Raw genomic sequence first — 57,046 nt, forward strand, 5'->3', positions numbered from 1 at the left:
TGAATTTTTGTCGTAATGGACAAAACTTGTCGAAAAATTTAGATACCTTAAAACACATAGTTTTGTGAAGTTTAAAGGTTGAGAATTAGTCGGAGATGAATATGTAGATGAATGAAATTCATTTCATGCGAAAATATTAAACGTAGATTGAGTTATTCGAATTTTAAGTTTGTTGTGCTAAAGGGTTTAGTTATATGAGAATGTAGTTTTGGACACTCACGGATTGTGACACAGGCTACCACATGGCTATGTGCCCCTTATGGTCATATGACAATGCTATGTGATCTTTTATTTTAGTGAAAGAATTGTTCACACGGTTTCAAAGAGTTACACAGCCTGACAACATGGCCATGCAACCCTAAATTCGAATCTTACACGGTCTGGGAACATAGGTGTGTGGAGTAGTCACACGGTCTAGCCACACGGTTGTGTGACCCCTGTCTACACTTTGTTCTTGATATTTTGTAAAAGTTTTATTTTAACCCAAAATTGATCCCAGTTGTTTAAAATATTTCGTAAGCTCGATTTAGGTCCCAATTTGATTAACTGGCATGGAAATGATTGAATATGAGTTATTTTGATTATGTTTGATTAAATTATGAATAATGTTACAATTTTATTGCTCTAATAATGTATAGATCAGGACGGTGACTAGACCAGATATAGGGTGCTACACTAACCCGGCTATAAAAGGATTAGTTTCTTATGGAATCCATAAACATAATAAACTTGATAAATAAGATATGAATAAAAAATAAATCAAGAATAAGGTTTAAGAGAATCTTGATTGTATTTGATTGATGAATGTACAGAAATCCACAATAGTTTTGATTGCGTCTGCAAATGAAGTTCAATGAAGAACATGAACAAAAACAACTGAAAAGAAATCTAAATCTTAAAAGAAAGGAAAATATAAAAACTAATTACAGAGAAACCTATAGTCAAACAAAACCCCACTTACCAGAATCAAACGATGAACACTGAAATTTTGAAATACAATGATACGACATCAAATTATAGACAGAATTGTAGGAAAACGAAGAGGCAGAAGAATGTGACAGAGAAAAAAGAAAACTAACTCAAACTTTTGGGAAAAGAAGGAAAAATAAAATAAAATAAAATAAAATAAATAGGATTTAAAAAAAATCCCACTACATCTACTAACAACCCAACCAACTCAAAATCCCACTACCACCGAACTACTATCAACAGTCGACGCCAAAAATAACACCCATGCTCACATGAGGATTCGAACACAAGACCTCCAACTAGCTAACTCTTTACCACTCAAACTAGCAGGCTCATTCTAATATGAGTTTACAAACCATACAACATAAGCCCACCCAATAGGGATAAAGCTTAGATAAAAAATAATAGAATTCACCAAAAGTAGGACTTGAACCTAAGACCTCAAACACTCACCCAGAACACTTAACCACAGAAGCAGATACTCATTTATGTTAGGATTTATAGTAATAGAAATAAATTATTTAGGGCGCTACAACTCTACCCCCTAAAAGAAATTTCGGCCTCGAAATTTACCTAATCATAACAGATGAGGATACTGTTGACTCATCATGTTCTCAGATTCCCACGTAGCTTCCTCAGTGCCATGATTCCACTACAGAACCTTTACCAACGGTATGAATTTTCTCCTCAGAACTTTAACATCTCGATCCAAAATCTGAATTGGTTCCTCCTCAAATGTCAAGTCTGATTTAACCTCGATCTCCTTAACAGAGACAATGTGAGAAAGATCAGACCAATACCGCCTCAACATCGAGACGTGAAACACATCATGGATACGGTTTAACTCTAGAGGTAGCTCTAACTGATAAGCAACTAGTCTCAAAAGTTTTGGAATTTGATACGGCCCAATGAACCTAGGGCTTAACTTGCCCTTATAACCGAACCGTAAAAATTTCTTCCACGGAGATACCTTAAGGAATACAAAATTGCCCACAGAGTACTCGATATCCCTCCTTTTAAGATCCGCATAAGACTTCTGTCTATCAGAAGCTGCCTTCAGATGATCTCAAACCAATCTGACTTTATCTTCAGTATCAAAAATGAATTTAGGACCCAAAACCTGCTTTTCACCCAACTCAGTCCAACACAGTAGAGTAGGACACTTACGACCATACAGAACCTCGTAAAGTGCCATCCGGATGCTATACCAAAAATTGTTATTGTAAGCAAACTCAACTAACGACAGAAAATCCTTCCAACTGCCCCGGAAATCAAACACAGCTTCGAAGCATATCCTCCAACATCTGAATCACCCTCTCTGATTGACCATCGGTCTAAGGATGGAACACAGTACTAAAGTCCAATCTTGAACCCAAAGCTTCATAAAGTTTCTTCTAGAACCGAGAGGTGAAGCGATGATCCCTATCAGAGATTATTGAAACTGGAACCCCGTGCAGTCTTACAATCTCAGAAATGTAGAGCTTCGCTAACTTTTGCACTAAGTATTCCGTCTGAACCGGAATAAAATGGGCGGATTTGGTCAATCGATCCACTATGACCCATACAGAATCCTTCTTAGTGGGTGTTAAAGGCAACCCACTAACGAAGTCCATCACTACACGCTCCCATTTCCATAAGGGAATTTTAGCGGGTTGGAGCAAACCCAAAGACAACTAATGCTCAACCTTAACTTGCTGGCTCGTCAAACAACAAGAAACGAAATTAGTTACCTCATGTTTCAAACCTGGCCACCAGTACAATTTATGAAGATCCTAATACATCTTAGTACCATTGGGATGCATAGCACAAGGGCTACTATGCGCTTCCCTCATAATTGACTGTCTCAGATTAGAATTTTTCGGTACACAAACCCGTCCTCGAAAGCACAGAACTCCACCCTTATTCAGTCCTAAATCAGAAGTACTGTCACTCTCAACCTGACGAAACTGAAGAAACAAAGACTTATCCCCTAACTACTTTCCTCGAATTTGTTTAATCCAAGTCAGCTTAACTTGCAACTCGGCTAATAGATCTCCATCATCAAACAAACTGAGACGAGCAAACATCGCCCTCAAATCAAATATCGCTCTATGACTGAGAGCATCGACCACCACTTTTGCCTTACCAAGATGATACTCTATCGTACAATCATAATCTTTAAGCAGCTCATTCCATCTACGCTGCCTAAGACTCAACTCTTTCTGAGTAAGGAGGTATTTGAGGCTCTTGTGATCGGTGTAGATGATACACCTCTCACCATACAGATAGTGCCTCAAGATCTTTAAATCAAACACCATGACAGCTAACTCAAGATCGTTCGTCAGATAATTCCCCTTGTGTCACTTAAGCTGACAGAACAATAAGCCACAACCTTACTATCTTGCATCAGTATACATCCCAAACTGACGTGCGACGCATCACTGTAAACCATTAACTCTTTACCAGATTTAGGTTGTATTAAAACAGGAGCCTGAGCCAGAACAGACTTGTGCTTCTTGAATCTCAATTGTTGCGTATCGGTCTAGACAAAAGGAACATTCTTGGGTAAAAGCTTAGTCAGGGGAGCTGCAATCAGTGAGAACCCCTCAACAAACCTTCGATAATAATCTGCAAGGCCTAAAAAATTACGAATCTCAAAAACGTTCTTATGCTATTTCCAATCAAGCATAGCCTCAATCTTTCTAGGGTAAACTCAAATTCCCTCAGCAGAAACCACGTACCCCAGAGATATTACCTCTCGCAACCAGAATTTATACTTACTCAACTTAGCGTAGAGCTGTTTCTCTCGAAGTATCTGAAGCACTACTCTAAGATGCTCATCATACTCATCCTCAATCTGAGAGTACACTAGAATATCTTTGATGAAGACCATGACAAACTGATCCAAATACGGCTGAAAAACTAGGTTCATCAGATCCATGAATGCAGCCGGAGCATTCATCAAACAAAAAGGCATAATTAAGAACTCGTAGTGCCCATAACGAGTCCTATAAGTTGTCTTATGAACATCAACTTCCTTAACTCTAAGCTGATGATTCCCAGAACAGAAATCTATTTTTGAGAATATCGAAGCCCTACAAAACTGATCAAATAGATCATTGATCTTCAGAAGTGGGTACTTATTCTTTACAGTCAACTTATTCAACTGTCGGTAATCGATGCACATACTCATGGTACCATTCTTTTTCTTCAAAAAAAATCGGTGCCCCCCACGGAGAGACACTAGGATGGATGAAACCATGATCCAAAACCTCTTGAAGTTGAGCCTTAAGCTTTGTAAGCTCCTTCGGCGCCATACTATAAGGAGCGATAGACATAGGAGCTGAACCCAGTAGAAGCTCAATGTCAAACTCAACTTTCCAATTTGGAGGTAAACCCGATAACTCATCAGAAAATACATCCAAAAATTCTCTCACTATTCTGATATCCTCGTTAGAAGAGCCCCTAGAAACTGAAACACTGACATAGGCCAAATATGCCTCACACCTTTTCAAATTAGTTTTTAAGCCACTAGAGCATAGATCACATTAGATAAGTAATATCGACACTCACCGATCACAACCACTTCCGTATCATCCTCGGTCTTCAGAATGACCCTCTTAGTCATGTAGTCCAAACTAACTTGGTGCTCTACTAACCAATCCATACCAAGAATCAAGTCAAACTCGTCAAACGGTAGCTCCATCAAATTTGCCAGAAACACAACCATTTGTTCTTCCAGCGGTACATTCCTATATAGTCTATTTACCCGAACATATTATCCCAACGAACTCAGCATAGAGATCTCACCAGAAGTACACTCAACAAAAATCCCCAAGTTTTCAAAAATTGAACTAGCTACATAAGAGTGTGTAGAACCTATGTCTATCAAAGAAGTATATGGGGCATCAAAAATAAAAAAACGTATCCCTAATCACATCAGGGGTGTCTCTATCCTCTCGAAGTCGAGTAGCATAAACTAGTCCAGGCTACCTTACCTCAGTCTGATTAGCACCTCTGCCCAGTTCTCTTTGTCCTCAGCCTATACCATTACCAACCTTAACCATACCATGACCCCTAGGTGGCTGCTGAACTACCCTCTGAGGTTAAACAAAACCCGGTCCTGTAGCTTGCATCTAATCAGCATGATATGGACAATCTCTAATCTGATGCACTAGTGACCCACATCGCAGACAAGCCCCTAACCTCCTCCAACACTCACGTGGATGGCGCCTACCACAATCACTACAAGGCTGAACTCCAGCAGGAACAATAGGGACTCCCACTCTAGTAGGCCCATCAGGTCTGGCCCATTTCTTAGGCCTCTGAACAGAACTAAAAGACTCCAAATCCCTCTTATTCTTTCCTTTCTCTCGGTCTCTATTTTGGCACTCCACTCGCTCAACCTCCTCGACGATATTCGCCTTATCCACCAAAACGAAAAACTCTCGCTCCCTTTGCGGAGCTATTAATACCCTTAGACTGTCCCTCAAACCCTCCTCAAAACGGACACACTTCTCATACTCAGATGCCACCATACCTCGAGCATAGTGACTCATTCTCAAAGAGTCTAACTACAGTATTTTTTAAGTTCAGAATTACTTACAAGATCAACGCTGGAGACTCAATGTACCGCATACGTACTTAAAAAGAAATAATTTTTTGTTTACAAACCAGTTCTTTTTCAAACCTAATTTTGGAACCCAAAATTCATAGCTTGAGTTTTGCAAGCTGGCTCTGATACTATTAAATGTAATACGCCAAACTTGGCCTAGACGTTATGGCTGAATTTGGGAGTGTTACGAAGAAGGGTTTTGAAACTATTTTTATTTTGACAGAAACCTTAAAAAGTTACTTGTTATAAAGTGTCCAAATTTTACAAAACATAATCATTTACTTGTTTATTATCAAAACCGTTGTGGGTTTATTCATTCAGCAAAATATAGTTTGCATCGAAAATCATAAAAGTCATTATATTTTAGAAACCCAATTTGTGTTTCCGGAAAAACCTTTGTTTGCATAAAACTTTCGTTTTTGTTAATCATTTCAACAAACAATGCAGGGTAGAAAACAATCAAAACCAAAACCAACAATTAAAACCATACAATACAAAGAGTCTCAAAAATTACAAACTCTCAGATAAATCAAAAATCTTAAAAATACTGAAAACTCAAAGGCAGTTTTAACTAGTGGTCACCGTTAAGCCTCCGTCGTACTGACCCGCCTATGTCTGAGGGTTACCTGAACAGAACAGACAATCATATGTGAGTTTTCATAAATTCAGTGTGTAACCCAATAGAGATCGACATGCAAATGTACATAGTATTCCTATATGTAGAGTAGATACAAATACAGATTTAAGTCCTTAGCAGATACAGATTTCAGAATCAGATAATCCAAACAGATATACAAAATCCTACCCCTATCTTCTACACACCATCTCCGTTTATCCCATCACACCATGTGGGGTTAAAAACACACACCCATCCTTACATACTATATAGTGTCGAAACGACACATAACAGATAATATGCAGTCAAGCTACTAGAATATAGGCAAAAGGTCACTGTACATATCACTTCCTCCGCATATACAAATCTCACTCCAAACACAGATACAGAATATAGATACAGAAATAACAGATTTAACATGCTTAACATGCTCGTGTATAGATAACATACATACTTAAATAGTACAGTTAGACATACATATCAGTTTCCTACTTAGATTAGACTATTAGAATATCAGATCACATGAAAAAAGGGTTTGATTAGCCCTTACCAACCCTACGATAGGCCCACAGTCAATCAAAATGACCTATACGACCCTAGGAAAAATTTTAAAATTTTTTCCCCACAAAGGCACGCCCGTGTGGCCTACACGCCCAACCGAGCCTAACCCATGTAGCTCACATGGCCACACATTCACCAGTAAAAAGCTGGGTCTCACACACGACCATACCTTTGACAGTCACACGACCACACCCTCGACAGTCACACGACTACACCCTTGATAGTTACACAGTCAGCCACACGCCCGTGTGACATCGATAATCCTAATTTTTAGCTTTACCAAAACTCATTTTCTCATATTTTAGGTACACACTTAGTTCGATTTTGATGCGAAACCACTGCTGAAACCACCAGAACCTAAAAAATAGCATTTCAACGATTGATTAACAGAACATTTGTAAAATCCACAATGAAAAATTGAATGGCACAAATAAACTTATCGCCGATAAAAACTATTACTCTCACGATTTAGGCCGTTGGAGCACTAACCACATGTTCTCTGCCTATTCTTGCACCAAACGTTCTTAAAGAATTACTTTTATCCTACTTTACCCCATTATTAAAATTCCAAAATAAATAATAATCCCAAATAGTTTATAGAAACCAAAACCTACAGTCAAACGAAACCTCACTTACCAGAATCACACGATGAACACCGAAATTTTGAAATACAATAATACAACAATAGATTATAGATAGAATTGTAGGAAAATGAAGAGGAAGAAGAATGTGGAAAGAGAAAACTAATGTCAGACTTTTCAGAAGAGAAAATAAAATAAATTAAAATAGGATTTAAACAAAATCCCACTACATCCACTAACAACCTAACCAACTCAGAATCCCACTACCACCGAACTGTTATCAACAACCGATGCCAAAAATAACACCCACACTCACGCGAGGATTCGAACACAAGACCTCCAGCAAGCTAACTCCTTACCACTCAAACCAGTAGGCTCTTTTTGATATGAGTTTACAAACAATACAACATAAGCCCACCCAACGGGGATAAGGCTTAGATAACAAATAACAGAATTCACCAAAAGTGAGACTTGAACCCAAGACCTCAAACACACACCCAGAACACTTAACCACAAAAGCAGATACTCATTTATGTCAGGATTTACAGTAACAGAAATAAATTATTTAGGGAGCTACAGTTATAGTACAACTTGTTAGGATGGATGTTTTGATTGTATCAAAATATACAACTCACGATGTTGGGACAATGATGATCTCAATTTAGAGGATCATATACATAGTTATTACTATGAGTAATATTGTGACTATTACATAATAATCCAAGAAACATACTCATAGTGGGGCAGCCCAGTATGTTGTCCTTTAACACATACTCATGTATTGATTTTGACATTCTTATGTCAATGACAATTCTTTGTCATCAATCAATTATACATTAGTCTCAATGCATTATTATTGTCCAATCCCACGATAATACTTGACTAAGGACCTTTTTAAGACTAATCATATTTTCTTAGGACTTTATTTCAATTTAGTTTATTTATATACGCAGAAAGGGAAACTGAAATAATAATGACAATGCCTTATATTAATAAACAAGGTAAAACAAGTATGTGATTACAATAATCTCATGATTAAAACAAGTATGTGATTACAATAATCTCATGATTGGCCTTTGGGCATACTCTAACAATCTCCCAATAGCACTAAGACCAATCAGTCATATATCTAATACCGAGTGACTTAGCGTGACGATCATACTTCTACTGTGTTAGAGGCTTTGTCAGTGGATCAACGATGTTTTCATCTGTTGGTACTCTACATATTTTCTCATCTCCTCGATCAATGATTTCTTGAATAAGATGAAAGCGCCTAAGTATATGTTTGGATCGCTAGTGAGATCTGGGTTCCTTTACTTATGTAATAGCTATGATTGGATCGACAAAACCTTCAGGTTGTGTTATGTACACATGCTCTTCTAGTTTCCCATTAAGGAAATTTGTTTTAACGCCCATCTTCTAGATTTCATAATCATGAAATGCAGCTATTGCATGTAAGATCCAGATGGATTTAAACATAGTAATAGGAGAAAATGTTTCATCATAGTTAATACCATGAACTTAGCGAAAATACCATGAACTTAGCGAAAACCTTTAGTGACTAACTGCCCTTTGTATGTTTGTACATTACCATCCATGTCAGTTTTCTTTTCGAAAACCCACTTGTATCCTATGAGTTTAACCCCTTCAGGTGGGTTAACCAAGATCCATACTTGGTTTTCTGACATAGAATCCATCTCAGAACTGATGGCATCAATCCATTTCTCAGAATATGGGCTCGCCTTTATAAGTCTTAGGCTCATCTTGATCCATAAGTAAAATATCACCATGTGTTGTAATGAGAAATTCATATATCTTAGGTACATGGAATTCTTTTAAAGATCTTTGCAGTAGTTGTGTTTCCAAAACAGTTGATTATTTTGCAACAACTTGTGGAACCTGTTGTTGCTCAATTTATTGTTCAGTGATTTGTTGTTGTTTTTAAATTTATTCGATTATTATTCTTTTACCACTTCTTTTTCTAGAGAGAAACTCTCTTTAAAGGAAAACTCTTGTCTGAGCAACAAACACTTTATTCTCGGTAGGATTAAAGATATAATATCCTTTAGTTTCCTTAAGATATCCATAAAGATGCACTTTTGAGATTTGGGTTCGATCTTAGTAGATGTCTGGCATTTAACATAAGCTTCACAACCTTAAGATTTCATGAAAGACATACTAGGGCACTTCCCAGTTCACATCTCATATGAGGTCTTTTGAACCGATTTAGAAGGAATACAATTTAGTGTGAAAGTAGTTGTTTCAAGTGCATGTCCCCAAAAGGAAATAGGAAGATCAATATGACTCATCATTAATCGAACCATGTCTAACAGTGTTCGATTTCTCCTTTCAGAAACTCCATTCCATTATGGAGTACTAGGAGGTGTAAGTTGTGAGATAATCTCACATTCATTCAAAAACTCATCAAACTCTAAGCTTAAGTATTCTCCTCATTAAACCGATCTAAGTGCATTAATACTTTTACCTAGTTGGTTTTGTATTTCATTTTTAAATTCCATGAAATTTTCAAGGGCTTCAGATTTAGGACGCATAAGATAAATATACCCATATCGAAGTCATCAGTGAAAGTAATGAAGTATTGAAAACCTCCTCTGACTTGTACGTTCATTGGTCCACATACATCATTATGTATTAAAGCCAATAAATCACTATCTCACTCACTTTTAATATTAAAATGAGTTTTAGTCATTTTACCTAACAAGCAAGAGTCACATATATCCAATTGTTCGAAAATAAAAGAATCTGGAATCCCATATTTGTAGAGCTTTGATATGTGCTTCCCACTTATATGTCCCGAATGATAATGCCAAAGATAAGTTTGATTAGAGTAATTTATTTTTGATCTTTTAGTATTTATGTTATAAATGGGTCTATCTTGATCTAAAATATAGAGGTCATTTACTAATTGTGTCGAACCATAGAAAACATTATTGAGATAAAATGAACAATAATTATTGTTAATAATTATCTCAAAACCAATTTTGTCTAAATAAGAAATTGAAATAATATTTCTAGTCAAACTGGGCACAAAATAACAATCCTCCAAAATTAAATCAAATCCACTAGGCAATGATAATATATGTGTTCCTATAGCTAATGCAACAACTCTTGCTCTAATCCCAACTCGTAGGTCCACATCTCCTTTAGCTAGATTCCTACTCCTTTACAGTCCCTGTACAGAGGTACATATATGAGAACCACATTTAGTATCTAATACACAAGAAGTATATGTTGATAAATTAATATCAATAACATAAATACCTGAAGCGAACGCTCAGTCTTCCTTTGCCTTCTTGATCTCTTCAAGATAGGCAGGGCAGTTCCTCTTCTAGTGTTCGATCTTAACACAATGGAAACATTTTCCTTCCTTTGCAATTCCACTTTTAGGTTTCAATGCAGCTTTTTCTTTGTTGGGCTTGGCTTTGACATTGTCCTTAGGCTTTGCCTTAGACTTAGCATTTCCTTAGGCTTTGCCTTAGACTTAACAATTCATAACATGTTGAAAAACTGTGGAAAAGTCTTATTAATCTCATTCATGTTGAAATTAAGGACAATTTGGCTAAAACTATCCAAAAACAATTGCAGGATGACATCGATGGCCAACTCCACACCTAGAGGGAATCCTAGTTTTTCAAGGCTTTCAATATAGCCTATCATCTTGAGAACGTGAGTTCCCACAGGAGTTCCTTCCACCATTTTACATTGAAATAGAGATTTAAAGGTCTCATACCTCTCTTAATGTGCCTGCCCCTCATATAATTCCTTGAGGTGTTGGATCATATCATAGGCAACCATATCCTCATGATTCTTTTGAAACTCAGGAGTCATGATGGAAAGCATTTGACATCTTATGTCTAACATGTCATCTTATAAACATCCTTTTCAACTATAAAGGCATTAGTTGTTGGTTCAAAAGGAACGAGTTCTTCAATAACATTTAATTTATGTTCTTGTTTGAGGATAATCCTCAAGTTACGGAACTAGTCAAGGAAGTTCAAGCCATTCAACTTATCATTCTCAAGGACCAATCACAATGATAAAGACCTTGTGTTGTTTGCCATAACTAATCTATAATAATAAAATATGCTCATGATTACATTTACCAAGTTTATTATAATTATTAAAAGGACTTTATTAAATGATGCTCCCACTATTCTATTCAAAATTAATAGCCCTATATTTTAATTTCGAAAAGACTTTCTCTAAAGTTTTCTAGTGGGTAAGGATTCATATTTCACCTCTTCTTAAGTCACCTTTGGCTTTACTCTCAAGATTATGGTTATTTAGGTAAGCAACACTTGCTAATTACATCACATGTAACTCTTCTATTTTGTTCCAATCATCTCATTATTTATCCAAATCTCTTGCCTCTAGGTATCTAATCCTATTCGAGTAACCTAGTTAATATATTAACTAATATCATAACCGGTGAATATCACTTTCTTATTCTTCACATTAGACCAAGATAAATACATGTACTTTGCTTTAACATAACCCACATTATATCGATCGTGGCTTTAACGAGGGTAAATATTGGAAGGCAATCTTAACTTAACATATTAGTGAGGGGTTTTTAAATTAAATTAATCTCACCATTAATGGTAAACAATTGTCCATTTAATCCTTTAATTGATCTTATCAATATCTTATAACATGCATGCTAACATATAATCAATTGTATCATATATAAGAAAAATATAAAATAATAAATAAACACAATGGTTTTAGTCCATAAAACTAAGGTGGTTCCTCCCAAGCCAATGGGAAAATCGTAGGGAATCCTAAAGGTTTATGCAGCTTCTCAAGCTTCTTTTCCACTTTAGGTAGCCCAACATTCTTTTCCTCTAGTTCGTATCAACTCATACAATTTGCAATTATAGAAACTCATTTTACATATGAGAGAGTAAGATGAGAAGAGAAGTACAAAAGAAATATAGAAAGGCATGACAGCAGGCCATGTTTATAAATTACAACCTTTGCAAATAATAAATTAAATGGGTTATCGGGCTATAACCATGCATTTCCAAACACCATGCATATCAAACATAGTATACAACATTTATCTAATACAATCGCATCAACCAATAAATTTAATCCTGAATCCATATCGTACAAGTGGCTCTGATACCACTATTGAGATCACCGGTATGACCCATGGCGTGGTAAAAAAATTATTCTAGTGATCCACATCCAATGATCCATGTATAAGGAATGAATCGGGTCGAAATAGGGTTGAAAATATACATTCTTTACTGAAAACCCAAATCTCATTCAATGTCGATTCCAAGCCCTATCGAAAACGTCCCGACCTCAACGTAGTCCACCCTGTAAAAAATGAACAACCACTTTCTCTTCAACTTTTTAGAGAAATTTAAAAGTGGTTGCTAGACCTTTTAAATTATTATATTAAATTACTCCCTATTAATTTCTTCTAAAAACTAAAAGAATTTAAAAAATAATATAACATAAAATTAGAAATAATAATTGAGAATAATATATTAAAAAATGAAAATGATATAGTCAAAAAATAGAAATTAAAGCAATTAAAGAAAATAATATGTCAAATTAAATTATTATAAGAAATAATTTTTATTTTAATTAAAATATTTAAAGAAAATTTCATTTATAAACAATTTTATTTTCTAAAAAATCAATTTTTAAAAATCGGTTTCCAATTTAAGAGAAATGATTTTAAATATAAAATAAATATTTATATTTATTCTTAAATTAAATGAAATATTATATACGGATTAAAACGTGAAACCCAACAATTATATTAATATTATAATAAATGAAGTCTCAAAAATATTAAAATGGTGGTTTGTAATAATTTTATAATATTACAGCTATTTTACTAACCTAACCTAAAATTTCTTTATATTTATAAAAATGACCCAAGTTCAAAAACAATCACCAAAATGACCTAAAATGAACAGTAGATTTGGGTTTTGGGAACCCCATGGTCGGTACTACATAGTGTTTTGGCCCCATGATTGCCTGATGATTTTGTCAGGCTTTAAATTGTTGATTATTTTGACTTTGGGAACCCAATGGTCGGCTTCAGGGTATTTTTTTTAAATCGTATCATACTGGTATACAAAAATACCAGTATTTTTAAAAAAATATTTGTGTTGGCTAGCAGATAGCTGGCACCAGGTACTTTTTTCGTGCCCCAATGCAAATTTTTTTATTGGTACACTGATGGCGACACTAGATAAATTTAAAAAAAAAAACTTTTTTGGGTGTTGGCCATGTAATGGCCAGCACCAAAGATGTAAGAAAAAAAAAATTTGGTGCTGGCCAGTAGATGGCCGGCATCAAGTACTTTTTTCGTGTCCCAAGGTAATTTTTTTTACTTTGGGACACTGATGGCCGGCACCAGTGTATATTTTTAAAAAAATTGTTGTTGACTAGTAGATGGCTAACACCAAATTTATCAGATATAAGTAGGTGTTTTATCTTCCATTTGAGTTTTTCTTTGCTTTTTCTTTGCTTTATTAGTTGAAAAGCGAGATTAAAAATATTAGTTTTTTTCTTTGTTGAGAAGGAAGCAAAAATTTTTAAGATGAGTTCCCAAATTTTGTTTGTTTATGTTCATTTCGATGGAGAAATAATAAATACAACTGAAGAAGGCTGTGTATTTCAAAGTCAGAAAAAAATAGGAATGAGATTCAACAAGCGTGTTTTGCTGGCGAATTTAAAATGAAAAATCAGTACAAAGATAGCAACCCGTTGCAAAAAGCAAATGTTTAGACTGTTTTACAAATTTTCGGTTTCAACTGATACGCTCAAGTTCTCAAAAATTGAGCTTGAAGATGATGATGATCTAGTGATAATGATAGCAATTTATTGCCCCCCTAAAATAAAAAATCCCAGCTCGGTTGAGTTGTTCGCGGAGATAGATGAATCGGATCCCATTCAAGTTGTAATTCCAGCAAACCAGCGCTCTGGAATTGATTTTGATCTTAACGTCTCCTGGAAAGATCAGTCGAGTTTTGGATAGTCAATGCCAACTCCCGAGAATCCAAACACCGGTGGATGTTCGTATAACATCCGAAACTCGTGTACTCCTCTAAAGATCCATCCAGAGGTGTTGGCCACCATAAAAGATAGTCATGAAGGTTCCGACTGTGATCCCAATGATGATTTTAGTGTCCCCGATTTGGATGACATCCCTGAAGACATAGACAAGGAAGGGTCAGTGGAGTGTGAAAATGCAAATCCCCATTCGACCTGGAACACGAGCCCTGGTATAGTTATAAGAAATAATTCAGAGTCTTTCATGACCGACGTGGATCTTGATGTGGCTCTTGCACATGAGTTCCCGGAATATACAAACATTGTGTCGGTTCACCTACTTGATGATGAATTCAATGATGAAGAGTTGTTCGTAGGACAACAATTCGATAACAAAAAAGATTGTGTACATGTTATAAAACAACTTAGCTTAAAGTTAGGTGTGGATTATAAAGTAACGAAGTCGACGCAGTCTTTGTACGTAGGAGAATGTTGGAAAGCCTCAAGTGGTTGTAAATGGTGTGTTTGAGCCGTGTTAATGCAACGGACACAGATGTGGATGATAAGGAAACTAAAAGGTCCACACACATGCACATCTGCTCATATGTCGCAAGACCATAGAAAGTTAGATGTAAAAACTATATGCAACTACATCATCCCTTTGGTGAAAGAGTCGCCCACCATTCAGGTGTCGGTCCTTATTGCGGACATGCAAGCTCAATTCAAGTATAAAGTGTCATACCGAAAGGCATGGTGGGCAAAGAAAACGGTGATGCGAGAGTCACATAGTGACTGGGATGCATCATACAACGAGTTTTAAGGGTGGATAGCCGGGATGCGAGAGTATGTGCTCGGGACAGTGACTGATTTGCAAACACTACCGTATAAAGGATTAGATGAGTAGACACAATTGGGGAAACGAGTTTTTCACCAATTTTTTAGACGTTCGAGCCATGTGTTAAAGCCTTCCCTCACTGTAAGCCGATGGTGCGGGTGGACGGGATATGGTTGTACGAAAAATACACGCAAATACTCTTGATTGTTGTTGCACAAGATGGAAACCGAAATGTACTTCCGATCGCTTTCGCCATCGTGGAGCGTGAGTGCTTCAAGTCTTGGGAATTTTTTCTTAAAAATCTGCAGAGGCACGTCGTCAGAGAAGACAACATTTTCCTTATATCAGATAGATCGAAAGGATTACTTGCTACGATAAGGCGATCAGGGGTTCCATGTAGGTCTGTTTATTGCATCCGGCACATCGCGACAAACTTCCACAGAGATTATAAAAATAAATATTGGAAAAAAGAACTCGTGAACATGGGTAAAAAAAATTTTTTGTGTTTATTTCAAAAATTACTTTTCAAAATTTTGGTTGTTTTTAAAATACTGGTTTCAAATTAAATATGCAGCTCATGAGTTAGAACCGCGAAGATTTGGGCAGAGGTTCGCGAGACTTGAATCTCAGATGTCATCTTTACTAACAGATCTTCGGACATGGTTGGGTAGCATGGAGAACTGGCAATGGACTTAAAGTTACAATGAGGGGTTTCGGTATGGGCAGATGACGACCAACTTGGTAGAGGTGGTCAACTCTGTATTGAGGCGAACACGTTATCTGTCGATTTCTGCTGCTTTCTCAGCAACATTCTATAGGTTGGCCACATTGATGCCTAGGATGGGGTTGAGACAAGCTAAACAGATCAAGGCTGGGCACGTGTACATTGAGGCCGTCCGAAAAGCCATGGCGGTAAATAGTTGAAGGGCACAAACAATGAACGCAGAATTATATTCATGCGATTTGGAGACTTTCCAAGTTCAAGAGTACATCAGCCATTGTTCGAGTCTTCCACCTAGGTCGTACATAATTGATTTGTGAAACAAGCGATGCGAGTATGGGATATTTCAGACTCTCCAATGTCGGTGTTCGCATGTTCATGCAGCGTGTGTGAGGGCAAACTTAAATGTTGAACAATTCACAGACGAGATTTACACATTGCAACGCACATTGTGTATATGGGCGAACGAATTTCCTGTAATGCCCGATGTCTCAAACTAGAAAGTTCCACCCCCTGCTTTCAAGAAGGTGTCTGACTGTAGTCTCCGTAGACATCCTAAAGGCCGACCACAATTGACGAGAATTCAAAATGACATGGATGTCAGAGAGACGGGCGAACCCAAACTGTGCACTGTGTGTCGAACATCTGGACACAACCGATCAACTTGCCCACATCGTGTTTATGTTTTTGGTCAATCGTCTCGTAATGCCAGACTCGAAGATGACGAATGATATATTATTAGGCGCATGTTCTTGTAAAAACATTGTAAAAATATGAAAAATTAGATAAATGATATACTTTATTCAAATTATACACTTTATTAAATATAATACAATATAGATACATATTTACTTTAAAACACATTAAAATGAAATAAATAACGATGAGAGAAATTTTAATATGAAAAAAAATGTAAATTAAAATAGAAAAAAAGATAATTTAAATGACAAGAGAAAAAATTAAATTTAAGTGAAATGAGAAAAAAATTAAAATGGAAAGAAATATAATTTAAATGAAATGAGGAAGAAATTAAATTTAAATTTAAATGAAAAAAATAATTTAAATGAAATGAGAAAAAAATAAATTTAAATAGAAAAAATGGAAATTCAAATTAAATGGAATTGAAATAGAAATGAAATGAAAAAAAGGTGAAATGACATGTTAGGCAAGCCTGGGAAATGGGGTGTCATTGGCTGGCACTAGCAGGCCTACTCTTAGGATTTGACCCAACATTTCAAGCGTAAAAAAAAATCCTCAAAAAGAATGAAATGAGAAATATTTTTTATTTTAAATGAAATTTAAAATTTTTTAATGGAATAATATTTAAATTGACAAAAAATTTAAATTAAAAATAAAAAATTTTAAATGACCTTGATATTGAGACTACTACTAATTAATATGAAAAATATGAAATGAATTGAAAAAAATTTGAACTGAGAAAAGATAAATTGAAATGAGAGTACTTGTGAATAATATGAAAAAAATTGTATATTAGGAAAAATAAATTTAAATGAAAAAATTAATGAAATGAAATGTTAAATGAAATATGAATATGAAATGAAATGTAATTTGTAATGAATATGAAATGAAATGAGGTGTTAAATGAATATAAAATGAAATGATGATTATGAAATGGAGTGATGTTTAAATGAAAATAAATTATAAATTTAAATGAAATCAAAACTGAAATGAAAATAAAAATTTTGAAATGAGAAATAATTAAATTTAAATGGAAAATAATTAATTTAAATGAAATTATAAATGGAAAATTAATTTAAATGGAGAAAAATTCATTTAAATGTAGATGTAAATGAAATGAAATGAAAATATAAATGAAATGAAATGCAAAGGAAATACAAATGAAATGAAAAAAAAAAGGTGAAATGACATGTTAGGCAGGCCTGCGCTAGGCCTGGAAAATGGGGTGTCATTGGTCGGCACCAACAGGCCTACTCCTTAGTATTTGATTTAATATTTCAAGCCTTAAAAACTAAAAAAAAACCCAAAAAAATTGAAATGAGAAATTTTTTTAATTTAAGTGAAATTTAAATTTTGTAATGGAATTATATTTAATTTGAAAAAATTTAAATAAAATATGATAAATTTTAAATAATCTTGATATTGAGACTACTTCTAATTAATATGAAAAATATGAAATGAATTGAAAAAAATTGAATTGAAAAAGATAACTTGAGATGAGACTAGTTGTGATTAATATGAAAAAAATGTATATTAGGAAAAAGTAATAAATTTAAATGAAAAAATTAATGAAATCAAATATTAAATGAAATATGAATAAGAAATGAAATGTAATTTGTAATGAATATGAAATGAAATGAAATAAAAGTTTAAATGAAAATAAATTATAAATGAAAATGAAAAGAAGAACTGAAATGAAAAAAAAAATTGAAATGGTAAATAAATAAATTTAAATGGAAGATCTAAATTTAAATGATATTAAATGTAAATGAAATGAAACTTAATTTAAAATGGAAATGAAAAAAAAAAGTTGAAATGATAGAGCCTGTGCCTGTGTCAACCTGCGTCATTGACTAAGGCCAATTTGGCCTTCTAATGGTGGGCAATAGGATGGCCAATTTAACACAAATTTTTTTCTTTTTTCCAATTTTGCCCCACCATGGTCCCCCACTATAAATGGGCTACTTCAACCCAACATCCCCAACCATCGCTGATAACTGTCACTCACCGTTGACCGTTAGTATCCTCCGTCGATTGACAACCACCGATCACCTCCAAACACCTCCGACAACTGTCGTTCACCGTCAACTACCGCCGACTACCGTCGATCCATTGATCCTAATCCTATTATTATTTTAAATGACAACAACCACATTGCAGCCTATGTGCATAAGGTAAACGAGAAGAAAAATGTCTCATTTAATTTTAAATTCTTTTTTAAACGAGAAATATAACATTCTATATTTACTATAAACACAGGATCTGTACCGAATTTTGATACCTCGGTTGCATGATCCCTGTTATTTTCCCGATCGAAGAGTTTTACCGTATTTAAATGTCGCGGGTTTTGGGGTAACCACGTACATTCAGATATCTAAGCTACGGGCCAATTTAATATCGGCCTTAGTTGAAAGATGGCGCCCGGAGACACATACGTCCCACCTCCCATGTAGTCCAACTAGAGCTATCTATAAACGGTGAAAAAGTGACCAGGCTTGGAAAAGTTCCCGATCCGTGGGGCACTTGCAAGCGGTTACTTGGAAGAGTGCCCCCCAATGACGAGGAAGGACGATTAACCTATATTAAATTTACTTGGTTAAAAGAAAACTTCCAGCATCTTCCGAGCAGCCCAACGCAGATGAACATTATCCACGCTGCAAGAGTGTTCATTCTGTAATTTATAGGTGGGATACTATTGCCGGACGTCAATCAAAATAAAGTCCAAATAATGTATCTCCCTTTATTAGAGGATCTCGAGCTTGCCATAAGATTTAGTTGGGGCTCTGCAGTGTTGGCATGCTTATACCGCGAGCTTTGGCGGGTGAAAAAGCTATCTACGAAAACAATGGGCGGTTGTTGCCTTCTACTGCAGTCTTGGGCGTTATACCGAATGCCATTTTAGCATCAGTGAGCCACCAACCGTATGGGTAGCCACTTGTTAATAGGTAAATATATAGTTCAATTTTACCATATATTTTTTAATTGTATAGTATAGTATACTCATTTTTTGCATTAAAAAAAATAATCTGATAATTTATTAATTTTTTTATATGGGCAATTGTACCGAGAATCGGGAGATCGTTCACCATACCTATGTACCGTATGATGATAGAGACTCATTCTGGGGATGGCATAAAATACGATTTCGAATCTTTTGTTTTTAAATACAATAATTGCACAAGAAAAATTTAACTAATAACGTGTTGTCTATATTTACAGTTTCTATGGGTTATCGAGTAGCAATAACTGTTCGTGTCAAATGTACCGTTGATTCATTTCCATATGGTGGAGTGGCACAATGGAGGTCGGGTATTGAGGCAGTTCAGTTGTGCACAACCTATCTCGAACCCTCCCGTCGACATCACAGAAGTCTACGGAATGGACAAAAAGGGTTCAGGTCGGGACGCTTTAAATTGGGCGGGAAAACATGAACCGTATATCTTTCTATGGAATGATCAACATTCGATGCGCCCTTCCTTGTATGTCTTAGAGGGAGGGTCGCTTCTACGCGCGAGTACGCAGCATGGTATATGGCACACGGGAGGCCTTTTATATTCCAAGGTCGTTACATGCTGATCCAAAAAGACGCACAATCGGAATCTTCCCAATGGCAATAGAGGAACGCACGACTACGCGGTAACCGAGTTTCGCCATTCGGGAACACCGAAACTGATTCTACCTCGAACCCCAATCCCGAGCCCCAATATGAAGCATCTGGCTCGTCATTACACCCCTAGATCCCAAGCCCGATCTCTAATTAATTTTTAAAATCTAAAAAAAATCTATATTAATGACCACAAATATTGTGCAAAATTATTTAAATTGATTTTGAACAATCATTTTTACAAGACTATACTCTTCTTCTTCTTTTTTTGGTACAAATAAGAGTACTACTAAAGTACAAAATTGTGGCAATTATTAGGTAAAAGAATGGGCCTGGGCTTATCTCAACCAGAACATTTGCCGTGGACGTTTAAATTTGCTCCATAAACTCCAACAAATGTCTTTGTAGTACTTTCCAACTCAAAACTCTCTTCTTCTCTCCATTTTGCTCAACAACACCACAATGTTTTTACAATCATCTTTTTTACTTTAGCATCAAAGAAAAATGAACTCAATCCTCTTCTCTTCTTTCACGTTATTCCAAAATGTTAATAAAATATTTTCGTAAATATGTGTACATCTATCACATGAGAACTTTAATATATGAAAAAAACGAGGTTTTTCTTTTAAGTATTGTATATCTAAATTGTCTAATAAATACGCGTGTTTTTAAACATGACCCACTTCAAATTTGAGCTTGTATTTAATACTCAAGCTAATAGCTAGGCTGAGGGAATCACCGTATTGATAAAATGCAATTACTTACTATGACTCAATTAGAGAATTCGAGCCATAATTTAAAGATGTATGTTAAAATTAACCTCAAAAACTTAAATAGAAATAATTATTTTTTTAAATGAAATCAAATAAAATATGTCCGATTAAAAACAAATTTTAAATTTACATATACCAAAAATAATCCGGGGTTTATAATTTTTAAAAAAGCATTTAATAGTGATTGCATATATTTTTTAAACAGAATTATACGTTTAACAGTGTAATGCATTTGTAAAATAATTAAATTAATCTTTTGAACAGTAATATTGTAATTTAAGAAGTATTAACATTATATATATATATATATCAGTAATTTAGTTAAAATTAGTTTTAAATATTTTTAAACTTCAAATTAATTTCTTTATATAAAAACAACATTTTTTTAAGTGTGGAGTAGTTTTGAATAAAAATATTACATTATTAACACAAACTTATTAGTATTTTTGAAATAAAGTTAATATTGGTTTAAAATATTTAAACATTATTTAAAAATAGTTAAAAATTATGTTTGAAATATAAAAGTTTTATTTTTTTAAATATTGATTTTATATAAGGTATAAGCATTAAAACAGATTATGTATTTATTTAAAAGTCTTGACTCAGTCCAATTGTATTTCTTATAAACTATTTTCTAGTTATAAATACTATTTTTATATTGAACAATTTCATTATAGGTTCTAATTATATATGCTTTTGTTGACATAATTAATGCCTAGAACATAGCTCCTCCCCAACCCATAAATAGGAAGATAATGCGTTTCAGCGCACTCGAACCCACATTCTCTTGTATTAACAACAATGCTTATACCAATCGAATTAAGACTCAATCGACCATTTATATATTATTTAAATAATATTATGAAGTTATTTTGAAGTAGTATTTTAAAAAAATTGCATAAAATAATGTTGTTTTAAAAAAATAGTAATTTATATGATGATACTTTAAACAACAGATGTATCAAAAACTATTAAGTTTAAAATATAAAAAAAACATGTTTATAATCTTTTAAAATTCTGTAATTTTAAGAATAGAATCTGTAAAATGAGATTATTAAAATGATTTAAAACAACTTTTTATAATTTAATATATATATATATATATATATATATATATATAAAAACACCGTTTTCAGATATTCTTACTGGTTTAGAAAAACTATACTTGGATTAAAAAAATCCAACAGAATGACACTCTTTTTTTATGCTCTAATATTATATTAGGTTAGTGTTTTAGGGTTAGAAATCTGGAAAATTTTGGGAGCACCAAAAAAAGAACATATGTTTTTGGAAGCAACAAAAGTGAGTTGGATACGCATCTTCCTTTTTTGTGAACCAAAAAAAAAAAAACATAATATCTGAAAATGATGGTTGGAAATAAACTCATCATTCGAAAATCCAAAATAGTATAAACTTTGAATACATTATTTAAATTAAAATAAATATTTCTTAATATAAACATAAAAGAAATGATTATAATAATCTCTAATAATATATAACACAAAATTATAAAAGGAAATGTTTCTTGATTTTGTGGATACTGCCCCACCATGCGAGGCTTTTCATATTTTTATTTTATTGCCACTTCAAATCAAAACATGAAACAGGAGATGTATATTGTTTTATTACCAATTATATCAATTATTATTTTTAAAATGGGTTATAGTTCATTTTATTAAAACAATGTTTTGGGTTTAAAATGCAGTAGGACTACAATCAACTTTTTACTATACTGCTCAACTTTAATCCACAAAATAACATTACACTAATTATGTGATTTAGCTTTTATAAAAATAGGCATACTCTTAATATTTACATTCTTTCTCAATTTAATCTTTGTTATTATTTTTACTTAAATTTCATCCTTATCTTTTTAAAATCAGTCAAAATTGACTATTAATTTTTTTAAAAAGAGTCAAATTATTATTTTTAAATGGAAACACCGACTAAAATGTTAAATTTTTAGATATGGCAAGTCGTATGACAATTCACATGTATTTCATGCTAATTTTTGAATTTTTATGAGTTTTTATATTTTTTATTTTGAGTTGTTTTATTATTTTTAATATTTTTATAAATTTTAAATTATTTGCTAACGTGACATACAAAATAAATAGTGCTATGTCAGCATGAAGCACATGTGGATTGTTACACAAGTTACCATGCCAACATCATTAAAAAATTAATGTTCCAATCAACATTTCAATAAAAAATTATTTTACTACTTTTTAAAAGGTGAAGGACTAAATTTAGCTAAAAATGAATAAGGGTCAAATTGGTAAAAAAATATAAACATTAAGGGCTAAATATATCATTATGCTTAAAATAATTTATCTTTTAGGTTAACCCATAACTTAACCCCAAAATTATAACAAAATTATTACTTTGATACCTAAAATTTTAATTTACTTCACTTTAGTACCTAAAGTTTCTAAATGTTATATCTATTATTCCAAGACTTAGATCCATTAAAAATGTTATTACGGCACGCTTATAACATGCCATATCACTTTATTTTTTTCGAAATAAATTTAAAAAAAAAAAACAAAAAGTAGCAAAAAGAAAAAGCTAAATTAGTCATATATGCTAACAAAATTTAGGGAAATAGGCTGTTTTTAGAGAGTGTGTGAAAGTACGTCTAGCTGGGCAGCTTTCTGCCAGTTGGCAAGAAAGCACGCCCAATTGGACGCGTTTTCCCTTTAAGTTGTAATTTTTGACTATTTTAATGCAATCAATTTCTTTGGTCAAATGGTTAAATGTTAGTGGTTTTGTTCTTAAGTCCTAAGTTTGATTTATCTCCCACTCACATTAGTATTTTTTATTTCATGTTGTTTTAAGTTTTATTATTATTATTATTATTATTTTAATTAATATTTTTAATATATCAACTTCCTTAGTTAAATGTTTAAATATAATAATTTCATCCTTAAGATCCAAGTTCAATTTCCTTTTCTAAATATATTTGTAATTTTTATTTTAATTAATAAATATATTATTTTAATTTTTATTTTAATTAATCTTTTAAATATATTTAATTAATAACTCTTTTATTCATAAAATCAAATAATAAATATCATTTATCATTATGTTAAAATATTTGAAATTAATAACTCATTTATATATAATATAAACATCAACTAAATTTTTGATATATAATATTTATATGTCAAATATTTATTTTCTGCATGTATATTGTGGGTATGGTGATTTCTAATATTATAAAATGAAAAATTATTTCAAATATAATTATTATTTTATATGTAAAATATTTAAAATATCATTGTTTTTATCTACATTATGTGTATGACATTTCAAATATTTTTATAAGTGAAATATTTCAATTAGTTATTTCAAATATCATTATGTTTATATGTGAAATATTTTAATTACCCGCACAAAAATATAATACTAAAATTTACTACACTCATAATATGAATTGAAAAATAAATATCACACATATAAAATTATATTTACTAAAAATAATAATAATTTTAATAATTATTTGATTTTATGAGTAAAAGAGTTATTATTTAAAAGATGAATTAAAATAAAAATTTTGAAAACAATATATTTATTAATTAAAATAAAATAAAAAGCTTGAAACAACATGAAATAAAATTTACAAATGTGTTTAGAAAAGGAGAATTGAACTGGCCGATTTCAAGGATAAAATTATTATTTAACCATTTAACTAAAGAAGTTAATATATTAAAATAAAAAAAGGTTCAAAACAACATAAAATAAAAAGTACAAATGTAAGTAGGAGAGGAATTGAACCTAGAACACAACGACAAAACTACTAACATTTAACCATCAAACAAAAAAAACCAATTGTATCAAAAAAATTCAAAAATTACAACTTAAAAGGAAATCGCATCTAGTTGGGCGCGCTTTCACGTTCTCTCTTTAAAAACAAATTATTTCTCTAAATTTTCAAAAAATCGACTATTTTAACTAATAAACTTTGGCATATATGGACTATTTGACCCAAAAGAAATTCAAATTATTTTAAAAAACATGCATAAAATTCAAAGAAGGAAACATTCATAAAATAGAAAAAGCAAAAATAATATAGATATATAAATATCTATGGTACTTTTTTTCCTTTGAAATTTTGCTTCCTTTAATTTTATTTTTTTATAAGATTTATTTTTTAAAATTACATTTTTATAATTTTAGCCTCAAAATACTGTAAGAAATATTTTAATTTAGCAATATATCATGTTTCATGTGTAGTCCTAATATATTGGTGTGACCCAGGATGGAAAGTTTGAAAGAAAAGACAAGGTACGTGGGGCAGGCAAGTACAATAGCGTGGAGATGTATCTTGCTAATTGCTATTTTATAAACTTAGTTCTTAAGTTACAAATCTTCCTTCCCACAGCTTCACTTCATTTGTTAGCTGAAGAAAAAGAATGGCGACAACTGTGGATTCCGGAAACCAGTACGATAGAGCCGAAGAAGTAAAAAGATTCGATGACTCAAAAATCGGAGTAAAAGGGCTAGTCGATTCTGGTCTCACCACTATCCCTCGCATCTTCGTTCACCCACCCGAAACTTTATCCGACCTCAAACCCAAACCCAAGTCGGTTGCCATACCCACCATCGACCTCTCGGGGACCCGTTCGACGGTCGTGGAGCAAATAGCCGCTGCATCTCGATCCTTTGGGTTCTTTCAGATTGTAAACCATGGAATTCCCGTCCAGGTTCTTGACCGTATGATCGCTTCCATCAGAGCCTTCCATGAGCTGCCCACCGACGTCAAGGCCAGGTTCTACCGTCGTGACGCCGGAACCGGTGTATCCTTCATTTCCAACGTTGACTTGTTCCACTCTAAAGCGGCTAGCTGGAGGTATCTTATCCATTTGTGTTTTGTGGAATTGGGTTATCTTTTCCTCCCAATTTTGATTGATATATTCGTATCAATAGTAGATGATAGTGTTTGGCTTTGATTGAAAATTAGGTTTTTTTTAGAAGAGATTCAAGCAAAATTAAAGAGCAAAACAAACCCAATTTTGACCAAAATAATTCTGGATAGGATTCACACATTGAAAATTGAAAATTTTGGGTGAAATGATAGGGATACACTCCAGATAAGACTAGGACCTACTCTCCCGGAGCTTGAGCACATTCCGGAGGTTTGTAGAGACGAAGTGGTTCAATGGAACTTACATTCGACAACATTAGGAGAGCAGCTGATGGGGTTATTGTCGGAAGGGCTGGGATTGGATAAGGATACCATCAAGAATACTACATGTTTGGATGCAAGAGTAATGGTTGGGCACTACTATCCATGCTGCCCCCAGCCTGATCTGACTGTGGGCATCGCATCACATACAGATCCGGGAGTGTTAACTTTGTTGCTGCAGGATCACACTGGTGGGCTGCAGATTAAGCATGAAGGGGAGTGGGTGGATGTCAAGCCTGTTCATGGAGCTCTTGTTATAAACATTGCAGATATTCTTCAGGTAGGCCTTTTAGAGGCTGAAAGCCTAATTTACAACATTAGAGAATAAATTTTACATTATTGAAGTTCCATTGGATAGAATGGTAGCAGTTAGTTCTGCTTTCAACTTGGAGAATTGATGTTTCTTACCCTCCCAACATCTGATTGAAGCATTGCCCTTTCAAATTTTAATAAATTGAAAACTTTTAATTTTTATTACTTTTTAATAAAAAATTGTAAAAAATATTAAAACCCAAAAAAAATCATGAAAACTTATAGAAATTCAAGAAATCAATAAAAATATTAAAAAATTATATTTCAACATAAAATATAGAACCATCCTTTTTGTGATTCCATTCAATTTAATCTTGTGGTCGAGCTGAGTTTGATCTTTATATTTTCTACAACAATATTTGCAGAAGAATGGTTTGTGATAAATTTTACATGCATCTAACCCTAGGGCAATCAGCCTGTAAGTGAGAAAAATCAACTTAGCTATAAGATTAAATCAATGTAGCTTCTCGTCTGAATCAAGCCGGGTGAATATGCATTCTACTAAATGTAAAATATGAGCCTATTAGAAGTTGAAGTATTGTTGTCTTTGTAATTATTGGAACTGCTAATGATTTTATTTGTTGCTACGAATGGTGGTGCTTTGCGGCAATTTCCAGATAATGTCGAATGATGAGTATAAAAGTGTGGAGCACAGAGTACTGGCAAATCCTTCCGAAGAAGCCCGAGTGTCGATCGCTGTTTTCTTCAACCCAAGTGCCAGGGAAGCCTTATATGGACCATTTGCTGAACTTACTTCACCAGAGAAACCAGCCCACTATCGTAAGTTTATATATAATGACTACATGAGAAGGTTCTTCACCAAGGAACTGGATGGGAAAACTTTGACAAATTTCTATAAGCTGTAAGAGGATATATATACATAATACTTTGTAGCTTTTAATGTAAGACTATTATGCAATATTAGACTCTTCTATTTTTATGTCAATGTACAATAAGAAAGTTGGATAATCGTAGTTTTCACATCACCATACTGTGTTTCTGTTAGTGATTGAAGGTTATGGTTGCTAGTTGAAAATTAATGTCCTATGAGTTGAAAGTAATAAAAATTTTATGGTTATTATTAGCAAACACCTGCCGTTCCATCTGCTCTGTTACATCTTGGATTGATTCCTTTGTTTTTTTTTTGTTTTTTTAATTGGACATCAGCATTAACAACACTTTCTCTAAGACTACTGTTGTTGGGTTCAATTCAATTCCTCACAAACAAAAATGTCCCACCAATAAACTAAATACTTATCAAATTACTACCGTTGGAATTATAAGCAAACTGCAATAAAATAAAAGGAAAAGAAATAAGATAATAATTTATTCATAATATTTAAAGTTTGTATTTATAAACATTAAGAGTTATACATCTTCTTAATAGACATTTGAGTCTTAAAGTTGAACCAACATCTTATTCTAATGTACATCCACTTTATGTAATAAATATATTTATAGCACTTTTCCTTGAATACTCATTGATAGATAATATGTTTCGTTAAAACTTTAACAAGATAAAACCTTTGAAAGAAAAAGATTCTTAATAAATGAAAAGAGTACACATATCTATAATACGCATAACTTGTTGCTTCAAACTTAGTGAGACAAAATTTTGTTGAACATCATATGATATCTAAGATTCTATATACATTTTAAGCTTAAATACTAACTTTTCAAATGATCACTTGAACGGATATGCTAAGCATTAGTCATCATTCTTCTAATAGCCATGAGTGGGGAAGAATCTCCAGGAGTTCCAACAATAATCATAGCAAACTTTGATCTTGACCATTTTATAAAAAAATACATAGGTCCTCATCATTTCAATTAAGATAAATATTTATTTAAACATATTGAACAATTTCACAAGAATTTCTATATGCTTTTAGCATTCTAAATCCTTCAAGGATTTTAAATAAACTTCACAATATAATTATTTATATAAAGGCGCAACAATAAATATTAGACGATGTCAAATTTTATTGGATCATCGACCGAAAAGATATTTAAAAGTTATTGTATCCACTACAAAAAAATATTATATCTTTTATAATTAATGTTAGGACTTTGTATTTACAGACTATCATTTTTACCCCATTGACTTTACACCTTTAGATGTTTAGACTATTGGTTCAAAAACTTCACGAGTTAAAGATGAATTTAATTGAATTGAATTACGTTTTCTACTTGGTCAATCTATTTTATGTCTATGGTTCTTGACAAATTTATTCAATTATTTTACTATTTTATTATTTTACTATTTTCATTTTATTATTTTCATCTTTAAATACTTGAATTTCTTTTGAATTTTAATGATTAGTTATGTCTTGAATCTCTTTTAGAGCATCGCCTCACTATATGACAATCTAGATTCTCTTTACAATAATTTTTATCTTTAGATTCAGTTGATCTACCATACTTCAAACATGCATTACTTTATTTATTCTAACATGTTGTTCTCATTAAGTGAGAAAATGCATATGATAATTAATTATGTAATACCCACAAATTTTAAATGGGTATTATTTTAAATTCCTAATAATTTTGTGGTCCAGTAGTACATTTTTATAAAGCCCAACTTAGTATATATTATAGGGTTTTTTATTATAAAAGAATAGATGAAGAAGAAGAAAAAAAGGATACTTGCAATTTTTTTAGAAGATGGTTTTTTACAATTTGAGAAAAGTTAATCGTAAGGAAGAGGAATGCAAATCGATGGTAAATATTAACGATTAAGGTTAGTTTTAGTTTAAATTTCTTGAAATCTTTTTATTTGAAGCTAATTTTTATAAAACACGTATTTGTTTGGGGTAGTGTAACAGTTTGTCAAAATTCGGTGAGATAACGATGACATTGTTGGTGCCAAATGAAAGCTCTCTTTAAGATCTTTCAAAATGATATGTGTGGCATCCATTTCCATAGGGTAATTTAGGGTAAAACAATTTTTGAAACTTATGATGCGTGGGTTTTTGATAGTTTTAAGTAGTTGAATTTGACACGCTAGAAATCTATCTATATATGTTTATTTGTTTTGAAATTTGGATGTTTTACATAATATGAAGTTTTTAATTTCATTTAGTATTGCTATCTCGGTCATACGACTTATGTGCTAAGAATTACAATGCCTCAAAGTAAGCTAGTCGAAACTATTAACCCAGAAAATTTGGGTAGATTATGATAATTTCTTATGTTTAGCTTTCAAAAATTAAGTTTTCGTGACGAAACAATTTTTTAAGTTTTAGTGTTGCATTTATTCTTCAAATTAATGTTTTTACATTGTGGAAATTCAAGTAAATTTTGAGCTTGAATGGGTTCAAGTAAACCAAACGATCATGATGTTTAGATTTTCCAAAATTTTGATTTTTAATTGTTTTTAAAAATATTTTCGATCTGAATACTTATATATGGTTGGAAACCATTCTAAACTTATTTTTATTAATTTATCAATTTTTCTTATAATATGCATGTATTTTATTAAATTTTATTTTTTTAATTTTGAGGTAAAAGTTTTATTAATTTGTGCAATTATGTCTTAGTTTGTTAAGGGATTGTCACACAACTGAAATGTCTTAAGATTTTCACAGAAAGTCATACCTTTAAAGCCTCTGGTTTGTTAATCCAATTCTAATTTTTAAGTTCCATTCTTAAATTTTAGGTTACTAGGAGATTTGTGAAAAACGTTGCTCATGTGTCGGTTCAGTAGACCAAGTAAGTGACTCAGCATTCCTTTGATATTTAATTTCCAAAAATCAGCTCCAAACTTTCTATGTGATTTATGTAATATATGATATATTATCTGTGTTTTATGAAATTTGGGTTCAGCATGTTGGAAAATTGCTATTGCAAAATAAAGACGTTAGTACTGACAAGTACAAATAATAAAGGAAAAAACAAAAAACAAAAACAAACAAAAACAAATAAATGTTGCGCCGTGGAGAATCATTGCCTTAGAAGTGATTTTTTCCTGATTGGTGTAATCGAAAATGGACGTCGCCACTTAAGGTTAATACAGTGCTTCCAAATTTCTACACCCGAATAGGAAATAAGATCAACATAAGTTTAAAGGTGGTCAGAAAATTTGGCCGGAAAAACCACACTAGGATCAATTCCCAGGGAAGTTTGGAGAGGTCATAGACGGTCCAACTTAAAACCCAAACTCTTAGATAGAACTTCCTCTAATGTAATTTTTAGTAAAATAACAAAGCTTTTAAAGAAACAAAAATGAGGGAGAAGAGAAGAATGATAGAAGTTATGTTGTTGTTGTGTGATATATGAGGAAGATAGCCTCCTATTTATACTATTAGCCGAAGGGAAAAATAGTAAAAATGCAATGGTAAAAAGGTAAAATCGGAAGATACAGTTTTCTAAAAATTTAGACGTTATGGTCGAATTTGGAGGAATTACATAAGCTTGTTTAAAAACCCAGAAATTGAAATATAGCTTTCGAAATCATTTGTATAAAAAATATTATTTTTGGCAATACTCTTACATGTTATTTAGAAAAACACACGCACACAATTTATTTATTTTGCAAAAAAGAACTTAATTTGATACTTAATTTTTTAGCGAAAATTTCAGAGTTGATAAGATGAAAATCGGGACTTCGACACGTGAAAATGTATAATTTTTGTCGATTGAGCATATTTTGAAACTCTCGTTATTAACCTTCGTAAAACTCTTTTCAAATTTGCAGCGGAAAATGCTTAGCTCGTTTAACTTTGAAAACCAAACGTTTATTTTAATTAATAGAAATCATGCAAAAAACTTTAACTAAATAACAAAAACCAGAATTAAATCCAAAAATTTATTTAGAAATTAAAAGTCCAGAAAAGTTCAATTATTGGTAAATCAAATCATCTTATGTGAGAAAATCAGTCCGAGTTTCCAAATGCCGCTCACTCTTAAATCTGTTGATTACCTGAAAAGTCAAAAAAATTAGGTGAGCTTACAAGCTCAATGTGTAACTCAACCCGAAAAAATAGAACAAACTCAAATATAGTAACAGTTACAGAAACAAATGCAATTTAGATACAGATACAATTTCATATACAGAATCAAATGCAAATACAGTCACAGATGTAAAAATAGACACAGTAACAGATCTTACCCCCATCCGCTATACACCATCTCCGTCCTACCAATCACACCAAATAGGACTACAAGAGCCCGTTTATCCGTCACACCAATAAATGAGTGTATGTCACTTTTCAAAATAGTGTAGTCAAGCTACCAGAAATATGCAGTAACCGCCAGAACCAAATAGTGTGGTCAGGTCACCAGATTAGATATGTGGTTATACCACAAGTTAAGTCATCATGGGTTTCCCAGCAATGATGACCCGCCACCCCGGGTTGCCAGGCAACGACGGCTTACTAATATCAGTATGCAGTCAAACAACCAAAACACTTCCTCCATCACAACATTCCCACCCGAATGCACATGTCCAAACATATTACATACTCAGATGCACATAAATGAGTCATACTTATACAGATTTCTCAAATTACAAATCATAAGCACAAATTATACCATATAAATGCTCTCGAATGTTAAACATGCAATATCAGTATTTTGGATTTCAGGTTTCAGTTGCAAACACTAATCAGATAACAAATGTATTTATATATCATACATATCGTACATATTAGAACATACTATCACGCTTTCAGAAATCACATTAACAAAGGCAAAATACCAGATTTCATGTCCATAATACCTACATAACACATTTCAAAACCTACGAAGTGAAAAATTTCAAATCCCACTTCAATCATGACCCTAACAAAGTTTTAGGACAAATGAGCCCACATGCTAGTGTAGCCCTATGGCCTAACACACGCCCGTGTGGCCCCACGGCCTAACACACGCCAACCCGTATGGCCCACACGGTCTGGCACACGACTTGGCACACAACTGTGTGACTTTGACAGTGGGCTTTTTTGGCATCGCACTGTTTGCTATTTTTCTAGTTTTCTGTTACACACCTAATTGTTTACGATGCCGACAAAATGAAAGTAACAACTCTAAAACCTAAAACCTAAAGCAACACCCAAATGATTTGTTAGCATAAACACATCAACCCTAAACAAATCCAAAAACACCCTTACTTGATTACAGATATTCGGCTACAACACCAAAAACACTCGACCACTTACCCCAACAAAGGAATAGTTCTTAAGAATCTCAACTCGTTGGCAGATTATTTGCTTCTAGAGGTTTACCTAATTCAAAAGATACCAAAACCGATAAGTCCGAACTCACAGATCAAACCAAACCAAACCGATAAGTCAGTTACATGAAAACCTACTAACTCCAATCAATTATCCACATCAGGTTTTTCTTCAGAGTTTAAAACAATAATAATTTCCACTTTGCACACATAAGATTTGAACACAGAACCTTTGTGTAAGCTAAAGCCTTACCATTGAACCAACAGGCTTATTTTTGTCATCAATTGAGTGAAAATAAAATATAAGCTTGATACCTAAAGAGAAGGGTTGGAGCAAAAATAACAAAACTTTAAGGGAAAGTGTAACGCCTCTTACCTGGTCCGGTTGTCGGACCAAATATTAAATAATAACAAACATTTAACAATTCAAAATCATGAACAAATATTAAATAATTACACACGAGCATGTATATGATCATTATTCAATCTAATTTAATAAAATATTGAGTATTCAGCAAAAACAATTAGGTAATGAACAAAAAATACAAAATGTAAGGAAAACTTGCATACAGGGGGCACATGGCTGTGTCTTTTGGCTACGTGTACTTGGAAAATGCCTTTCAAAACAAGCAATTTACCTATAAAACACTTATGCTACAAGCCACCATTTATACCAAATTCAACATCTTCAAAAGCATTTAATTCAAGTCAGAAAAAAAATCATCATTTTATACAACCATCCTAAGTGCCTAACCAATATGCCTCAAGTGGCACCTCATTCAACAATTCAAAACTAACCAATGACCACATTCATTCTTACCAATATACCTTCAATGGCATCTCAAATATTCAAGCTACACATGTATACATTCAATCATTCAACCATCACATATTTAAGTATTAAACTTACTAAAACATTTCTTACTTATAATCTAAGCATATCATCTATCAAACCAAAATAAAGCATTAACCAACCACATTGCCTAGCATAATATTTTTCTCAATTAAGAAAACATTAAGCATATTACCCAAAGCAACTTATCAAATTATCAACCACATGACCATTGCCATCACATTTATATATATTTACATAATCTCAAAAAGGTTAACTAAATACAAAATAACCATTTAATCATTAAACATCCTAGGTACATGCCAAGATCAAAATAAACAATTCACTAATATTTGAGTTCGGGATTGTCGCTGGATGCTGAGTCGACAATCGAATCGATAAGTACTTAACATGCGTACAGGAAAATAATTAGTACGTTGAGTATAACTCAGCGGTATTTCTATAATTTGAACATTAAAAGAAAAATATAATACATTAAATTGCTCAAGTTAAAACTAGATAATGCTATACTAATGTCATATCGAACGTGCAAATTAATATATGCATGAATTTATCAAATACATTTTACTAATAATAATAACACATGACAAATTCAATTCACATATAATATAGTATCCAAGCCTAATTCCATATATACCACGATCACATCAACCATAATTCAGTTCATTTCAAACATAAATCAACACCATTCCTTATTCACATATCCATTCACTATTTTAATTTCCAATTCACATTTCATTTCATTTCGAAACATTTGCTATTTCATTAGCATTGTCATTTCATTGTCATTTACCATATCAAAATCATTATTTCGAGTTTATCATTTTCTTCCCCTATTAACACGATTCAGACTCGGGCTTGAATGGATACACGAATCCAACCAACACACCCGTTTGGCACCCAGTGCCTCATTAGATAAATCTGAAGCAATAGTTGTGCCCAGTGCTATAAATAAATTGACACCCAGTATCTTATCGGTTAAACCAAAGCAAATTGACACCTAGTCCCTCATCGACTTGTAGTCGAAGAATCCCTGAACTCTTCCTATCCTATGGCATGCCAACTATATCCGACTCTTCCCGAATAGTTAATAGGGTTTCCATTTCATTATTCAATATCAACCAATGTCTCAATTCACATTTATTTATATTAGGCAAACATTAATTCAACATATATAGCAACCACGATTATCCCAAATCATGTTCAATTTTCACATTTATAAAGAATACACACATTTTTCAGATATACTCAATTTAATCCTCATAATCATCAATCGACTCAAATAATTACAAATGAACAAGTAATCTCACCTTATAATCTTACCATGAATAAATAAATCAATATGCAACAGTTTATAAGTTAGTTTGAATTATAGAAACACAAACCATAAACTCCAAGCTATTAGTCGACGACTTTGTCTTTTCTTTTCTTTTTTGATGAATCCGGGTCGACGTTAGCTACAAATTAAAATAACCATAATAATTTATAACTAAATAACTAAAATCTTTAACTATCTAATAATAGAAACATTATTAAACTTTAATAGTATAAAAAATTACAATATGGGTCAACTAGATTGACCTACAGGAACTCCGAGAACATAAAAATTAGAAAAAAAAAGACTAAATTGAACTAACCATTTTTGAACTTGAAATTTAAAAACCCTAGTTGTGCGTTTCTTTTTCTCCCTGTTCTTTCTTTTTCCGAAAGAAGAAACAAAATTGAAAAGAGAATTGTTTCATTCTCTTTCCATCCACTAACCATTTTAATTTAATTTAATTTTAATAATAACTTAAATTTTAACATATATATAACATTTACTATAAATCTTAACCGCCACCATTATGACTATACATAATGGTTTATTTCTTTAACAAGTCCTATAAATTCAATTCTAATTATAATTCCTTAATAATTAGACTTTTGACCCCTTTTTGATTTAGTCCTTGTACTCTAATTAAACACTATTTCGTCGAAATTACTTATCCAAAATTCAATTCACTTCCAACTTATTTTCATAAATATTAAATAAAAATATTTACGAGTTCAGTTAATGGAAATATAGCCTTGAAAATACACTTTCCGACACCACTAACTATCGGGACGTTACAAAAAGGATTTGAACCTAGAACCTCACACACACATACACAAGCACAACACTTAACCACTAAACCAAATCACTTCACTTGACAAAATTCCTACAACCTTAATTGAAAAGTAAAACGTGACCACTCTTGATTCACTAACCCAATTTTTATTAACCCGATTTTTGGGATGTGACAATAGTTCAAAAAGAGATATTTTTTGTTGACCAGATTTTTATTTTTTTCTGAAAAATAATAAAGATATTTTATCAAAAAATAAAACACGAACACAAACATGGACTGGGTCAGACAGCGATGATGGCGCGCTTGTGTTAGACCTTTAGCCCAATTACTCAACGAGGGTAAGGAGTAAGGCTATATTTAAACCTTTTCATTAACCTATACACAACCAACATGGGATTTCTTTGTATTACCCACATTCCCCCAATAATGCAAAGAAATAAAGATTTTTGAAAAAAAAAAGAAAAAGAGCAACAACGAAATTAGCTACTTAAGTACTAGTATATGTTAGATTGACACAAATACATAGTGAAATGAGAAATTCTTCTCTTAGAAAGTGAATGAATCTGAAACTTGTTAAAATAAAAGTAACTCATAACACATGACTAATCTCAGGTCCAATTGAGTTCTTCAATAGATTAACAATTTAGCCAAAACACCTCGAGATACTAGTAAGTGCTCTAAAAAATGGCCTAACGTCTTTCATAGAAGGTGACTAATCCTTTGCACTTACATAGGTGATTCCATCAAGTCTATCTTAGTATAGACAACCCAGACCAAGGCTATGGAATCATTAAGAGCATTTAATAAGCTCAACCTCTTGGTGTAAAAATTCAACGAATTCATCAAGTTTGTCTCACTAGGACCACCCAAACTCTGGGTTATGAACTCATTAAGAGCAATGAGCTCATCCTTATGTATGCACATTGTGCGCCATAAGGATAGATAAAGATGTACACTATGAGTCTGTACATAGTTTCGTTTGACCACATTGAACTTAAAAGACTAAGTTGGGTATCTACCATGAATTCCTCAACTAATGGGTTTAAGATCCACCCTCTTGACGAATCAAGAACCATTTTCCTACATAATCCTTTACTTAGTGGATCAACTAGGTTCCTCTTAGATCTTACATACTCTATGGCAAGTACTCCATTCTTTATGAAGTGTCTCACACATTCATGTCTTATTCGAATATGCATTTTCTTGCCATTGTAAGCCTGATTTTGAGCAACACACATGACGACTTGTGAATCACATAATAAAGACATAAGAGGTGTAGGTTTCCCCATAAAGTAATCTCTACAAGTAGATTCCTGAACCACTTGCCCTATTTCTCGGCAAAATCAAGAGCTATAAACTCTGATTCCATGGTGGAGCGAGCAACACACGTCTGTTTAGCAGACTTCCAAGAAATGGTTGCTCCACCTAAAGTAAACACATAGCTACTGGTAGAGCTAACCTCATCATTATCAGATACCCAGTTTGCATCACAATATCTCTTTAGGACTGCAAGGTATCCAACAAATTGCAATCCCCAACTCATCGTACCTTTAAGGCACTTCAGCAGATGCTTAAGAGCATTCCAATTTTCACTACTTGGGTTATGGGTATATCTACACAGTCTATTAATAGCATAGGCAATATCTGGCAGAGTATGGTTCATTAAAAGCATAAGACTCCCAATAGTTTTAGCATACTCAGATTGTGATACACTTTTTCTTTTATTCATTTTCAGTTGTATGTTAGGGTCATAGGGAGTTTTCACAAGGATTACATCAAAACTGTTAAATTTATTCAACACTTTATCAATATAATAAGATTGGTTTAAAGAAAATCCCTTATCTGATTTAGTAACCTTAATCCCTACGATTACATTTACCTCTCCCAAGTCAATCATTTCGAATTTGGTAGATAAGAAATTTCTTTGTTTCCTTAATGACTTCTATGTGTGTACTAAAAATCAATAAGTCATCCACACATAGACTTATGACAACATAATATGAACCAAACATTTTTGAATACACACATGTATCGGCACCATTGACAACAAAGTCATAACTAATGATAGTTTTGTGAAATTTATCATACCATTATTTTGGAGCTTATTTGAGACTGTACAGAGACTTCTTAAGTCTGCATACTTTATCTTCCTTCCAAGGTGCCATAAAGTCTAAAGGTTGCTCCATATAGGTCTCCTCATCTAAATCACCATTCAAGAAAGCAATCTACATATCCATCTGATGCATAAGTAAGTTGTGAATGGAAGCTAAAGCAAACAGAACACATGTAATGCCCCAAACCCGGCCTAGACGTTATGGCTGAATCTCGAAAGTTACATTAACAATGCTTGAAATTATTTACTTTTTGAAATTGACTAGGGTTGAGGTGTTTTTTGAAAAATTAAAAAATTTGAATATTTAATGATTTTGTTTATTTGAAGAAAACTATTTATTAAAAATATAACCTTTTGAAAGTAAAGTGCGACATTATATTATAATGTCATTTTAAGTTATTTGAAATAAAGATTTTGTATTATAATTATTTATTAAAAGGTTTTGGGTAAAAATCCTTTGCAAATAACTTTAATAAATCTACTTAGAAAATTACTAATTATAATTTTATTTTAAATCACGTAAAATTGTAAATAGTTTAAATAAATTCCATAATTTAAAATACTTGAAATCACATAAATTTTTCATGCGTGCATAGCAGTTCTAAGTTATAAAATATCCAACAACCCAAAATAAAATAAGTGTCCAAAGTCCAAAGTTCACAAACAGAAACCACGTAGTTTAAAAATTCATTATTAGAAATCCATAAAATAAACTATCCGAAAGGATCCACCGAATTTTGAATTCAAGCCCTATGTCCGAGTATTACTTGAAATGTTATAACACTAAAGGGGTGAGCTTTTAAAGCCCAATGTGAGTCTTTTAACAAATAATTGTAAGTAAATACATAATCATCAATCAAGTAAATATTTCACTTTATGCACATGATCATGGCAATGTTGTTTTATAAAATATTTATGTAAATTTATTTACATCCTACCCATCATCGTTACACACCACAATCGAGTTCCCCAGAACTCTTCCATTCAAACACTCCAATTTGTGAACAGTGTCACAGTAATGCAGATAAACTTCCACTTAATAATATTGTGGACAAGTCACCACTTTTGCAGATAAACTGCCACTTCTTCCTCCTTTCACATTTCCCACCCCATGCGATATGACCACAAAAATCACTTTTTCACTTTAAAAAATCAGTTTTTCACTTTGGCATGCGAGACATGCTTATTATACCACTTATCACTTAAAATCACATAGGCATGCTTAACATGCTAATCACATATTTACACTATATATATATATATATATATATATATATATATATATATATCAATATTTCACATTTTATAAGTCATGTAAACTCACATATGCCATAACATCACATAACATGAGAATGAGATTTTCTTACATTTTATATCAATAATAATCAAGATCACACATCATACAAATCACGTAAACAATGATTTATTTTCACTTACTTGGATATTCCAATTTGATGGGTTTTTTTTCCTCTTTTCGAATACATAAGTATTTGATAAGCACCATTTGATAATACTAATAAATATTTAACAACATGAAATATATTTTCATATATTTTTTAGTTAATGTAGAACTCACACCTGATTGTGTATCCGGTGTGTTGCAACTCTCCAAGATGCCTACACTTGGATCTGTCCAACAAATCACCTAGTCACACAAATGGTAGTCCTTCGTTAAAGTTTACCATGATCATCATAAGAGATAATTTTATTATATAGATCTCCCATTTGACATTTACCCTTGTGAAATAAGAATCGTGATTCCTTTCACAAGTTTGATGATTTTCCGTGTTGATGTCGATCGGCCCTTCAAAAAGACATCATAACTAAAAGTTATTAAACGAGGGAAAAATTCACCATAACTTTTATGAATATTCAGTCAAGAGAGAAACAGAGAGTGAGGAGTGGTTCTCATTCAACCCTTGTACTGACTCTATTTCGGTCAAAAAGGAGAGATCGATAGATCGTCTTGATTTCGATCAGGGAAAATTGAATGATTTAAAGAGGGGGTTAATTAAGAATAAATTTACAAAATAAAGACTTAGAATTTAAGAAACTAAGTGAAATAAATAGTGCAGAATTTTATTTACTAAAATAAATGACATAGATTGAAAAATGATGAAGAAAAGTGGATGAAACACAACCATTGGCGGTGGTGTTACAACAACGACGATGATGGTGGTCCGACGATGGAGATGGTAGTCCAACAGAGGAGAAAGAAATGAGGAGGGTTTCAGTTGCTAGATTAAAAAAAGAGAAAAGAGAAGAGTGAAAAAAATAAAAAAGGGTGATGTTTTGCAATGGCGCGCGGTGGTTGTCACGGTGGTGAAGGGCGGCACTAAAGGCAGCGGTGGAACAAAAAGAAGAAGAAAAGTGGTGGTGCAAAGAAGGTCTGATGGTGGTAAAGGTGGTTCAAAACCAAGGAACGATGGAGGATAGGAGGAATTAGAGAGAAAATAGGTGGTTGATGGCTAAACAAAAGAAAGAAATGGAGAGAATAGGGAGGAGCTTTAGGGAGGTGCAACAATGAGAGGGGAAGAATGAAAAGATGGACGAAAATCGATTTTATCAAACATGTCTAGGTTCAATGAACATCACTCATGGTAAGGGTGATGAGAATGGCAAGTTAAGGGATAAAGGAGTGGAAATGGGATCATGAGAGTGAAAATGGGCTTAATGAGTGAAGGTTGACTCTCACAAAAGGAAAGAATCTTTCCCCATGCATAGCAACTAGAATGGACGGTTTTGAGGGGTGCTGACCACTAAAGTTGGCAAAAAAATTAAATAAAAAGATGGAGAGTGTGGAGACTTGAACCTAGGACTTTTAGGAAACTAATTAAGCACTTAACCACTAAGCCAACTCACTTGCTTGTTATCATTTTAACATAAAATATTTGAAAACATGAGATTACCTTTGCTAATGGTTTGAAACAAAGTTGCTCCAAATAGAAATTAGTGCGAGGGAAGGGATTCGAGCATAGATTATTAGGGCAACTCCACCACTACTCGATCACTATAATTGATTTTCATTTATCAAAAGCGTGAAGATAACCTTAAAAAAATTGGGGCGTGACTACTCTCGATTCATTAACTCAATTTCTACTAACCCAATTTTTGGAATGTGACAACACGAGTTGTTGATATCTTTGTAATGAAAGAGTATGTATCGAAAAAATCAACTCCAATTTTTTGAGTAAATCCCTTTATAACTAGTTTTGCCTTATACCTTTGAGTTGACCCGTCTAATCTAATTTTTTTTTCTGAAAACTCGTTTATTAATAATATGTTTACAACCTTTAAGTAAGTACACTAACTCCCAAGTATGATTAGACATAATAGATTCTAGCTTATCGTTACTAACATCTCTCTAAAAACTAGCATCAACTGATTTTACAGCTTCATCATATGTTTTTAGATCCCCATCTATTAGGAAAATATAGCAACGAAATCACTTATAGAGTTTAAGTAAACAATTTCAGCTGTAAAAGAAATACGAAAGTCAGGACTAAAACTAGTTGCAGTTTTCTGCCTTTTTCTCCTCTTAGGTTCATCATCATATTTAGCATCCCTAGCATGTTTACTAGAAGAGGAAGAAGCATGTTCATCTAACTATATGCCTGTATTACAAAAAATTTCTTTAAAGGAAAAATGTTTCGAAGAAAACATCTCCAGATTCACAAATAGAATGATCATGCAAGGACATAAACCTATAGCATTGTTTAAAGCATAACCAATAAAAACTGCATCAAAAGTTTTAGACCTGATGGTGTTCTTTTTAAAAGTAGGTAGACCTACTTTAGCTAAGCACTCCACACTTTCAAGTATTGCATATTAGGGGCATAACCTTTCTATACTTCATATGGGGTGTAGTCTTATTTGTTATGAGGCACGCTGTTAAGAATGTGGTTTGAAGTAGGAATGGCCTCCCATCATTCATCATTTCTTTTAAAGTTCTATTCTTTATTTTAGCTATGTCATTTTGTTGGGGAGTATAAGGGGCAGTGGTCCCATGTATTATGTCGTGTTTTTCACATACTTCTTTTAGAAAATTAGTGTTATATTCACCGCCTCTATCGAATCTAACCCATTTTATTCTCCTATCAGGTTGATTTTCTACTTCTTTTTTATAAAGAAGAAATGAATTATTAGCTTCATCTTTTGACATTAGGAGATAAACCTTTGTGTATCTAGAAAAATCATTTATAAAGGTAATATAGTAGTGTATTCCTCCTTTACTCTTTGTGTTTTCTAAAGTATGCTAGATCTGTATGAATCAACTCTAAAAGTACATTCTTCCTATCAGCAATAGGTTTGAAGTGAGGTCTAGTATGCTTTGATTCAACATAGATTTCACATTTATTAACTGTTGTTATCTAGATTAGGAAGCAATTTCATCTTTAAGCATTTTAAGGGAGTGAAAGTTCACATGTCCTAATCTAGCATGCCACAAATCGAGAGACTCAATAGTGTAAATAGAAGTAGAAGCATTAGGCAATCTCAATCACAAACAACCCTCCACTCAAGTAACCTTTTCGCACATAATTTCTATTAATGGAAAGTACAATTTTGTCGGATTCAAAGACTAGTTTAATGTCTGTCTTATTCAAAAGTACCACACTAATCAAGTTTCTACCTAAAGCAAGAACACATAAAATATTATTTAAAGCAAGTATTTTTCCAGAAGTAAGCTTAAGTAAAATATTACCTTTATCGAGTACTTTTGAACTGCTCGAATTACCAATGTAGACTTGTTCACCTTCGGCTACATTCTCAAATTTAGTGAACATCTCTCTGTTGGCGTAAAAATGTTTAGAAGCACCTATGTCTACTATCCATTTAGTGTCATTTTCTAGCAGGTTGACCTCGGAGACCATAGCGGCAATCACATCGTATGGATCTTCAATCAGGTGCACTAGTGGTTTGAGTTTGGATAGATCAGGGATGTATTTCTTAACAACGGGAGATATTATTTCTATAGTAGTAAAAATCGCTTCTAAATTGTTGGAAAATTACTACCAAAAACAAATACATTATCACTGACAAGTACAAATAATAAAGGAAAAATAAACAAACTAACAAATAAATAAATACTACGCCGTGGAGAACAACTACCTTAGAAGCGATTTTGCCCTGATTAGTGTAATCGAAAATGGACGTCACCCCTCAAGGTTAACACAGTGCTTCCAAATTTCCACACCTGAATAGAAAATAAGATCAACATAAGTTTAAAGGTGGTCGGAAACACCACACTAGGATCAATTCCCAAGAAAGTTTGGAGGGGTCACAAATGGTTCTGCCTAAAACCTAAACTCCTAGATAGAACTTCCTTTAATGTAATTTTTAGTAAATTAAAAAAGGTTTTAGAGAAAGAAGAATGAAGGAGACGAGAAGGATGATAGAAGCTATTTTTTTTGTGAAATATGAGGAAGATAGCCTCCTATTTATACTATTAGCTGAAGGGTAAAATAGTAAAAATGTAAGGGCAAAAGGGTAAATCTAGTAGATACAATTTTCTTAAAATAGGTCAAAAAAGATATTTTTTGTTGACCAGATTTTTCTTTATTTTCTAAAAAATAATACAAAATTTTTATCCAAAAAATATAACATGGACATGGACACATAATTTTTATCCAAAAAATATAACATGGACCTGGACCGGGCCGAATGACAACAACGACGACACGTGTGTGTTAGGCCTTTATCCCAATTACTCAATGAGGGAAAGGAGTAAGGCTATATTTAAACCCTTTCATTAGCCTATACACGACCAATGTGGGATTTGTTTGCATTACCCACAAAGCATGCTAGTATGATTTTAAATTTGCAATGTAAAATTTTGAATTATCTAACTATTGTATTTTTTTTATACTTAAATTGAATTATGTGATTAACTATGCTTTTGGTATATTTATGCTACTCAAATTATGTTTTGGTATATTTATATATTATATGTTTTGAGGAAGTATAATATCGAATTATATTTTTGTATATGAAGTATGCTTTGTATATATATTTGAGACATTTCTGGAAACCCAATTTTTTATTTTAAATTTGCTTCTAGTATGTCCTGTTCCAACCTTACCAGTAAGGGTTAAACGTTGGTCATGTTGACATGTATTCTATGCTTAAAAACCGGCTTCAATTGTGCCATCAGTTTAGAATAGTGGTTTTTTAAATCATTAGCACTGGTTTGAATTGTGGTTTTTATTCCAACCAATTATCATTGGGGTTAATTGCGGTTTATGTTTCGACCCATTGTCACTGGGGTTAATTGTGGTTTTGACATTTGTCATCGGGGTTAAGGGATAAAAAAAAGGAGTTGTTATTTTTTTTATCTATCAATATTTTAGAAATTATTGATTTGTCTTTATCATAGTTTTGACACAGAATATGATTTGAATTATTTATTGTGGTATAATCATAAATTTTACAATTATGGATTTTTTACTAAATATTTAGCCTATGCTTTTGTGCTTGCTTAACTAAACCAAGGGAAATTCTAGTTACTTACTGTGTAGTAAAACTAACTCCATCTTTTAATATTTTTGTTTCAACCAATTGTCATTGGGGTTAATTGTGGTTTTTGTTTCGACTCATTGCCACTGGGGTTAATTATGGTTTTTGATATTTATCATCGGGGTTAAAGGATAAAAAAGAGAGTTGTTATTTTTTTTATCTATCAGTATTTAAGAAATTATTGAATTATCTTTATCACAGTTTTGACACGGAATATGCTTTGAATTATTTATTGTGGTATAATCATAAATTTTACAACTATGGATTTTTTACTAAATATTTAGCCTAAATGCTTTTGTGCTTGCTTAACTCAACTAAGGGAAATGCTAGTTACTTACTTTGTAGTTAAACTCACTCTATCTTTTAATAATTTTGTTCCAACCAATTGCCATTGGGGTTAATTGTGGTTTTTGTTTCGACCCATTGGCACTGGGGTTAATTATGATTTTTGACATTTTTCATCGAGGTTAAGGGAGAAAAAATGGAGTTGTTATTTTTTTATCTATCAGTATTTCAGAAATTATTGATTTGTCTTTACCACAGTTTTGACACGGAATATGCTTTGAATTATTTATTGTGGTATAATCATAAATTTTAAAATTATGGGTTTTTTACTAGATATTTAGCCTAAATGCTTTTGTGCTTGCTTAACCCAACCAAGGGAAATGCTAGTTACTTACTGTGTAGTTAAACTCACTCCATCTTTTAATATTTTTACAGGTTTTGACTTTGCTTGTGAATGTGGGGAAATCTGGGGAGTGTTGTTTAAAATATTATTGCATTCCTTTAGAACTTTCAGACATTTCAAAAGTTTACGTTTTTTATACTACTAGATAATTAAAAGTTTAAGTTATATTTTAAGGTTTCTTAATTTTTTTATATATATCTTGAAGCTTATTTTTCAAAATTGGAATTTATAATTATTCATGGAATTATAACTATAATTTTTTATGTAAAAAGTGTCGATTGAGTATTAGTTCGATTGGCATGGGCATTGTTTCCAATATAAGAGGACTTGGATTCGAGTACGCTGAAGCACACTATCCTCCTATTTTTGGGTTGGGGAGGGGCTATGGGTAGTTCTAGGCATTGTGTGAAAAAGAGCAGATATAATCAAAACCTATAATGAGATTGTTCAAAAAAAAAGTTTATGTAAAAATTTTTGGCCAAATTAAATTTTAGTTACTTAGTGATAGTCTTACATATTTGTCAGATTCTACCTCATGAGAGTGTGACGTCTGTTATGCCTCGGTTCGGAATGTAACAGTTAACTTGCAATAAAGTGAATTATCTTTAAAGCTTTTGATTCAAATCACTTTCTGTGAGGATTTATATATTAATTCAATTCAAGTAATTTATTCATCCAGTTGTTATTTCTCTCCTCCTAATGTTGTGGAAACTATCACACTCGGGATTCTTTAAGGTCCCGAATTTAGAGGAAATATAGGAATAAATTGTATAAACAGTAAGCCGGTAGGCTCTACTAGAATACTTGAGAAATTTTTGTGCTTGATTGGTAATTAGTCGGGAACCAATTCTGGTTCGGTTATGTTGGAACCGACTGGTTCCTTAGAGAGAGATAGAATGAATGCTGATGGATGGTTACTTGGGGCCTTGAACCGTATGTATGAAGAATTATATATATAGGTGAGAGAAGGATTTTTCTGAAGGCAGGATTCTCCTAATTTCTATTTTACTTTCCTTCCTTCTCCGTTGTCTTCTTCAGTTGCTCTGAAGGAGAGGAAATTTAGGAAACATTGCATGGGGCAGTGATTGTGGGGATTGAGGTCAGGGAGTAGAGAACCAAGAAACTGGTAGGCCTTTCTATCTTTTTGTATTTGTGGATTGAGAAAGGGAGTAAGGATTTTTGAAATCTCTGGGAAGTTTTTGAATAATACTGAATTCTGGGTTTTAGGTTTGAATACCTTCGATTTAACCGATATATATGGTTGTCATGCTTAGCTTCCAAAACGAAAGAGACTTTGGCGTTTGGACAAGCTAAGTTGGCAAGGACGAAGGACTTAAGGTGAGTTTTTGTACTCTGACTTTGGGTGATTGATGATATTACGATGTTTGAATGATTTGTGTTTGTGTTTGTTCTAAGTTGTCTGAATTTGTTGATGTGTATTAAAATGGTGAATGAGCATGCTGAGTATGCATAACACTATGTAAGTATGTACTCTGGATGTCAAATGATTATGGATTTACGAAGTAATCAATGGTGTACTGTATGTTATAGTAATATGCATAATGTCTAGCTTGAAATGCATGTTTGTTATATGCGGAGTACAAAAGGAGTCACTTTGATTGGTTCGTAAAGATAGGAATATTGGTAAAACGAAGGGATAGGTTGATCGAAAGGGGATATACAAGAGTTTGGCAGCATATCGGAATGATTATCAATTGGTCCTTCGGGGTGACACCTCGAAAGGGGTTTATTGACTCTTCAGAATAAGAAGTCCATGGTTAGACATGGCATGACCTAGTGGCGAATAGGCACATTTTGGGACAAAAACGGAGTCTGCCAGGATGATGAACAGGAAGCCTATTAGGGCATAAATAGGGAGGTTACAACATGACTCACATGGCGAGTAGGCTGAAAAAATGATCATGGTGCATTTGAAAATGTGGGTAAGCGTGCTAAATAGGGGAACCCGCCAAAATACGGAGGTAAGAGGAACATGTGTAGGTTTATTAAACTCGACATATGTAAAGAAAGGGGTATTTTCTTCAAAGTATTTAAGTATTTGCCAGTGATTGGCGAGTAAACTAGTATTGGGAGTGATAAAGCGATATGATTAGACAAACTTTAATCCTAAGAACTCGTGGGTAAAGAGGTCGCTAGAAGCAAGGAAAGTCCGCTTAGTACCTTCATAAAAAGAGGAGTTGCCAAGGATTTTCTTGGGTGTAAAATTCGCCAGGGATTTATAAAGATAGAAGATATCCATCACGGCTATCTAGTATGGGGAGGTCTATTGGGTACTATCAAATATGGAAATATGCCACAGATGATCTAGGAAAAAGGTAGCTCGCTAGGAACTATCTGTTAACAGGAGTCTCTTGGAAAATAGTCTGAAGTGGGAAAGGTAGTATGGAACTATCTTATAGGTACAAGTTGCAAAGGAAGGGGGTGCTTAAACATCAATCAACTATAATATTCAAGGCCACTAATGAAGGTATCATTAAATGGGTGTCCTAAAAAAGATAGTTCTATGCAACAGGGTAAGCCCTAAGAAGGTAATTGATGGGGTAATGCAGTAAGTCCATATTAAGTTAGTAAGGAATGATGAGGGTAAGGTAAATTGGGAATCTGAGATAAAGCGAGACAAGGCCAAGTCCCAGGAGAAATTATTATTTGAAGAGCACGCCTAAGTCTAAATCAGGGGATATGTCCGGCATCGGTTGGCTCAGAGATTGCAATACATTGACTACACTAGAAAATCGATGGAACCTCCTATGATACTTAAGGAGTTTTAAACTCTGAACTTTTATATTTATTCCGAAAAATAGATAGAGAGCCTTTTATAAGTATTGCTATATAGAATCTCACTTAGTTCTTTCAAACTTAGAATTGTTCTGCCTTGTATACAGGGTTAAGGTTTGACTTAAGGGTCATGTGAAGGGACCAAGCCAGATATTGTCAGGCTCTCGTGAATGACGCCATAACTGTGTCTTGCATATAGAGGGGCACCACTAAAAGCCATGCCTCAGGGATTGATTTAGTGTGGTTTTAGCAAAGTATCGAATTAAAATTTGTAAATAATTATTCATGCTTAATAAGGTAGAATGTCTGTGCGAACTGAGAGCTTGATTTTTAAGGAATATAATAGGAGTTTGAATTTTGGAATCTGATGTTATTCCTGAAATTGAGTAAGACTGAATAGTAGAAATGTTTGTATAATTTGGCTTTGCCTAAGTCTGTAAGTAAATTAGGTTAGAAATTTTGTTAAGATATCTGAGTTAATAGTGACACTGAGTAACCGTAACCGACGGTCGGGTCGGGTATAAGGTGTTATAGAAACTATCAGAACAAAATAATAATAACAAATCATATCATAATTAAATCTCGAATTTGTTCAAAATATCTAATAATAAAAAGAGACTCATAACTAATATATATTCTCAACTTCCTTTGAATATTCATTTTGTACAATGTGATGGACCAATTTTGTGGCACCCCACACCTATCTCGAATGACCAGTCCGGATGCGAGATGTCACATCCTGTTGCATTTCAAGGTCCATTTGGTAGAATGGTTTGTATGATTCTAGAATTTGTCTATCCATTTCATTGTCTCATTGAAGCATTGCCTTTTAAAACTTTGAGACATTTTAGAACTTATGTAGAAGCTAGGCTTTGGTTCAAGTCTGGACATGAGCATTTGTGTCTACACATTTCCCGTCTGTCCTGAAATATAACAATTTGATGACCAAGTCTGGCCCTAACTACTAATTACTAAAAGAATAACCAAACGGGTCAGTGTATCCCTTGTTTTTACTATTAAAAAGAATACGTGTTTTTTTTTAATATCACGCCAGGAACAATCTTCATGTTGCACAGTGGCATTCTTCTCTCTTTTTCTAGTTTTGACCCAAGAGAATCACCAAAGAACATCCAAAAAGGCTAAAATGCATTACACAAACAACAACAAAAATTTGAACCATAGCCATATTCTCCGTACATAGATATGGGAATCCGAATGGGTTATCGGGTTGCCACCTTTAGACTAGTAATGGTTATTGCATTGGACCTAATGTTTTCTCCAAAAACTCCAATAATTTGATGGATCTACGAAAGAGTTCTATATTTCCTCTTCATATTATTCATTACGTAAACTAAATTAAATAAAAAGACGAAGTCCTCAATTCTAATGCTAATCTTATATATTTTAATTTCTAGTTTTTGTTAAATCCTCCCCTCACCAGTATGCAAAGGTTTCGAATTTTTGATGTGCTAGGATAAAAACTGTGTTGTGAAATTATATTTCAACAGAACCACCCTTTTTGTGATTCCATTCAATTTAATCTTGTGGTTCTGTTGGGTTCCATTTTAATATCTTCTATTATAATGTCTGCAGAAGATAAATAACAAAGAATGGTTTCTGATAAATTTTATATGCATCGAACCCCAAGGCAATCAGCATGTAAGTGAGAACACTCAACCTAGCTATAAGATTAAATCAATGCAGCTTCTCATCTGAACCAAGTCGTGAATTTTGGGTGAATATGCATTCTGCTAAAAGTAAAATATGAGCCTATTAGAACCCTAAAGCATTGTTATCTTTGTAATTATTGGAACTGTTAATATAATTTTATTAGTTGCTATGGATGGTGGTGTCTGAAGTTGTGTTTGCTGCATTTTCCAGATAATGTCGAATTATTAGTATAGAAGTGTGGAGCACAGAGTGCTGGCTAATCCTTCCCAAGAATCCCGAGTGTGGATTGTTGTTTTCTTCAATCAAAGTGCCAGGGAATCCTTATATGGACCATTTTCTGAACTTACTTCACCAGTGAAACTAGTCCTTTATCGTCAGTAATGACTGCATGAGAAGGTTCTTCACTAAGGAATTGGATGGGAAACAAAATTTTGTATAAGTTGTACAGGGATGTAAAGTACAATCAGCCCCATCTATATCCAGGGCGGATTTAGGGGGCTAGCAAGGCCCCGCCCCCTACATTTTGATAAATTTTAATTTAGCCCTTTTTAAGTTTTAAGTTTTTATTTTGACTATATAATTAATGCTTAAAAATAGGATAAATTTGTGCTCCCCAAATATTTCCAAAGATTCCTTTAATTTAATTGTTTTTATAGAATTTATAATTTTTTTATGATAAATTTAGTAACATTTTCGTTTAATTTGGTACACTAATACAATGTATATCTAAATGTTAAGTTGGTAAAATAATTAATTCTTATATAATTATAATATATAATACAAATTCAACATTTAACTTTTTTTTTTCTAAATGTTAATTTTGGTGATAAGATTATTTTGAAATTTAAGAATATATTATTTAAAGTAGGCCCGGTCCGTATGAGTCAGGCCTACTTTCAACATGTCTATATTATCCTCATTTGACTGCCAATACTTTGGCGGGCTATTATGCACTATAATATTATTTTAAATTTAAATTGAAATAGATTTTTTTTAGCTTAAAAAGTATAATATATTAATAATTAGTTTTATTACTCGACCATGTATGTATTAGTTGTATATATATATCAATTAAAATATACTAAATTTATTTTAATAATTAAAACAATAAATTAATTTTTTTAAATTATATATTGAAATCAAAATTAAAAATAGAACTAATATAAATAACATATAAATAAATATTTAAGTTAAAACAAATGGATACATTATCTAATTAAATTTTATTTAATTAAATATTTATATAGATTTTAGAAATTATAATTATATAATTAAATATTTATGTAACTTATTTTAAAAATATTATCTATATAATATAATCTAATTTATTTAAGTTAAATAGTTTAGATTATTTAATGAATATATAAATTACGTAAGTTAAAATAAAATATTTGAAAATAATGATAAAATCTAATGAATAGATAAATTACATAATTAAAAATACTTTTTTTCCAAAATGTGATAATTAATTTTAAAATTCATAGGCTAAAATCAAAATTTAAAATATATAATAATATAGATAATAAATAAATATTTAAGTTAAATCAAATAAATAAATTTGTCCATTTTACTAATAAAGGCCCATTTCCTACTTTATTTACGGAAATGGGTCACTTTTTTCATTATTTACTTGAATGGGCCGAAAACACTAAAACGCGTCTACGTAGGAGCGTTTTAAGGGGAAATTCCAGCAAAACGCATCCTTAAGGGAGCGATTTTGCCATGTCAGAACAAAACGCATTGACATGGATGCGCTTTGTTGATGTGGCAAAACGCTCATCAGGGATGCGTTTTAGCCCTTTTTTTTACCCTCAACGATCATTTAAAATTTTGACCTTTAGGGGGTCCAACGGTAAAAAGAAAAAAAAACTATAAAACCCCCTCTTATTTTATTCACACAAACATTTCTTCCAAAATTCTCAAAAAGGCTCTCAAGTTTCTCCCTAAATTTCTCAAAGCTCTCTTTAGTTAATTATTTCCTTTAATTTTTTTTCTAAATTAGTATTATTTTTTTTATAATTTCAAAGATATTTGATCGTGTTAGCAATGACAGGGGAATTAATTCGTCTCAATCATAAATATATCTCCGTCGAAGAAATGAAAATGGTAAGGGTTAATTTCAATTTTTTAATATTATTTAATATTTTTTTCATTTATGTAATTTTAATTATTTTTTATTTTAGAATTTTTTATAATAGATTGTAGATTGGGTGTTACAATATTATATTCGTAATATGTCTTGCCCTCCATCACCGTTGATAGAAAATTACTTGAGGGAAGTTGGTTTTTAGAACGTGGCCAATATAGACCGAGGGTGCAAGTTGAACCCAAAACTCATCAGCGCGTTGATAGAGAGGTGGAGACCTGAGACACACACATTCCATCTTCCATGCGGAGAGTGTACCATCACTTTGGAGGACGTGCAGTTCCAATTCAGATTACCAGTGGATGGATTTGTACTCACCGGGTCCGCTCAACCTGCTGATTGGGGAGCCATATGCTACGATCTTTTGGGTGCAATTTCGGATAATATTTATGGAGGTCGGATCGAGATGGGTTGGTTACGAGACACATTCCTAGAGCTGGGGAATGATTCGAATGAAGTAGAAAGAATACGATATGCTCGGGCATATATCCTTGACATCATTGAAGGTTATCTGATGCCGGACTTGTCACGAAACCTCGTACATCTGAGGTGGCTGCTGAAACTTATTGATTTTAGAGCAGCCGGTGAACTTAGTTAGAGCCTGTCGTATTGCCAACACTGTACCAGGAGATGTACGGGGCAACGAAACCAAATAAAGCCAAAATTGGAGGTTGTCTATCACTACTACAAATATGGGCTCAGTTTTATTTTCTATTTTTACGTCCTCGAGTGAACCACCCATATACATTCACTCATAACGAGGTAAAGTTTATATTAGATTTTACAATTATTACATAGATTCAAAATATAATTTTATGCTAAAAATTTATTTAATTAGGTGGAACCATTCAGTGAGTTATGTTGGAATACCTACCGCTCTTGAAGATATACGGCTTCTATTAGACCAAGGTCGGAAGCGTATGTAAGTATTAAATGAAATATATATACATAACATAGTCGTTTCGTATTTAGTGTTTAGTATTATGTATATAACTAATATTTTTATCATGTTCATATAGCTTCAGTGGACACCATACTAGGATCCGGCAATTCAGATAGTATTTCCGAATAAATTCTTTCAAAATCTGAACATTTGGCATGTTAAGGTCCCATTGGTCAACTATGCTACTGTCGAGATACACCAGACGGATAGAGTATTGCAACAATTTGGATTCTGACAACCTATTCTCGTGACACTTGATGTGCTCAATGATGAGAACAAAATTGACTTATGGTAATCGAATACACATTGGCTGGTATTCTTCTCAGAATATATCAAAATTTTGGAAAATCAATATGATTATATACCTACTCGCGAACCGATCATCGTTCTAGAGTTAGCGTGCACACCAGATTACATACCATGGTTTAGGATCCATAGCAAGCCATATTTGCTCTCGAAAGAGCAGAGGCGTCAACAAATCCGTGTTGAAAGAGAACGATGGGGACTTTTAAATTCAATGAGAAGGGATGACGGGACGGACCCATCAACAGTGCCCACACAATCACAAGGCCTAATGCCTCAAGCGACGACGCTCACACCACAGCCCCTTCAGATTATGCCATGTGCGTATCCTAGCCCTTATTGTTAGAGTATGCCCAAAGATCAATCATGAGATGGTTGTAATAACATACTTGATTTATCATGTTTATTAATACAAGGCGTTACCATTATTATTTCAGTTTCTTTTCTGTGTATAAATAAACTATTTTATAATAATGTCCTGAGAATAATATGATTATTCTTAAAAAGAGTCCTTAGTCAAGTATTATTGTTGGCTAGGACAACAATAATGCGTTAAGACTAATATGTAGTTGATTGATGATAAAGAGTTGTCATTGATATGAAGTGTCAAAATTAATGAATGAATATGTATGTTAGAAAACAACATATTGGACTGACCCATTTTGAGTATGCTTCTTGGATTATTATGTAATTGTCACAACATTACTCATAGTGATTAATATGTATATGATTCTCAGACTTGAGATCATCATTATCCCAACATCGTGAGTTGTATATTTTGATACAGTCAAACGTACACCGTAACTGATTGTTCTATAAAGGCTGATGTTGGATATACCGCGATTTATGTAGAGGGATATGGTTGTTCAATATAGGATAAGTCCCTCATACATAATGGGAGTAATATCTTAGGCCACTTGATTGAGTGAGACTAGAAATGCATGGCCATGCTCAAATAAGCTGATATGAGATGTCGTACTTATTTGTATATCATAGTATACTCAAGATGGACTATGCAAGTTTGACTATTCCATGACTTGTGTCCAACCCAGTGATAAAGGACTTAAGGATTAATGCATGAAAGGTTAATCACAAAAAGGTTATGTCGAATCATGATTTCTTGTAACTTAGGTAGCAATGATGCATTGCTAGATGCCACTCATTGTTTGTAACATTAGAATCATTCTAATATTACTGCTAACGTTACAAGAACCTACAGGGTTACACCCTATGGTTGAAATGAACGGAATAAAACATAGTTGGTATTATGTTTGGTTGTCACATGAATTAAATTAATTGTAGAATTAATTTAATTGGGTAATCAAATATCAAACATATTATATGTATAAGGTTGTTGTACACATAATGAGAACATATTATATGGTTTTTGTTCGTATATAAATTCAAATAAATATAGTTTACCGAAATCATTATTATAATTAATGTAATTATAATTTTCAATTTAAAACATTGTTATTTTTATTTGATTTATTTAATGAATTATGATTCATTATATATACCAATTATAAGAGGGATATATTAGACAGTTTTTTTAAAACCCTAAAAAATATAATATAAAATCTCGTTTTTCCTTTACTTGACTAGTCTAGCAGCCGTCAAGCAAAGTCTTCTTCAAAAACAGTTTTGGGGATTTCTTCTGTTCATTGTCAACTGGGTGGATTGCGTAGAGGCTGGAGTCACTAAAGGTTGCGGCTTGGTTCGATAGTAGAACAGAATACTCATTGCCGAGGCGTCGCTGTCTATTCAGTTTCAAGATTCGGTAATTTCAAAACCTTATTTCACCTCGATTCGTTCCTCACACATAGATCCATGGTTTGGATAGCCAGATGTATTAATTTTTGCTGCGCCGTGGGGGTGCCGGCGTTCCAAAACTTATATGTATCCTAACTCTTATATGTTTCCTTTTTCTAGTCCTATGCCAGGTTGGAATGCATGGCCCAGTGCATATCCTTTCCCGATGACTCTGACTCAACCGACGATATATAGGCCATCATCGTAGGAGGGATCGCACGAGGCACTGTCGGGGAGCTCATCTCATTTTCAATCCCCATTGCCTTATGGGATTCCAACACCTCCGCCGTGGGTGATGCAAACACCTCTGCATTCTTTATTCTATCAAGGTGGGTCATCTTCCCAACACCCACAACCAGAACAACCACAACCTCTACTGGAAGCTGAACCAAGAACGAATCTAACGCGTAACCGTCGACCACCCCCATGTGGTACTAATTTCGTCTAGCATATACATTTATTTTTTAAAATATATTTGTACAAATTGTTTTTATATTGTTTCATTTAATAAAATAAATTTTTTTTGAATATTTTAATAGTAAATTATTTTTATATTTTGTCCAATTTAATAAAATAGAAGTTCTTTTGAATAAAACAATAGAAATAATGCAACATAGTTTTATTTCATCAATTATCAACTATTTCGATTTGGATATGTTCAAATTGTATGACCTGGGTTCCTACACCATCCGCACAACTTCTGTTGGTTCGTTCTTTCCCAGATATCCATATTATCACGTATTCTACTCGAGAAAGGTCGACCTTTTGGTTTTCGACGCAATTCTTTATCTGGTAACAACTTAAACGTAGCAAGCAATATAGACGACCACTTACGTTCATCTGGGACCGGTGGGAATACATGTCTCTACACGTTGTACATGTATTCTATTTTATACACTTTGTCGACATAGCTCATGGGATCCAAACGAAGAATCTAACAAGCTGCAATTACATGAGCGTATGGATAACGAAGTGTGTCAAACGTCCCACTGTCGCAAGTCCTATTTCTTAGGTGTATACGATGTTGCCCGCCGGTAATACCTTGGTTCGGTATGTCTGACTCTGTCACACAATACCATAGGTTGTCGCGATCGTGACACACTATGTGCATGGTATTGGCCCGCGCCTTCACCTTGTTAATTTCTTGCAATACCTTCCGGCACCATACATGACCTCCTTACATTTGGCCTTTATAACTCGCTGCTTGCTTTGGAAGTAATGATGCCAAACGGAAATGTCTCCAATACAATCGAGGTTATCGGCAATTGACGCATTTATTTTAGAACAAAATTTATGCATTCAACCAGGTTTGAGGTCATATGACCATATCGTAGGCCGCCATCGTATGTTTGTGTCTACTGATTGAAAGGTATGTTACAGAGGTAGTCTATGCCTTGATCATTAACTGATCGCAAAATAGCCAACATCTCATGAAAGCGATCCTCATTGATCTTGTACCCTGTCAATATAAGTTGATAGTGAAAATTACATACCACTATTCTATTCATAATAAATTGAATATTACAAACAAAATTATATTAGTAGAGATTAAATACCCATGTTGGTCATTTGTCGTCGTTCAGTGGTAGACCGATATTACCCGTAATAGTTGGACGCAACGTGCCTTAGAAAATATCGATAGTGTGTGCGATCCCATAGGCTTCCCTATCACTCAATTGCGGCTAGTATTCCAGTGCCCCCGATAAGATATAACGCATATATCAGGTTGGGGGCAGACATGCCTCCTCAATCTAAAAAGAAAGAAATCCTAGTTGTCACTTGACTCCCTCGATGTTATTGCAAACGCAATTGGAAGGATTCTCCCACCGCCATCTTTGCCACAACTAGTAATAGCCGATGAGTATATCTACCATACATAAAGGTACCATCAATTTGTACCAATTGCTTGTAGTACACAAATGTGTCCCGGTATTGCTTAAAGCTCCAGAACAAATGCTTGAACACTTGGAATCCATGGAGCAAGCAGTTGTTGTAGTATGCAGGGCCCATTTCAAGGTCTGTTACGCAACCTAGGACGTACCTCTCCAGCACCTGACACCACTGCCACACCTCATTATATGAAGCGTCACACCTATTATGCATCTTTTTCAATGCCTTCTTCTTAGCTATCCAAGCCTTGCGGTAAGAAGACATGTACCTCAATTGGCTACGAATACTGGAAATTAAGACCGACACAAAAGTCCTGAGATCTGTCTTCACCGTCTATAGTATTAGGGTAGCTATTATATCTGAATCCATCTTAGGATGATCTTGTGAAACACCTGTTAACGAAGTATGTTAAATAATACAACATTAAGTAATAATAATATTATTCAAAAACCCTAAACACCTAGTGATACTGTACTGACAACACATGTATGTGGACCTTTGTACTTCTTTATCTCCCACAAGTCTATCTTTTCCTAACTGAAGCCAT

At 33.1% G+C, this 57,046-nt stretch overlaps 3 protein-coding genes across 3 annotated transcripts; 1 reads left to right on the forward strand and 2 right to left on the reverse strand.

Moving 5' to 3' along the window:
- Positions 1-1,621: 1,621 nt before the first annotated feature.
- Positions 1,622-4,678, reverse strand: LOC105795892 (uncharacterized). The gene is made up of 9 exons (XM_012625545.1): positions 4,522-4,678; positions 4,221-4,420; positions 3,704-4,114; positions 3,323-3,490; positions 2,982-3,170; positions 2,759-2,906; positions 2,371-2,521; positions 2,090-2,228; positions 1,622-2,023 (listed from the first exon to the last, which is right to left on the reverse strand). The coding sequence occupies exons 1-9, from the start codon at positions 4,676-4,678 to the stop codon at positions 1,622-1,624; spliced, it is 1,965 nt and encodes a 654-aa protein (XP_012480999.1).
- A 20,668-nt stretch (positions 4,679-25,346) lies between these two features.
- On the forward strand, positions 25,347-27,580 carry LOC105794351 (1-aminocyclopropane-1-carboxylate oxidase homolog 4). Its single transcript, XM_012623498.2, has 3 exons — positions 25,347-25,843; positions 26,072-26,459; positions 27,109-27,580. Exons 1-3 carry the CDS (start codon positions 25,407-25,409, stop codon positions 27,355-27,357), a joined length of 1,074 nt encoding a protein of 357 aa, XP_012478952.1. The 5' UTR covers positions 25,347-25,406; the 3' UTR covers positions 27,358-27,580.
- Positions 27,581-36,951: 9,371 nt separating this feature from the next.
- LOC128039959 (secreted RxLR effector protein 161-like) lies at positions 36,952-37,353 on the reverse strand. The gene has a single exon (XM_052628903.1). The coding sequence runs from the start codon at positions 37,351-37,353 to the stop codon at positions 36,952-36,954; it is 402 nt and encodes a 133-aa protein (XP_052484863.1).
- Between the last annotated feature and the right edge of the window lie 19,693 nt (positions 37,354-57,046).

Source organism: Gossypium raimondii, chromosome 3 (genome assembly GCF_025698545.1).
Source record: "Gossypium raimondii isolate GPD5lz chromosome 3, ASM2569854v1, whole genome shotgun sequence".
NCBI classification, from domain to species: domain Eukaryota; kingdom Viridiplantae; phylum Streptophyta; class Magnoliopsida; order Malvales; family Malvaceae; genus Gossypium; species Gossypium raimondii.

Bases quoted from the DNA above. Each gene is read 5' to 3' on its own strand.
- LOC105795892 (XM_012625545.1), bottom strand. From the start codon at position 4,678: ATGGTTGTGTTTCTGGCAAATTTGATGGAGCTACCGTTTGACGAGTTT. The intron at 2,522-2,758 runs GTACTAAGATGT...TATGGGTCATAG, and splicing joins TTGTGCTATGCATCCCAATG to TGGATCGATTGACCAAATCC. The intron at 2,229-2,370 runs GTTCTAGAAGAA...TTTCCGGGGCAG, and splicing joins GATCATCGCTTCACCTCTCG to TTGGAAGGATTTTCTGTCGT.
- LOC105794351 (XM_012623498.2), top strand. From the start codon at position 25,407: ATGGCGACAACTGTGGATTCCGGAAACCAGTACGATAGAGCCGAAGAA. The intron at 25,844-26,071 runs GTATCTTATCCA...GTGAAATGATAG, and splicing joins TCTAAAGCGGCTAGCTGGAG to GGATACACTCCAGATAAGAC. The intron at 26,460-27,108 runs GTAGGCCTTTTA...GGCAATTTCCAG, and splicing joins ACATTGCAGATATTCTTCAG to ATAATGTCGAATGATGAGTA.
- LOC128039959 (XM_052628903.1), bottom strand. From the start codon at position 37,353: ATGAATAAAAGAAAAAGTGTATCACAATCTGAGTATGCTAAAACTATT.